At 55.4% G+C, this 53,654-nt stretch overlaps 1 protein-coding gene and 1 long non-coding RNA gene across 7 annotated transcripts; one reads left to right on the top strand and one right to left on the bottom strand.

The window, feature by feature from the left end:
- Positions 1-2,253: 2,253 nt before the first annotated feature.
- Positions 2,254-13,677, top strand: LOC139046282 (uncharacterized). 2 transcript variants are annotated; one of them, XR_011506127.1, is made up of 3 exons: positions 2,254-2,375; positions 12,378-12,417; positions 13,448-13,677. It is a non-coding gene; the product is annotated as an uncharacterized lncRNA (long non-coding RNA). The 2 variants fall into 2 exon arrangements; XR_011506128.1 differs by lacking the exon at positions 2,254-2,375 and adding an exon at positions 11,937-12,109.
- A 9,230-nt stretch (positions 13,678-22,907) lies between these two features.
- Positions 22,908-48,879, bottom strand: PCDH1 (protocadherin 1). 5 transcript variants are annotated; one of them, XM_014850256.3, is made up of 6 exons: positions 40,699-41,138; positions 39,660-40,522; positions 34,496-36,691; positions 29,101-29,320; positions 28,099-28,137; positions 26,823-26,958 (listed from the first exon to the last, which is right to left on the bottom strand). In XM_014850256.3, exons 1-5 carry the CDS (start codon positions 40,865-40,867, stop codon positions 28,112-28,114), a joined length of 3,474 nt encoding a protein of 1,157 aa, XP_014705742.3. In that variant the 5' UTR covers positions 40,868-41,138; the 3' UTR covers positions 26,823-26,958; positions 28,099-28,111. The 5 variants fall into 5 exon arrangements, with proteins under 5 accessions (XP_044636608.1, XP_044636609.1, XP_014705741.3 ...); XM_044780673.2 differs by lacking the exons at positions 28,099-28,137; positions 40,699-41,138 and adding an exon at positions 48,667-48,879 and having other exon boundaries at positions 22,908-26,958; XM_044780674.2 differs by lacking the exons at positions 28,099-28,137; positions 40,699-41,138 and adding an exon at positions 47,137-47,364 and having other exon boundaries at positions 22,908-26,958.
- Positions 48,880-53,654: the final 4,775 nt, after the last annotated feature.

Genomic DNA, 53,654 nt, shown 5'->3' with positions numbered 1-53,654 from the left:
AGCCCAGGGCTGTCCAGACAGCTCAAGGAGGCTGCCAAGTCTCTGCTGAGTCAGCAACCCCCACCTACAGGCCGCCACCACGAGCTCACTGGGAGAACTAGCCCAATATTTCTCCCCAGCCCCTGCCCCCTCCAGCAAAGTGACCCTCTCTCACCTTCAGAGTGTTCCCTGCAGTACTCCCAGGCTCCCTTCCTCCTGTGGCCCCAGACCTGTATGGTTAGACTGGTCCAGCTTGTAAATCTCCCAGTTGGGCTTCTCTTTGGGGTCACGGCTTCAGATGCATCTCTGCATCTTGCCTGTACTTTTACATATCAAATGAAGACCGGAGTCTCCTCATCGCTCTTCTGGATGTCCCCCTACCCCCCCACCCCACCCCCCGCAACTTCTCCCTGCTCACCAGCTGCACAGGGCAGTGGGGGGCAGGGGGTGGTCTGGCGGAAACCAGCTTGTTTCTGAGGCTGGAAAACAGAACTGTAGGAAATTAGCAGGCTGAGAAATGTCTGCTCGGCTCGGCGTTTGTTTTGCGTCCTCAGTCTTTCTGCAGCTCCCCCTCCTGCCCCTGCCACCTCAGTCCAGCTTCCCCACCGCCATTCAGCGTGGGCGCCTGGGGCTTGGGGTTGTGTGTCTGGGGCTTTGCAGGAAGGTGCAGCTTGGGATGTGTGTGTGTGTGTGTGTGTGTGTGTGTGTGTGTGTGTGTGTGTGTGTTTAGGGATGGCAGACCTGCCCCTCCTTCCAAGGCAGCTTAGCCAGAAATGCCAGCGGCAGAGACAATTGTGCGGGTGGGGATGCTGAGCGAGGAGCCGGCGGAGCCCGAGGGCAGGCAGAGAAGCACCACACAAGAAATTGATTCCATTAAAAAGTAATCTTAAATTTAATAAAAGTTATGATTTGATTATAGCCACAGAACCTACAGGCAACTGGGAAAGGGGGGATGGGTTCTAGTGATGGATAAACAGAAAGGAAAAAAAAAACAAGAAGGGAAGGGGAGGGGAAGAGAGATGCTTAGGTTTAGATGGATGAGAGGATGGAAAGACCTGGGGGTGGAGAACGAGACCATTTTCTCTCCCTCAGATGGGAGGAAAAAAGCCTGTGGCTGGTTTCCAAAGAGGAGGCAAAGTGAGGAGTGAGTGAGGAGATTCAAGGAGCTCTCAGGAGACAGATCTGTCAGAGGAGGCTGTGCCGTGGAGGCAAGGCCCGGGAGAGGTGGATACAAAGGAGGGATGGCCCTGAGCCCAGGTAACTAGGTGAGGAACACAGAGTACCAACTGAGCAGTCAGGCAGGCCGTCCTAGGTCTGGATTCCAGGTCAGCCTCTTCTTAGCAGCGTGATTTAACCTTTCAGACCCTCAGTTTCCTCATCTGCTGAATGGGGCTATGGCGATCGATAGCTCGCACCTCACAAGGTGGTTGTGAGGATGAATGAAACTGCAGGTGCAGTATCTGGCATCTCCTTGGTGCCCAGCAAAGGGTAGTTCCCTTCTCATCCCTCCCCTGCTGGGGGCGGTCATTGCACCCCCGCTGCCCCATCCCATTTATTTACAAGCACTGGTCAATCCTACCCCTTTCTTTTATTCTTTTTGCAGCAGTGGTGACTAAGGGGCCTTCCTCTCCCACCTGCACACAAGGAGTTGGTCCTCCTGGGCAGAGTCTCATGCTTTGGCCTTAGCCCATCTCTCTACAGCATGAACAGGGCATGCGCAAAGTAGGGCGGCCACTCACTCTAGGACCCACTTCCCTTAGGGCTAAGGGACCATCTAGGGGACACATTTCCCTGCCCAATCCCCACCCCCACCTGCCTTTTCTCTTATGCTCTCATGCTTAGGCATAGAGCTGAAACTCTCCCAACCCCTGAGAAGTGTCCTTTGGGTGAGACTGCTCAGACCTAGCCCTCAGCCACCACAATCAGCTCCTATTATGCACAGCATTTGGCTCTCAGGCAAGCCTTCTGTTGCTTCCTTCCAACAAGTCTGAGCTCTGTCTCCAGGCCGGGCGGAGGGAGCCGGGGGCCTGCAGGGTCAGCACCAGCACCAGTGAGTGGGGCCTGGGCAGGAAGCCAGGACATCACTGGGAGATGCTAAGTGAGGCCAGAGCCAGAGAGCTCAGCTACCCTGAAGTCCAGGAACTGGAAACCAGGAAATATAGTCACGGTAACAGGAGTCTCCAGGGGACACAAGAAATCATTCTGGGGATAATGTGACCAGTTCTGCTCCGTCATCTCCGCCCCTTCCAGGCCATTTTTAGCAAAGTAGCTCCACCTGAATTCATTCTTGCCCTTTGGAATATTAAAGATGCCTGCTGGTTGGAGACACTGAGGAAGCAAGGACTGGTGGTATTAGTGTCTCCATTTTACTAATGAAGAAACTGAAGCCAGAAAGGGTAAGTTATTTCCCCCAGACCACACAGCTTGTAATAGATGGATCTGGAACTGAAAACCAAATGTTCAGATTCCAATTATGGCTCATTCTTACCAGGCCCCCACAGCCTCCCTGACCAAGCATCACTCATCATGACTATGTCTACCAGAGCCCTTGTCACCACGCCTGTCACCATGCTGCTCAGCTCCACCTCTTTGCCAAAGTCACCACACTGGTCCCCACTGAAGCAGCCTCTGGGCTCATGCACTCATCCTCTTCCAGGAAGGGCAGCCCAGTCTCGGAAACTCATGTCCCTGTCATCTGTAGAAGGAAGAAAATATAGCCCTGAAGTTCAGGGGAGGGCGCCTAGAGAGAGTGGAGCACAATGATCTGTAGCTAAGGGGCGCTCAGCATTGCCAGGGGTCTGACTGGGATGATGAACACAATCTGGCCATTACCCTGAAGGATGGCCACCCCCACCAACTTTCCAGATCCTTCGCAGAACCACCCTTCCCTTGAACTGAGATGGACACACCACCTGCCGGGCCGGGGTCTCCAGCAGGGCTGCCCTGCAGTTTTCCTTGTGCGTGCTGGCTCTCTAAGACAGACGCCTCGCTCTGCTGCCCAACCTCAGTCCTGTCTGCCGTATGTTTCTTGTTCTGTTCTCCTTGCAGAGAGCAGTCCAGCCACTCCCTGTGACAAAGTCCAGCCATCCTACTCTTTTTCTTGTGGAGGATTCCCTTCCTCCTCTGCAGAGACTGAGAACATGCAGGGCAGTGGCTAGGCTAAAGGGATCATTTGTGAAAGGTCCTCCAGTGGACGACCCCAAGGCTGTGTTCCCCAAAGCAGATCCTTATGCTTTCCTTGAAACAGTCCCCAGCCCTTTACGCTTTCCTTGAAATGGTCCCTAGCTCCAAGAACTGCTTAGGTGACCTTTAGAAGGAGTCACCGTGGAGTCTTGACTTCTGCATGACATTCACTAATAAAGCACCCTCCCCAGTCTCTCCCCAGAGCTGGCCTCCCATGATGAGTGCAGAAAGGGGTCCAGGCAGGGAAAGGGCGCTAACATTGGCCAAGAGCCTACTGTGCGCCAGGCCTGTGCCAGAGGCTTGACCTACAGGGTGCCATTTGGTCCTTGCAATAGCCTTCTGAGGCAGCTCTTATGATCCCCCACTTTGCATTGAAGGAAACAGAAGCTCAGATAGGCTAAGTGACTTATTCAAGGTCACACAGAAAGAAAATGACAGAGCCAGGATATGAACCTGAACATGCCTGACTTGAAAGCCCATGCTCTTTCCACCCCACTGTCTTTCATCTCTGGTTCAGTCCCAGGGAGGGCTCCTTCACAGGAAAAAGGTCTCCACTCCAACTTGGCAGTATCTTTCAAAATGAAAAATTCATACACACTTTGAGCCAGCAATGTCTCTTCTAGGAATGGATCCTCAAGAAACACTCACACATGTGCACAAACTGTTTTAGGTGTTGGCTACACAAAATGTATTAGATGTCCTTGTTTGCAACAGTAAAAAAACCCAGAAACAACCTAAATGTCCATCAATAAGGGAGTAGGTAAATAAACGGAATTACCATGTAGCTGTAAGAGAGGAAGGGGCAGACCTAAACTGGACCAGCATGGAAAGCTCTCTCAGACATAAAGTTAAGGGGGGAAATAACACCTTGAATATTGTATCTGTTTATACATATTAGATTTTATATATACATATATATTACATATAGGGTTTTTTTTAAGGCATTGATTGTTTCCTAGTGAGCGGATGTGGGAAAAGGTGAGGAAGGATCAAGAGGGACAGAACAGCTCTCGGATCAGGAACCAGACCCTACACCCTCTCTGTCTGTCTTTAGGGCCGTGTCTTCCCTCTCACTCCCGACATCAGCACTCCTGGGGCAAGGGAAGGGAATTTCTTATCAGCTCTGGGCATGACTTCCTGGAACCAACCCCATCCCCACCTGGCACCTCCCACAAGCAGGAGACTAGACCCAGCGTTGGTGGCCCCCAGGAGGTCATCTCGCCGCTAGGTTATAATCAATGGGGTTTCAATGCATCCAGTCCCTACAGGTGGGAGGGAAACTTGGGATCACCCTTTCCGTGTTGGAGTTTGTGCAACCTGGACTGTGTACGAGTCAAGTTTGTGACTTAGTTCCTCCTTCTGTCTCTCTTGTTTATCACTAAGTTTTGTATTCTGTGAGTCAGACGAAGGCTGAGGCCATCTGATAAGGAAGGGCAGGGGCAATGCTGAGTGCGTGTGACAAGCAGGGATTGGTTGAATGTTTTGTCTGTAAATATTCGTTTTGTTTATGTCATAAGAGCTGTTCATAGGGACGTCCGTTGTAACTGGGTGCTGACTGTCTGGATAGACTCCATCTGACTGTGCCTTCCTCCCCACCCCAAGGAGACCCACAGTGCAGACTCGGGGTTCAGATGGACTCTGTCGTTATGCAGACAGACAGCCTATGTAGCAGTAAAAAAGCTTTCACCCCACATCAGATTGGCCTGGAGAATCATCTTTAGCTGTGTTTTCTTTCCAATAAATTCTGGTATTCCTGCTTCACTGTCAAATGTCAGTCCAGTGATCCTAACGGACCAGCCCTCCCACACACACACTGCTTTCCCATCAGACTTAGTCCTCATCCATGCAACTGTCACTCTCTCGCTGGGTTGTCTTTCATGTCTCTTCATGTTCTCTAAGCTGACTTAGAAGCTCTTGGAAGCAAGTCCAGCTCAAACGGGCTCAAGCTTTTTTCCTCACATAAGTGAAAAATCCCAGGAATGGACTTCAGGCATAGCTGGATCTAGGTACTCAGATGATGTCATCTGGCATCTGTCTCTCTCCAACTCTTGGCTCTGCTCTCCTTTGTGTTAGCTTTACCCTCTGGTAGCCACTCCCCAAGTGGTTTAAGCAGCTCTGGGGTTAAACCTATCGATTGGCAAACCCAATGGAAAGAAAGAACTCCTTCTCCAATAGTTCAGCAAAAGGTCTAGTGCTAATCTTACTGGATCAACTTTAATTGAATCCTGTAGCCCAGGTATGGAAGGCACAGATGGGTCAGCTCTAGTCATGGGCCCAACGTGAGGTCTTGGGTAAGGTCAGGTAAAGTCAGCCCTTTCTAAACCACATGGACAGAGATAGGGAAGGGGTGGCTCCCTAGGGAAAATCTGGGAGTGCTCAGTAGCAGAAGGAAGATGGGAGAGTGGGATGGCAAATCAACATGACACTGACTTAGAAGAGATCTTCACTTCTCTAGGTCTCAGTTTTTTCTCGTGAAAAACCAGGCGTGCTGTCCAGATCTGATTCTCTGCTCTTGGACACTCAAAGCCTGGTTTGAGAGTGTCTTCTTTTCACAGCCTTGGGCAGCTGATCTAGGTTACAGCAACTCCCAGATCTTTTTATGTCACCACCATTCTCACCACCCCCTTCCCCATTTCTGCTCCCAGAGGAGTTGCCGTGGTACAGACCAGGAGGGGAGGGAGAAAAGAGAAAGGAGGAGATGGGATGGGAAAAGAAGAGAAGAGAAGGGCAACAGAGACAGAGAAAGGGAGGGAGGCAGGTGCTCATGAGCAAACTTCCAAGGCTGCGCTGGGCACCTCGGCCCCCTCCGCTCCCTGCCCACATCCCCCAGCCTGTGAGTGGTGCGTCATGGCTTAGCTATGCCAGCACCCTGGCCGGGCTGGGCTCCAAGCCCTGACTGCTTTGTCAGGGCATCATTATCCCTCTTCTGCAGCACTTGTCACCTGGAGGTTCTTTCTTCTCCTCTGGCACACACCAAACCTGCACACAGGTGCCTCTGTGTTCACCTCCTGCTGGGCCCTCGGCTCCTCCTAACTGCCACCTTCTCCAGGGTCCGCTCCACTGCTGCATGCTCAGTGCCTTTGCCCCTGTGGGTGCCGGCCCTGCCCCAGGCCCATTCCCCCCTCCTCTTGTCTCCCTCTGACTGGGTTCTCCACTCTGTCTAGAGAGGGCCAAGGCCTCTGCTCCAGGGAGCCTCCTTGTTCTCCCTGGGAGGACAAAGGTGGAAGAGGTTGGAGGACACGCAACCAGAGTTATGGGCAGATTCAGTCAACTGCTGACTCAGAAGGGAGCCCTCACCCAGTGTCCCGTCTGTGGTGCATCCACAGTCTTCTCCAGAGCTTCAGGTGCTGCTCCTTTACTGCTTGTCCCACACTTGACCAGTTATCCCATACTGAGACCCATTTTCCCGGGGGTCCCTTGTCTTTGTCTAGTTTTACAACTTTTACCTGGGTTTTAGGAGACAGAAAAGAACCTGAGATCTGCCTCCACTCACTGTGTAAAGTCTCTTCCCCTCTGGCCTCCTCAGCTGCTCCACAATGAAGAGGTTGAAACTAGATCAGGGATGTAAATGATGCCACCATTTACATGCACACCTGCCACCATTTCTAATTCAGCGCCCGTGGCAGACATTACTAATCAATAATGGCACTCTCTTCTCAGGACACACTCCAGGCAGTTGCTACTCATCATTCAGCATTAGCTCGTGACTTGAAACTTCTTTGTCACTCCTGGACTGGTTGATCTCTAAGGGCCCTTCCAACACTGACAGTCAAGGATTCTTTCAGCCTAGTTGAGTCAATATCACTTCACCCGTTTCCCATTTCTCCCTCCAGCTCGTCTTTAGGTCATCCCCATCCCTCCCTCTCTCCCATCTTGCTTTGTTTCTCAGTTCCTGCTGCTGAGTCCGTGTAAACCCTAGATGATGTCTGGGTCTCCAAGGTTCTGTTTACTGTCACTCAACTTCAGGCTCCTCGAAAGTTACATTTTCCAGGCAGTCACACTTACATATGTTGGGCGGTTCCGTGGCACTGGCTTGGGGGAGGGAGGCTGTGATAGAGGCACCAGAGACAGTCAGAGGAGGAGCAGGAGTGACGTGACCAGAGAAATATTAAGAAAGAGATAACGGAGCGGGCAGAGAGAGGGGCCAGAGTTAAATTTATGTATCAAGGCCATACTGATAGGAATGGGGAGGGGTAGTGTGAACAGAGTCTATCCTGGACCCCCAAGGTCACAGAGGCAGGGAGGATCAGGTAGGACCTAACAGCAAAGGACAAAGGGAACATATAAATTAGTAGCTCAGCTGACAAACATGAAAGGGGCCAAGGGATTCTTTGATGGGGAGGAGCGATCAAGAATTGCAATTATGAGGGGCCAGCTGGGTAGTACAGCGGTTAAGTTCATGCGCTCTGCTTCAGCTGCCCACAGTTCCCCGGTTCAGATCCTGGGTGTGGACCTATGCACCGTTTATCAAGCCACGCTTGGCAGGCATACCCATATAAAATAGAGGAACATTGGCCCTGAGATGTTAGCTCAGGGCCAATCTTCCTCAAAAAGAAAAAAAAAGAATTGCAATAATGAGATGGACTTGGGTTGGGTGGTTCATGTGCGCGAAAGCATCTACTAGTTATTGATCAGAAGAGTTTGGATCAGGAAGGTGAGTGCTGGCCAGCAGCCAATTAGAGGCTTAACGCCAAGCCTGGCCCGGGTTGCAGGATGTGTCTATCCCATCAGAGCTGCCTGGAGCAGTTTTAGAATTTCAGGAAATGCTGCCAACTTTGTCTGAAGGGCACGTGCACTTGAAAGACATGCACAAGGGCCAATCAGCAGGAGCAGAGTGACCACAAGAAAGCCACTTACCTACAGGCCTGGGTTCAAATCCCAGCTCAACTACACTACCCGTGAGACTTCGGCCTCAGTTTTCTCATCTGTAAAATGAGGATGAGTAGCATCTAATCTTAGGGTCGTTGCGAGTATTGAATAAAAACGTGTGTAAAGTGCTCAGGACGGTGTCAGGCTTGTGATTGATAATAAGCGGTAGCCAGTAAGCTTGTAATGCTAGCAGTATCATTTTCGTGGGTGACCCCTTTAATTCACACTGGATATATGCCAGGTGCTGGCCTGAGTGTCCCTTGTGTGACCAACTTTACTGGTGGGATTCTCCTAGGCACACCATCCAATTCCCATGGGATGGAAAAGTCCTGTCTAAACCGAAAAGGCTGTGATTCAAAACGCCTGCTCTTGGGTAGAGACTGTTTATCGTTCAGGAAAAGCTGGACAGCTCCCCTCGGGCCTGAGAGGAAGGGCTAATCCCTCCCTGGGATGCGAAAGCCAGGTGTGGGGAAGCGCACTAGGGCCCAGCGACAGGTTGGGAAGGGGCCTCAAGATGCCGACCAGAGGGCAGCTTCTCAAGTCGGTCTTTGTCTCCTTCACAGTCGTGCTACAGGGCGGGGCGGGCCCTGTCCAGGCTGCCAGCCCCACCTTCCCTGCCCTCCGAAGGAAATGGGAAGGCCAGCAGGGCTCTGCTGCTGCCTGTGAGGCTGCCTGGCTGGGGTTAGCAAGGGTCAGCCAGGCCTGTGGGCCGCAGCCTGGATGCCCATCAGCTGGGGACAAGGATCCAGGGATGAGGCTGATGGGGTAACTTCCCAGATCCTTGAAACGGCTCTCTATGCTGCTTTCTGAGGCTAGAACTTAGGGTGGTGGGAGTGGAAGGAGCCAGGGATCATCTGACCCCATGGGTGGTGCCCGTGTGTCTGCTGCGCTGTGCAGAGAGGAAGCCTAGGCCAGCAGGGGAAGAAACCCCAGCCTCCCACCACACTTCTGCTTCCAGGATGTGAGGGTGCCCACCTGAGCCTTGAGGCCACAGTCACTTTCAAGATGCGCCTTCAGCAGGGTGCCACACCCTTGGGCCACAGCACAGAGGCCAAGAGGAAAAGGCTTTGGAGTCACATAGACCTGAGTTCAAGTCCCAGCTTTGCCATTTACTAGTGTGACCTAGGGCCAGGGCCAGCTCTGTGAGCAACCTGCGCCTCAGCTTCCTCACCAATGAGTTAGGGATGATAAAAACGGGCTCTGACAGGATGAAGTGAGACATTTGATGCATGTGTGGTATTTAGCCCAGATCTGGCTCATAGTAAGTGCTTGAAAAATGTTAGCTATTATTCTTCTAATTAATTATTTCTATTGTCCGTGAGGTCCCAAATGTAGCGTGATTGAGCAGTTACACAAATTCCAGCCAGGAAGTCTGTAAGGCCAAGGTGGGAGTGAATCTTACCAAAGTGTGATTTGGTCCCAGTCCTTCTGCCACCCTGAGGAAGCAGCCCAGGCCAGTCACAGAGGCCACTGCAGAGCCCCCCTTTCCCATGGCCATCTGATCGCACTGCTGGGAAAGACAAGGGGATCTCAGATGATGCCGCTCCGGCACCCATTTGGCATAGTCCTGGCCAGGGTCCAGGAGGAGGCAGAGATGGGGAATCGATGTCTCTGAACAGCATTGCCCAAAGTGGCCGTCCGCCTACTCCTGGGAAACAGAGCAGAGGAAAGAGCCCAAACCTGCTGGAATTTCCCTGAATTCAGGGCTGGCCATGGGGAGAGGCAGCCCACCACTTCTCCAAGCAATTGCCAAGGAAGTAGGAGAGGAGGAGAGGAGGAATCGCTTACGACAACAGGCAGGGGAGGCTATGAGGAGACCCCAGACCCTCTTTGTCAGGGCTCACCCAGCAGAGTGCTCTCTCCTCCTGTGTGCATCATCCCGCTTCCAGGCCCCCCCTTCTCTTCAGGAACAGACTGCCTTCCCGTGTTTACCTGGGGGCGGGGGCTGCTGTGTCTGGATATTTCTCTGTACACAGGTCCTTCCTTGCCCCCCACCCGGCGGATGCCTGGGCTGGATTGTATATTTCCGGAGTTGCCTTCTTGAATCACAGGCTTTTATTTTTAGAAGATTACAAACGCCGGGGCTGGGAGGGGAGGCCTCGGGCCCAGAGCTGGGAAGGAGAAGCTCAGGGGTCTGAATATGGCGACTACGGGATGGAGCGGGGTTAGACACGAAGGGGAATAAGTGAGATGGTAGGAAAAGTGAGGTGAAGAGAAGAAGGGGGATCCCACTCTCCCAGCGCCCTGAGCAGGGATCAGTCTTTACCCCGCTGGGCTGGGGAGGGCGGGTGTGTGAAGGGGGACGGGTCAAGGGTCGCCTCTCCGGCATGTAGCAGCATCCCCAGGGAGGCTGAGGAGCCTGGGAAAGAGACTGAGAAAGTCACCCCTCCCCCTCCCCAGAGGCCTTTGGGACTGGGAGAGCAGCTTCCTGCACAGACAACTCCTCGGTCCCCCTCGGGCTGGCGACGTCTTAACCCTTCCGGTGCTGGTCTCAGGGAGAGCGGGGAGCAACACAGATGTACACACACGTTCTCGCGGGCGTGGCCCAAATGCTGTGTCCCACACAGGTGCGGGCCTTCCCCTTGCTGTCCTGCTCCGGTACCCTCATCCTCTAGTCCTGACCCAGAGCCCCAGATTGCCTGAAGCGGCAAGAATTCAGCTGCTTCTCTTCTCCCAGAGCACAGAGCCAGGGAAATGGGGCGCTTCCCCCAGGCGGGTAGACATAGCATTGTTCCTTCACGGGTGGTTGGTGAGAGGACATCAGACGCAACTTAGAGCTTGTCATAAGGGTTGGGAAGGACCCATCCCACGAGGAATGGGAGCCCCCTCCCCGCCCCGGGATGAGGGAGAAACTTGCCTTAAAGTCGGGAGACCTGGTTTGCCCCCTGTCTCTGTGTGACCTTGGCGAATTACTTAACTCTCTGGGCTTTAGACGCAGCCCTTGAAAAACACGAGGAAATCAGACCAGGGATGGTCTGGTGCCCTGAGGGACAGAACCTTTTCTTGGCCCTTCACTCCCTGGAGCCCCCTGACCAAGGCAGCCCCAAGTCCCCAGACACTGAACTTCAGGGCTTTCTTCTCCACCTGCTCCATGGAGGCAGGAAGCCCTTTGTTTTCCCCACCCCTGAACAATCGTGCCCAACAGAGCCGGCACCTCACACACCCGCTTCCGACAAGCTAGTAATAAACAAGTCAATAGATGAACCACCCACCATTGACTAAGGGATGGGATGCCTTTTTCCCTTTCATTTGTCTCCTCAAGAGCATTAGACTAGGAGTCAGGAAGACCTGGCCTGGCTTCAAGTTTGGACTGTTGTTACTCGCCAGCTGTGAGGCAGGCCACACTCCCCTCCAGGCCTTGACGTCTTTTATGTGTAAAGTAGGGGTTAGAAATAAAACATCTACCTTATGGACTCGTTGGCATAAATCCAAAGAGCCTTCGTAAACTCTAAAGCAAAAGTATTATATACAAAAGCAAGAAGTATTGCCATCAGTAATATTATTGTTAATCCCAGACTTAGTCCAGGGGTGGTGCCAAGTGTGGTGGTTTTGAGCCCGAGGTGTCTTGATAGCTGTGTGACCTTGGGTAGGTTTCTTAACTTCTCTAAGCCTCAGTTTTCTCATCTGCAAAATGGGGATTATAATCTCTCTGCGAATGAGAGAGCACACATAAATGGTCTGCCCGGTGCCGACCGCATGGCAAACACCATAAACGGTGGCTACTATTATTTTCATTCCCCCCATTAACTCCTCCAGCTGCTTCACCCCCACTGCCTACCTGGAGGAGGTGGTTACTTCACCCATACCTTCCTTGCCTGAGGACAGACATTCCCAGCCTCATTTGGATAAAAATGTATCTCGCAGAAGCTGCCTCCCTCACAGCCCTTACAGGAGGCAGAGCAGGAATGAGTGTTGCTGAGGGGAGGCCGGAGGATGTGGGCACTCTGAAGGACTGTGTGCCAGCTGGGGGCGAGGGATGGGGGTCAGAGGCTGTCCCAACAGCCCCCACCCGCCACCGGGGACCTCAGCCACTCCGCCTGCAGGACGGGCCTCATCGATGTTGGGAGCTGCTTATCAGGTTAGAGCCGAGCCGCTGTCTCGGGCTGTCTCTGCGCATTACCCGGCCCATCCGTCCCTGCTCTCCCGCGCGCCCTGCCTGCCCCCAGCTCTGCCTGCGCTAACTAGTTAATTGGATCTTGGCTAACCTGGTTATGGGCCAAGTCAGCCCAGCTCCTCTGCTTTCAGAAGCACAGTGGGGGCAGGGCAGATCGGCTGTGTATGTGTGAGTGAGCACGTGTGTCTGTGCGCAGGAGCCTGTCTTTGAGCCCTTGTTCCAATCCTTCCAGGATCCCCTGGGCCCATGGAGACCGCATCTTGGAACCGGAGGTGAGGCCAGAGCACCCTGATCCGCTGTGAGGGCACACGACCCCATTCCAAAACTCAGCTCTGCCACTAACGTAATCTCTATGACTTCGGAGTGGCTGAGCCTCAGCGTCCTCCTCTGTAAATCGTGTTATAAAATAATAAAATCTATCACCCAGGGTGGTTGTGAAGACTTAGAGAAACAGAACATCCCTTTCAGAGCCTGGCACCTAGTAGGCGCTCTGTGAATGATGACTGATCGCCATCATCATCCTCATTAGGCACCTTGGATTCCTGCCACTCCCCCCCTATCCTGGGCTGGAGGGTGGGAGAGAGCTCAGGGTGGGGGCGGGAGAGGCTTTCATTCACAGTTCCTTGCAGGTGTTTCCTGAGGCCGACTCCAATCTCCTCAATTGTTCCTTATGCAAATATTATGCTAATGATCACGTCAGCACACTCGTGTGCCTGGCTCCGGGAGGTGAAGGGTGGGCTGATTCCCCAGGTTCACTTTGGCTGGTCGGCCCCTTCTTCCCCCAAAGAGGAGCCAGTGTGGGTCCTCTGGCAACACCAGTCCTCAGGGCAGAGAGAGAGAGAGACCCCGAGGGAGAGAGAAACAAAGAAAGGCCCCCGTCTTGGTAGGAGATGGACAGCCTCATCATCGCCATAATCATCAACATCAAAAAGGCCTTTGGAAACGTCAGATTCTTCCCCGCCCTATGCTGGCTACTCTACAATTATAGAGGCTCAGCCAGGCCCTGGGGAGCTGGGGTGGGGGTGGGGGTGGGGGTGGGGGTGGGGGCGGGGATGGGGAGGAGTCAGAGGACCGGGAGAGGGAGAGTGAGGGTTTGCTAAAAGACAAGTGGCCATTCTCTGGTTCTTCTGGAGACCAGGGACCACGCTCGGACCTCTCCCAGCGCTGGCTCCCAATAAAGAGGGGAGACTGCGATTAAGAAAGTGCTGCCGAGTCGAGTCTGCCACAGGGCTGTCCTTGTCCTGCTCTGCTTTCACTTTCTGACCAGCTGTGTGACTTCACCTCTTTGTCTTGTTTCCCCAGCTATAAAATGGGCATAATAATTCCTGCAAGAATTAGATGAGATTTGCAGGCCTCAATGAAAGATGATCCTAACTGGCAAACAGAGTGACAGCGAAGGAAAAGCAAATGCCCACCTGCCCTGAGGCCCATCTGGGGGGTCAGACATAACTGGGCCCACTGCCTGGCATTGGATGTGTGATCAGTTTTCTGAACCAAGAGAAATAATAAAATCAAATGGTGTGTGCCCTCCCATACCAGGTGGGTTTGAGATTGGAGTCTCCACTGAACATTTAACCTGCCCCTTGAGTTAATGTTGGACAAGATTTACAGCTGAACCTTAGTCTTCTGGTGCTGTCCTCTGGATGGTGTAAAAGCAGAGACGGGAGGGGATGTGCAAACACAGCCCTGCAGGCACAAGGACAGCAGCAGTGAGGGGTGCTGATGAGGCCTGTGGGGAAGCAGCCTCTTCCCTTTGGGGAGCCTCCTGTGTTTTGCTGAGATGTCCAGGCCTGTAGGCAGCTCTGCCATGAGCCCTCCAGTCCCTAGAGAGGAGCTCCTGGAGCCTACCCCTCGAGAAATAGTAGGTGCTCAATAAATACAAATTGGATGGACTCGGGAAACAGCCAGAAAGACGCTGCCAAATAAATAACAAATTGTGCAAGCCGCAGGCCGCTGTAATTAGATCAAAGAGGATAGTCAGTTATAATATCAGACACGTGGCAGGGTTAACAGCAATTGAGGGTGGCTATAATGAAGAGAGAGTCACCTCCTGTGCCCTCAGGGCCTTCCCTCCTCATGATGGCCTTCTGAGGAGGGCTGAACAGCCCCAAATGCCCTCGCTGGCTCAGGATCCTCCTGCCTTTGTGGTGCCCAAGATGGTCTCTGTCTTGGTGCCCCTCAGTTAGGGCCGCTGCCTCCCTCCTACAACCCCACAGCCTTTATCTGCACTTCCATTATGATGCATATCGGTATGGAGCCCAATTAGAGTTCTTTATACTCAAGCCTTATCTCCTCTGTGGGCTTCTACACTCCCCAGGGCAGGATTTATCCTGTGCCCATTGCTGCATCCCCAGTGGTAGAAGCCAGCCCCTGTCCTGGAACGGATGCTTAATAAATGCATGTTGAAATAGAAAATTAGGGCGAAGGTGAGTTAGAGAGAAGGGAGAGAAAGACATAAGAGAGAGGGAGAACAGGCTAGCTCAAAGAAGGGAGAGACAGAGGAGAGGGGAAAAGGAGGAAGAAGAGGGAGGAAGGATGAGGGGAATAGCAAGGCGGCCAGGTCTGTTCTTTGGATCAGGGACACAAGCCTAGCCCTGCCTTTGGTGCTTATAGTCTGCTTGGACAGATGAGGTGGTCACACAAAGAGCCCTGCCCCTGTCCTTCTGCCCTGTGGCTGGCTCCTGTGTCCCCGGCCTGGACCTGCTCTCTCTGCCCTGTCAGCCCAGGCTCCCCTCATTCCCCGGCTCCCCTTGGCAACCCACCTCTGAAGAGGTGCCCCAGGGTGCCATCCAGGGGTTGGGGGCTGGGCAGGAACCACGCCAAGCCAGGGAGCACGGCCAGGAAGGAGTCAGCGAGGCAGATGCCGCCCCTCTCCTGCTGCCTTGATTAGAGAAATTGAGATGTTAATAATATTCTGAGATGCAAGGTGCTAATTAAAGTTAATTACTGTTTCCTTGTGAAGTAACCTCTCCTCATGTTTACCAGGAGCAAGGCTGCCAGCCGCTCCCCTGGCTCGTGCCAATCACAATGCCCGTGCTCAGTGTCCCCACATCCTCACAGGTGCCCTCAGCTGCCCCAGCCCAGGCAGGCACCACGATCTGAGGTTCCCAGGTCCTGCCTCTGGGTGTGGTACCAGACCAGCCCTGCTGAGGGGGCACATGGGCGGGAATGTCCTGTGGGGCTTGGGGATAGGACTAGTGGCCTCAGGGGCTGACATGCCTGTCCTCTGTCTCCTCCTCTCCTGCAGAGTCTTGCCCTGTCTCTTTCCAGTTCCCGGACCTGGAGCAAGTTACTTAACCTCTTAGAATCTCAGTTTTCTTATCTGTATATGGGGCCAATAATTCCTACCTTGTACAGTTGGTGTGAGGATCAGATGAGACACTGCCTGTAAAATGCTCAGCACAATCACGGAGCTGGAATTTAATAAGGTCTCAATTAAGGTTAACTGTGATTATTGTTGTCTTTGTTAATAATCCTCTCCCTCCCAAATCCCTCCTGTGTGGTCTGGCTGCAGGACTGGGGGTGGGTCATTTGAGCAGACACATGTCCTCTACACATACTGGAACACCACCCCAGGCACACTGCACACATAGTCCCACACCAACACACCTAGGAAGCACACACCATGCTTGTGGCGAGCCTCCTCCTCCCTGGCCCCCTGACACGTCCTCTTATGGTCCTGTCTCTGTTCTCAGCCTCACCAAGGGAAGTAGCGAGGAGAGGAAGCTGATAGAGCTCTCTCAGGAGTAGAGTTGTGCAAAGCCCAGAATATGTGTGTGTGTGTGTCTCCACTCTTGTGTTCCAGGCTTGGTAGGGCTTTAGGGGAGAGGCCACTCTCTTGGGATCCAAGTCGGGTTGCCATGACAACCACTGCAGGTGCGCACCTCCAATCTCCTCCGTTCCCCCAGCCACCCATAGCGACTCTGACCAATTCTGGGGGAGACACTATCTCTCCAATGGGAGTCTCCCCATCCCCACCCCAGGCTACCTCCCCTATCATTTTCCTGCCTTTTCAGGAAGCCCCTGGGCTGGGGAGAGGGCCAAGGGACAAGGTAGACCCCTGTGAGAGGATTCCTTCTTCAGTCTCGGCTTCCTCTGGGGGCTTAGTGCTAATGAGTTAATATTGCTGTCACCTCTGATTTGGGAGGATGGCGGCTTCCGAAGGGGCCTCCCTGGGTATAGCATGCGTAATCAAGGGTCATAACCCTCCTGCTGGTTTTGTGTACTGACCCCCACCCCCCTTCACGAGGATCCCTGGCTCTTTCTCTGAGGGCAGCACTGGCCAGCCCAGCCTGGGGCATTTCCTGTTTATGGGCTAGGAGGGCAAGGGAAGGGGAACTGAGGCTGAGCATCTGGCCCAGATTTGGGAATGAGGGTGGATCGGAGGGACATGAATGGCATCAGCAGGCCTTGGGAACCCCCATGGCTCAGCTGTTCCTGGCGGGTTTCTGCACTCCACTCACTCTGGCCCCAAACCCAAATTCTAAGCGTTAGCCTTGCTGAAGGCAGACTCTGTCCTTGGCTTGCTATTCCAAGCCCTGACCTCCTCCTGCCCAAAGCCCCTGCCTCCAGCCCCTCTGGGGGCCTGGATGCCTTCCCCCAAAGACCATGCCTCATGGATCAGTTCCATCTGCCTCCATCCCAGGCCCATCCTCACACCCACCTCTTCCCCAGTCTCCTTCTCATCTCCATTCCACCCACTCCACCCACCTTCCACACCTCCTTCCGTCTCCGCAGCCCTTCTCACCTACATCCCTACTCACCTTGGCCCGCCCTCCCTCTGCCTCCCTGTTCTTGCTCTGGCTGCAGAACCCCCAAGCAGATTTCCTCCTGTACATTCATTCATTCATTCAGCAGATATTTGGGGGGGGGCGGGGTGAGGAAGATTGGCCCTGTACCAACACCTGTTGCCAATCTTCCTCTTTTTGCTTGAGGAAGATTGTTCCTGAGCTAACATCCATGCCAATCTTCCTCTACTCGCGTGTGGGCTGCTGCCACAGCTTGGCTTGATGAGCAGTGTGTGGGTTCGCACCTGGGATCTGAACCTGTGAATCCCAGGCTGCCAAAGCAGAGCACATGGACCCAACCACCAAGCCACCAGGCAGGCCCCTCAGCAGACATTTTTGAGTGGTAGTAAATAAGTTAAACAAGATTCTTGCCCCCTGCGAGCTTTTATTCTAGTGGGAAGAGAGAAATTGAACGAGTAAACGAATAAATGAAATAATGATAGATTGGGATAAGGTCAAAGAAAAGGACAAAGGGGAGCTATGACAGAGATTACAGGGGGACCTTCTAATCCTCTACTTAGATCTGGAGTCAGGAAAAGGGTCATGGAGAACAGCCAACAGGGGCCACCTGGAGGCAGAGACTTGGCAAAGGCAGTCCCCCAGCTCATGTGTAAGCAGTGGACACAGAAGCCACTAGACCCTGCTGCTATCTGCCCGTTCCCCACCTGTTTTGATGGATACCTTCCTCCTCAGTCAACCATGACAGATAGAGACATAAAATCACGGAGACCTCCTCCCCGCCACCCCTCCCCTGCCCTGCTCCCAACCCATCAGCTTTTTCCAACTACTTGGTTCTCCTAACGGTGCTGAGGAGGAGAGGGGCAAGGGCACCACTCTAAGTGACCATGTCAAAATACAGCCTCAAACCTCAGCAAACTGCTACAGCTGCAAGAAAGAAAACATGCATGCGCCAAGAGAGTTAGGGAGGGATTCTGGCTGGGAAAGGGTTCACTGGGGGCAGTTTTCCGAGGGTGCAGTGCTTTGAGAGTTGGTGCACGTGCAGAGGGCACTGGGCATGTGGAACAGCTCCAAGCCACATAGAGTTGCAAGCACATTCACAAACACAGCTTGGGGACTTTGCCCCTCCCAGTGCTGCAGCCCCATGAAATATTTAGGCTTCTGGACGCTGCTCATCCCTTAGTGTTCCCCTCAGTAAGTACACTTCCCCTACATCATTTATGGCTGTCCCCTTTCCTCCTCTTCCAGGGCTGCAGAGGGAAAATCAGACTCCAGACTGGAGGAGGGTCTGTCCCAACTCCTTAGGCAGGGGGCAGGATCCATGCCTGACCTCCCACACAATACTCCCTCTACACAGAGACACCCACTGAGCAGCCTTGGGAGCAGGCAAAAGGGTGAGTCTAAGAACTGAGATGTAAGTTTTGGGCCAGAAGAATGAGACAGCAGAGGGACTGGCCCGGTGGCATAGTGGTTAAGTTCACATGCTCCACTTCGGCAGCCCGAGGTTTGCAGGTTTGGATCCTAGGTGCAGAACTATGCACTGCTCATCAAGGCATGCTATGGCAGCATCCCACATACAAAATATTAGCTCAGGGCCAATCTTCCTCACGAAAAAAATAAAATAAAATAGACATTAAAAAAAAGATTTTAAAGAAAAGAATGGAGAAGCAGAATAGTGAGGAGGTTTGGAAGATGCAGCTCTCCTGGTGCCTGAGGGGGCCCAGGTAAAGGAAAGGAGTCTGGGAGATGACAAAAGCCACCGTTTATTGAGCACTTACAATTTATGGTGCTAAGCAGTTTACATGCATTATTGTCTTAAATCCACAGAACAAATTTAGGATTTAGTATCCCCATTTCATAGCTGGAGAAACTGATGCTCAGAGAGGTTAAGTAAATTGTCTAAAGCAATCCAGACAGTCCAGCCGCAGAGGCCAAGCTCCATATACTCCAGAGAGGTGGATAGGCTTAGTTAGGGGTGGGAATAGAGATGTGTGTGTGTGGCAGGGGAGTCATGCCAGAGCAGTGTCTGCCCCATTCCCTCTTACTCCCAAAAGATGAGGCTACTCTCAATATCATCCCCTCCTCCACTCCAAAGGGGATCAGCCCCTGCTGGAACTCCTGAATAGTCACCTGTTTGTTAGACATTGTTGGCCAGAGACTAAGAGACCCTAAGGAAGGGGAAAAAGGAAGGTGAGGAGATAGAGAGAGAGCAGGAGAGTGAGGGAGAGCTAGAGAGAGAGACAGAGACAGGCAGAGACACTGGGGCAGAGCACAAAGCAGGTGAGTGTGAGGGAGCACTAGTGACAGCTGGACAGAGGGGTCAGAGTGACCTATAGCCTGGACAGTTATAGCCCAGCCCAGCCACTGGATGGTGATAGAATGGAGGGAAGGTGATAGAAGGAATTCCCACTCCCCACCCCCGACCCAGCTCTGTCTCCACCCACCTTCCCCCTCCGCACCCCAGCTCTCCTTCCCCTCCCCCACTGACTTCTCCGGAACAATTCTAATTAGACTAAGTGACTAAGAGGCGGTTTCAGCCTGAACAGCCAATTAGGCCGGGAGGAAGGGAAAGTAGCTCTCCCTAGTCCCCCACCCCCACTCACCTCCCTCTTGCCCGGACCAAGGATTCTTAGCTCAATACTCCAGACTGTCACTCAAGTTGCCCGGATCCTGCTCCTCCCTTATTGTCCCCTTTGCCCCCATTACCTGTGGCCAGACAGCCCCTAGACGGCTGCTTAGTCCCCACCTTGAGCCCCTCCATCCTCAGGCTCTGAGTCCATTCAAGTCTTCCTGTCAGGGGGTGCAAGGAAAGAGTGGGGGCCTCCTGGGGGGCCATCTTTCTGAGTCTCTTTATTTCTGATGTTTCTCCTCTCTCTGTCTCTCCCCCTCTCTCTCCTCTGGCACTTATTTCTAACATCCATGGACCAGGCCTACTGGTTGCCATGGAGACGCAGTGTGCAGCTGGATGGTGAGTGTGTGAGGGGAGCTGTGTGTGCTCTGCAGCACGGGTGGCTGTGTGTGAAACGCATCCATGTGTGAGGAAGCATTCTTTGGGGTCTTTCTAAAGTGAGACCCAGGCCAAGGGGGAGACTCCAAAAGACCCCAATGACCCTAAATCCCTTGGCCCTATTTATCTGGCACACATGGTTTCCCTCAGGCCTGCAGGTCAGATAATGAATTCTGTTCAGTCCAGGCTCTGGATTGGCAGACTCTGGAGGGGCCCCAACCTGCCCCTCCTGTCCAAGGAGAGGATTGGGAACCCCGGGAAAGGAACAGGAGCGGACAGAGACCTTTCCTGTATAGAACAGCTGGAGTGAAGATTAAGCTGTGCAGATGGGCCGCCTGATAAGAGGCCAGCAACTCCCTCCCGCCTCGCCTCTACCAACCCCACTCCCACTCCCGGGGCTGGGGGTGGGGAGGTCGGACCAGCAAGCCAGAAATTCCCCTCTGCTTCCATTTACTTCACCCAGTCTTTCTCCAGAAAGTTGGGGGATGTGAGACCTAGGTGCCTGCCCTCAGGAAGCTTAGCATCTCAGAGGAATCAGGCTAACTTCTCTATCATCTCCCATCTCAGGGCCTCAGCAGCTGCAGTTTTCCTATACCTGGACCGCTCTGTTCTGAGCTCTAAATCTTCAGGTTTCCTCAGAGAAGCTTCCGGGGCCACACTGAGTAAGGCAGCCCCTTCTCTCCCTTCCAGTTATCCTCCTTCATGTCCCACTGTTTGCCTCCTTCACAGCACTTTTACACAATCTATAATTATCTCATTTGTTTGTTTATTGTCTGTCTTCTCCAGTGGAAGGTAAGTTCCACCAGACAGGAGGAACCATGCCTGTCCAATTCAGTGCTGTAATGCCAGCACCTGGCACGGGGCCAGCCACATAGTAGTGTTAAATAGAGTGGACGAATGATTTCATTGAAGCCCCACAATAAGCCTTCGTGATGGTAACTATTATTATCCCCATTTCACAGATGAAGAAATCAAGGCTCAGCCACATGCCCAAGGTCACACCATTAGGGGCCCAGCCAGATTTCTAATGTAGGTCTCTGATTCCAGGTGTGATGGAAGGAGGTGGGGACCAGCTTTCCTAACCTACACTGCACCTGGCTCCTCTTCCCATCTGTCTGTGGGTGTCTCCACTCCCAACCCAGGCATCCCCAGAGAAACCTGGGCAGAGAAGGGAGGAGGATAGTTATAACTGTAAAGAATGTAAATCTGACCTTTTCTTTCAGAGGCTTAGAATCCCTCTATGGCTCCCTCTTTCCCTTTTTAGGCTGACTAGCAGGCCCTTCTCTTGGCCCCTGCCTTCCTCTCCAACTGCACCTGCCCTCCTGAACAGCCTCAGCTTCTCCTCCTCCACCTCCAGGCCCTTGCACACACTCCTAGCTCCACCTGCAAGGCTCACCCCTTCCTCAGTGGGCTAGTCCCCATCTGCCCTTTGAAACTTGGCTCTGGCACCACCCCTTCCACGAAGCCTTTTGGACTCCTGCTGGAGAAGACACCTCCTTTGGCTCTCCAGCTGGAATGTACACTCAGGGGAGGGCTGAACACACGATGTGGTCATTGTTCACCTGTCTGCCTTTCCCACAGAGACTGTGTGTCATTCTCAGGGTGTCCCAGTACCCTGTGTGGGCTGGCACAAGGGAGAGGCTCAGGAAATGTTTGTAGAATGAGTGAACCAACCAGGGGCCAGATTTAATACCCAAGTCCCTTGACCCCTGACATATTTCACAGGGCTTGACCTTAATAGGAAGAGCTTGTCAGCCCACCACTGTCTGGCCAAGTGAGGGGTGGGGGTGATGTGGGGCCCTCCTGCTGATTCAGCATCTCCTCTAATCAGGAAGTGAGGCCTCACGGTTAGGGGCCGGTCACCCTGGCCACTGGTAGAGGGGTTTGTAATTCTCTAACTGGAGGATTGGTGGGGTCACGGGGTTGCACACTGACCCTGGGGGGCTGACCTGAACCCTTGTGGATGCAGAAGGCCTTTGCCCTTCCTTTCCCTCTCCTCGCCCCCTACGCCCAACACTAGACTCGGCTACGCCCCATCAAAGCCTGATCTTGGCGATGTCTTCTTCTTCATGCCCCACCCCTATCCCCCAGCCCGTCTCCCACAGCAGATCCATCCACCTGTCTCCGAATGTAGCGTGGGGACCTGGGTGGGCGCCAGGCTCTGTGAAGCCCCACCTATGGGAATGGATGAAGGGGCGCCCGCGACCCGCGCCGTACCCGCGGTCGATCCAGGTTTACACGGAGGCTCATCCAGGATTAGTCTCTGCGCTCGGCTAATCCCAGCGGCTGAACCGACCCCGGGTCCGGGAGCCAGGCCCACGGGGCGCGGGTGGGGTAAGGGGCACGCAGGCCGAGCGGAACCGCGCGCGGGGGAGGGGCGCCCCGGGAGGCGGGGCAGGGAAACCTGCTGATCCGGTCTCTGTTCTTCGACCTCTCCGGAGCCGGGTGTTTACCCGGGAGCCGGACGGAGGAGGCCGGGGCCGCTCGGCCCGGAAGCTGGGGGGAGAGGAATGCAGTCGGAGACGGGGGCTGAGACCTTTTCGGGTCCTCTAAATCGACTTCCAACCCTCGTTCCTGAGCGTGGGAAGGAGCGACAGACAGACAGATGTCTCCCGCCCCTTCTCCCATCCAGTTCCGTGATTCGTGCTCGTTGCCAAACGAGGGGAGAGCGGGAATGGATACATGCCCCACAGAAGAAGGCAGCACACCGTTCCTCCCCTCCCCCCACCCCCAATCCCTAGCCTGTACCTCAGCTCCTGGTGGGGATGGGGTTGCCTGGAGCGGGTTGGGCCCAGCGGATCGGGGCGGGGGGCCACTTTGAAGTGTACAGAGAAGGTGGTCCTCAGTCTGCGTCCTCTAGCCTCCCACCCCCACCCCATTCCTGTGTGGCACCGATCCATCCCAGGGTGGGTCCCGGTCCCTCTTCTCCCGACCGCGTCCCCTGGTCCCCTCCAAGGCCTCTACCCCAGACTTAGCCCCCAATCTCCCCGGGACGCCGGCCCAAGGGCCCGGAAGAAGCGAAGTGGGGTCCGGTTTTCACACTTTTATTGTAAAGCTCGGGAATAATTACACGGGTCTTTCATTGACAGCTCAGCAAACAAACCGGAAACGAACCGAACCCGAGGGGGTAGGGGCGGTGCCTGCGCATGCTCGCGGCGAGGGGCGGGGGAGGGGGGGTCAGAGAAAGAGAAAGACAGAAAGAGACAGAAATCATTACAAATCAACGGGATTGTGCTCGCAGCGCCAGGGATGGGGTGGAGCGGGGGCGGAGCAGGGGCCCTTCCCGGGAGGAGCGAGGCGGTGGGAAGTGGCACGAACCAAGAGAAACACGACCCCAGTGCGGGCACCTGACGCGCCCAAAACCCCCCTCCCCGAACCCCACCCCCCAACACACGAGAGAGACACAGCCCCCCTCCCCACTCAGATTACCCGAGGAGACACAGTCTCCCGCTCCCCATGGGCAGACATACCCGCCCGGGAATCCCATGGGCGAGACACAGTCCCCCCCTCCCAGAGAAGTCCCGCGTGGAGATGCCCCCTAAGAGACTTTCTCATGGCCAACACAAGCCCTCCCAACACCAAGAGACCGCCCGCCCCCCAGGGAAGAAATGGCTCCAGAGGCCAGGCCCTCAGGAGAGAGAGGTATCCCAGAGCCCCTAGGAGAAAAGACAACTCAGAGCTGCCCAGTCTTCATCCCAAAGTGCAGGTCAGAGACATCCCCCGAGGAGATGCGGGAGGGCCAGAAACATCCCTTCCCAGACATGCTTCAGAGATAGCCCCCTTCCCTGGGAAGAGAGATGGCCCAAGACTGACATGCCTAAGTACCCCCAGGAATCCTGGGAGGAAAACAGGCTCCTCAGAGAGCCTGGGTAGGGGGGAGACATGCTCCCATGGTCCCCAGTGGGAATGCATGTCCCCCAGAGACTCCCAAGGGGAGAGATACGGCCTAAGGAGCCCCCAGAAGTGAGGGATACCCCCAGAGACCCTCCCACTGGGATGTGAGACACGCTTCAGGGACCCTAGGAGAGAAAATATGTCCCCAGATACCCTCCCCCTGCCAAGAGACATGCTCTGAAGTAGGGGGGTGGGGACCAATTAGGTCCCCTCTAGGAAGACACTGACTGGGTCAGGCTGGGTTTGAGGGGGGTCTCCTCTGGCCAAATGTCGCCTATTTGTACATAAAACTGTACGCGACACAAGGCATTGGGGAAAGGCTTCACAGACCTAGGACCAACACGGGTGGCCCCAGTGCTGTCACCCATCCCCTGCCCACCTTTGGTTTCACCTCTCGAGTGCCCAGGTGGTAACAGACTCAGTGCCCCGACCCCAACCAGGGGGCTAGGGGCTCTGTCTTTGCCTGTGGGAAGGGCTCCTCCTCTGTGCTTCTCAGCCCTCCCAGCCACCTGGGCCACCCCCTTCCTTCTGGCTTCTCCATTGTGCAAAATGCTCCTCTTCCCTTCCACTCAGTGCTCAGGGGTCTCCAAGACCAGGGCAGTGTGCCCAGGCCACCAGGGGCTTCTGGGGGGAGACCACTGACCCCAGGAATGCCTCCTGTCTGGACCACCCTCTCCACCAAGCAAATGGGCCTGATACAATCTTCTTGCCAGAATCCTGACCTCCAGGACCCAGGACAGTCCTCAAGACAACCGCCCCACCAGCTGGGCACCTCGTATTACCAGCTCCACCACTATTGCACCTGCCCCGTTTGTGCAGGGGGAAGGGGCTATCTCTTTAACAAGCCCCAGCCCACTTCCTGGGTCTCCCCCAGGGAAGGAGCCTTTGGCCAACCCCTAGACCTGGTTGCTGCCACCCCAGCCCACTCTACCCCCTGCCCTCCGTAGAAGGGCTGTGTATGCTGGGGCCACCAGCCTAACAATGCTCTCCTTCCTAGCACTGTTACCCTAAGGTAGGGGCGAGGAGCAGAGAATAGGGTGATTCTTCAGCCCCCTGGCTTTTCCGAGGTGGAGGTGGGGTCTCTGGGGTTATAGGAGTCAAGACCCCAGTAGCACAGCTCCCAAAGGCACCAGAAGACCCAGCAGCCTGTACCCACCCCTCCCACCCTTGGGCCACCCCCAAGCTTAGACTAAGTTAAGCAAGGGCCATACCCTGAGTCTCCAGCCTCCCAGCCTGGGCCCCTGGGGAGCTGGAGAGGTATGGGCCAAGGCAGTGGGGGTTTCTGGAAGGAAGAGGGACTGAGGCTTTGAGATGGCCACAGTGGGAGATGGGGGCTCTGCAGGATGCCCCTCACACCCTGGCCCCCTGAGGTGAAGAAAGGAATCCCACCTCATCATGGCTGACTGGGCTTCTCTGCCCCCAATCTCCCAACCCCCTCCCCCATGGGACCCCTGACCCTGGCAAAGGGAAGCCCAACTGGAAGAAGGGGGCCTGGAGCCCAGGGTGCCCTGAGGCAGCCCTTCCCACCCCCTGAGATCAAGGCAATGGTGGTTTTACAGGCTGACGGGTCAGTCATGGCAGGGGCTGGGAGATGGGGGGCAGGGAGGGGGCAGGAGGCAGGTCCCCCCTACTGGGGGCAGCAACCAGCCACCCCCTGAGCAAACCTTCCTGCTCCCAACTCACCCAACCAGGCCAGAGGCACAGTCATCCCACCCCTGTCCAGCTGCCCCCCACAGCCTCAGGGCCCCTCTGTGATGCTCATCTGGATGTGGGGGGCCAGCCTGAGCGGGGATCCCCCCCAGGGCACAGCGCAACAGTTCCAAAAAAATAGAGATTTGTATTTTTAAAAAAAATTAAATAAAAGCCCAGCTCTGCTGATAGGCGAATGTTACCCCCATCCCCACCCCCACCCACCCGTTGTTTCCCTGGCCTGCACCCCCATCCCGCCACGGCCCCAGGGGTATTTACAACATGGAACAATAGAGGCCTGGGGTAGGGGGCACTGCGGCAGGGAAAAGGGGGCACAGGGCAGGTTCCCCCCCCAGGGGTCCCCCAAGACAACACAACATCAACAAGAAAAGTTGCAAATCAGGCAGAAATGGGGACATCATTCCAAGGTCCTTATATACAGACACTGCATGACCAGCAGGGAAGGGGGGCCCGGATGGGACCAGGCATGGGCATATGGCAGGCAGGTGGGCCAGCCCAGGAGCAGTACGGGAAGACAGGCCTCCACCCCACTCCCACCCCCATCCCCACCCCACCTTTGGTAACAAAAGCCCTTCAGGAAGCCCCTGGTGGTCAAGAGTTTCCTCTGGGAGTACCCAGGGAGAGGGGCTCCCCAGTTCAGCCCTGCTTCAGGGCTGGAATAGGGGCATCCTATCCCCGCCCTGGTCGGCCATGCGGGAAACGATGGGTTAAAAGTGTGCTGCCCACTCTTGACTCCACCATCTGCCCAAGTGAGAGGGTGCTCCCTGAAAGTCGAGGGAAGGGAGCCTAGTCATGGTAGAGGAGCCCTCTTGGGCATCAGCTGAGAGGAGCCCCATAAAGGGAAAAAGGGACTCCTGGGGGCTGGGGGCTGAAAGAGGGAAGAGGACCTGGACCCTGCATGGGGGAAGGGCCAGCATGGTCATGAGGCCAGTACTCCCCCCCAACTCAGGGCCCTGGCCAGGAAGTCCATGCTGGGGGGGTCAGGAGTGGGGGCCCTGGAATGGGCCCATCTGGAGCTGACCGGTGGCTGGGGGAGAGGGTGGCCGCCGGCCAGAAGGGGGCTCACAGGTAGATCTCGCGCTTGGCCGTCTGGGCAGATGCCGGTGTGGCTGCGGGTGGGAAGTCCGAGGTCTGGGTCAGGGGGATTTCCTCCAAGGTGGCCGAGTCCTTGCAGGAATCATGGCTACTGTGGGAGAAGGCACTGTAGGAGGGCAGGAGGCGCACGGGGGCCGTTTTGGTGTTCCGGTCTTCCGGGGGGCTGGGGCTGCCGGCGCCCGCAGGCTCCTGCCCTCCTCGGTCCTGGTAAGGCACGAAGGTGGAGAGTTTGAGGGCGCTGCTCTTGGTCCGGCGGCTGGGAGACGACTGGCCAGGCATCCAGCACGTGTCAGAGTGGCCAAACTCGCTGCACTCCCGGGTACATGTGCCCGTCATGGCGACATCAGGCAAAGGGCGCAGGTCTGCAGGAGAGAGTGAGGACAGTGGTCAGGCAGGACAGCCTCCCGAAGCTCTGCTCCATGGCCTCCCACTGGTGCCTACACCCCGCCTCAGAACAGGGGTGCACGCCCCTCCATGCCCACTGAGCTCACAGGCACACATGCCCTTGCACCGTCCATCGCACACTTGCTCTCACACAGACACACACACACATACACACTCTCTACCTTAAATAGACACATTCCTTCCATCCTCACCCACCAAATCTGCCCTCAGACAGGTGCACAAACACACAACTCATCTTCACACTCCGTCATCTATCTCCAGACAGGCTCAAACATGCAATTCTGCCCTCAGGTAGGGGAGAGGAAACCCCTATCCTCATTTAAGGACGCAATCTCTCCTCTCACACACACACACACCCCTACCCTCAGATAGGTGCCAACACACAATTCTACACTGCGCATCTCTATCCTCAGACAAAGGTGGGCACATACCTTCCTCTGAAGCCCCTCAAGCCTCACCACGTTCCCAGCTGTCCTGGAACCCCGCCCCACCCCAGCACAGCAACACCCTGCTTTAAAGCCAGGGGAGCGGACAAGCTTCTATGTGGGGAGTTCACATAGAAGTACACACTCACACACCCACAAGCACACTCATGCAGCCCCTCCCCGCCTCACTGTGGCCCCCTACACCAACCACCATCCCTGGCCTTGCCCCGGCTCCCTGCCCAGAACACCCACGGGAACAGGAGTTGGCCGCCTGACATCAGCAGTAGCCGGTGTGGTTGCTGGGCAGCAGGGGGGTCTCCATGGGAACGGCTGGGCCATGAGCACTTCCTGTCGCAGTTGCCCCTATCCCGCCCTCGCTCGGGGACAGTACCAGGCGGTGACCCCCTCCCCGGAGGGACGTGACTGAGCAGCAGTGCTGGGACAGGGGCTCCCCTGGCACCACCCACCCTGCCTTGGCCTCCTGCCAGTGCAAGGTGAGGAGGGGACAGCTTTATTGTTAACCCTCAAAGCGCCGAGGCTCTTTGGTGCAGGGCAGAGCTGGGGGACCCAACATGGCACGGAGCAGAGTATGGGCACTGGGTGGGCGGGGCTGGGTGCTGGGCCAAGTCCCACAGACCCCAGACCCCAGACCCCAGAGCAGTTCCCACATACCTGGCACTCCACCTCAGGGCCTGCTCCGGCCAGCCGGCTCTGCGCGGGCACAAAAAGGACGAGACTAGCATGAGATCACACATGGAGGGGCAGGGCGGGGGCGGAGGGCACTCTGAGACCTAGAGCCTAGGATGTCTGACAAGGGCCCTGTGCCTGAGGAGTGGGGAGTGGAACTTTTCATCTTTTTTGGGGGGCGGGGGAGTTTGGGCTGAGGGAGGGGGCAAGACCCCAGGACAGCTCCAAGCTGGTGAGTCTCTCCACCCCAAGGGGAAGCTTATTCAGTCTGCCCCTCCGCAGGCCACCATGGATGCCTTCACACACGCACATGCACACGCATCACACACACAAACTGACAGCACACCCACCATCCACTCCCACGCTGAGCTCTGCTCCGGCCCAGACCGCCCTTCTGCCATCACCCTCCAGCCCCCTCCCACACAAGCCTTTCCCCTCCCCAGACCTGCCCGCTCCCTTTCCTCAGCCAAGCCCTCTGCTGCTCCTCCCCGCAAGGGACCATCATAGCCTTCTCTGAGCTGCTCATAGCATCCAGGGTCCCTCCCTTTTCTCAAGAGCCTCTCACCCCATTAAGGGACCCACATTACCTCAAGGTTCCCTCACTACTACCTGAGCCCCTGGGCACCCGTCCAGGGGCCCTGTGCCCAGGGAGGCAGTATGGTCTATGCTGGATGCAAGGGCTTTGGAGTCAGGGAGGCCTGGGGATGAGTCCCTCCCAGCTCTGTCTCTTCCTATGAATAACTTGGGGCAAGTGACTCAACCTCTCTGAGCCTCAGTTTCCTCCGCTATAAATTGGGCACAACAAAGTTCTCAGATCAGAGAGTAGTAGTGAGGATTAGATGAACGTGCCCCTGAAAGCACTCAGCACATGATTACTGCTGAACATACACCCAGAGCTCAGCACATGGAGGGTATTTCTAAGGTCTCGTCACCACTCCTGGGCTTTACTCCTTCCTGGGGTGTCCCGACCATGCTGACGCCCCTCACCGTTTTCAGGGTGCTCCATCTCTCCGATGCTGCCGTCGGGGGTGGTGCGCTCATAGTGATCCTCAGGCAGAGCCAGGGGCCCGAGTCGGGGCCCCGAGGATGACTTGCTGGATGGCGTCTCAGACTCCTCCAGACCACTGTCGTAGTAACTGTGCTGGGACGGGTCCTGCAGCTCCTGGGCCTGGCTGGTGGCGGAGAAGGTGACGCGGCGGTGAGGTAACTGCAGGGAGACTGAGTGTCAGTGCCGGCTTGCCAGCCTGCCCCGTGGGGCCACCACCACTCCAGGCCCCAGCCAGCCCCACACAGAGCCTCCAGCCCCCAGGCCTCAGCAGCAACCAAGAGGCCCAGCCCCCTGGCACAGCAGAATCCCCCAGAAAGCACAGATCCAGATAGAAGACTGCCCCTGAAGACTAGCACAGCTCCCAAGACAGCCAAGACCACACACTGCAAGTCCCAACATAGCACAGGCCCCAATGTTGTTAGAGCCCCCAGGCCACCACAGTTAGCCTAATCCTGTACAACCACTTGTACAGCACAGCTTCCCAAGACCGGCACAGCCTCCCTTTAATTCCAGAGCAGCCAACACCAGAATAGCATAATGCCACCCAACTCCCCTACTTCCAGCACAGCCTCTAAACACCAGCAGGCCTCCAATTTCTAGAACAGCTCCCTAGAAGCAGTATAGACTCCTAATTCCAAAACAGCTCACCAATACCGGAACCATCGTGTAATTTCCAAACAGCACCCCCTAAACTCCAGCTCCTCACCTGTCTCATTGCTCGTAACTTCCCATTGCCTCCATCCGAATGAGGTGCCAACCTCTTTCTGATCCTCTGTTCCTCAGCCCTGGCTTGTAATGCTGTAGGCAGCCTCAGGACTCCCTGCTGGTTCCCCTCCCACTCAGCCCGCCTGTCCCCACTTCATTCTCCTCCAGAGAGGCCTGGGAATGGAAAAAGATGGGAGGGAAGAAGGAAAGGGAGCCTGATAGCAAACCAGGGCACCTTGCGAGTGGGGAGGCAGAACAAGGGAAACCCCATCCTCCAGATGAGGAAATAGAGGGCAAGGCCCAGGAGGACCTGGGCAGAGGGGAAGGGGCCTGGCCTCCATCCTTCCAGGGCCTAGGAAGCCTGGCCTGTAATGGAGACTCGTTCTAGGAAATAGGAAGGAGATTCTGGGAGGGGCTGCTGGCTTGGTGGAGCCAGGACTTAGAAGCATAGACTGGAGGCTGCTGTGGGAGGAGTGGACCTGCAACAGGCTGCTCCCAGCCAGCATCCCTGCGAGCCTGCCATGGGTTAATGATCATCCCAGGAAGCTGGCAACCTCAGCTTGGCATTTGGCACAAGCAGCCAGTCACCCAAATACCCACCTAGGACTGACACGGGTTTTCCTGCCAACCAGAAATGAGGAGTTGTAGAGGGCGCCGACCCAGGGCCCCTGGAGGCCAGGGTGGGAGCAGCCCAGGCCCAGGGCCCTGCTGGTGAGTCTCCAGGCTCCCTCCAATCCTCTACGACTGCGAGTGCTGTTTTCACTCTAAATGTCTCAATAGGAGGTTATCAACATGGCTAGAGGAGGGAGTCCCAGGTTTGCAGACCCACCCTTCTGGTACCCCCATACCATCTCCACCCCACTGAAGGCAGCTGGGGTGGGGGAGACTGTCAGGACAAGGAGCTTTGGAGCTGACGGGAAAACAGCCCAGAAGTGCCTTCCCACCTTGGCTCCCCTCATCTTCAGGAATAGGAAACCCTTCTTGGGATCCATGTTGTAATCCAAAACACTGAAGGGTCGAGATGATGACAGACAAGGTCCCCAAAATTGACCTGGACATTGGGGCCTGGGAGGTTATGAAGGAGCACCGTCCACCTGGTGTTGGACTGAACAGGCTCCAGGAGGGGTCTAGGGGCACAGGGCAGTCTGGTGGCCAGGTACTTCTCTTTGCAATTTTCTTTCAAGACGTTAGCCAGCAGCCTTCCCTCCCTGCAGAACCCACACCCGGTAATCAAGGCTTCAGGCCTGCCTACTAGGCATGTCACTTGGTCTCTTGTCCTGTGATTCTTTTCTGTAAAATGGAGGGTTGGGTTATATGCAACACTAAACATTCCCTATAATTCTATGACTATCAAATCTTAAAAAGCCCAGATCCAAAATCTCTCTCAAACTCTAGTCCTGAAGTTCTAGATACTTGATGGATATTTCCAATTGGCTGTCCCGACTGGCCCTTCAGATTCAACATGTCTGAAACCAATTCTTTTTCTTCCATCAGCTTCTGCATTGGCAGTGATCTCATCACTATCCCCTTGCCCAGACTCAGAAGGATAATGTCTGCCTGTTAATCCTGGTAGCTCTCCCCTCATTCCCCATCCCTACCCCTTATGCCATTATCCCTTGAGTCCTTTGGGTCTTTTCTCCCCAAGCTCAGCCAAATCCATCCATCTGTCATCCCCACTGCCACCATCTTAGTTCAGACCTTAGAGTTTCAACCCCGTGCCTTCACCTCTATCCTCTTTAACTCCACTATAACGTCCAGTGAACTTTCTAAAACTCAGTTCATCCAAAGCTCATGAGATTTCAGGGGATCCTATTTCCTCTTAAAGAACTTTTTACAAGGTATTTATGTCACCTACAACCTGGTTCTTCCAGTGTCATCTCTCAGCTCTCTCCTGCGCTCTCCACTCCAACTAAAATAGTCCCCTTTCTGCCCCCTCCCTGCCTCCAGTGTGGTCATGCTCACTTCTACCTCAGGAGTTGGCTCACATGGTGAACCTCCTGCCCAACTCCTGCTCATCATTGAAGAGCTGGCTCAAGTTTCACATTCTCCTTGCACGGCCTGTGCAGGGTTTCCCATACTATCTATGCTCCTCAAAGAAAAAGAGGGGACACTATGGTCAAATAAATTTGGAAAACCCAGAGTTCCACAACATTTAACAGTGCCCCCCTTTCTTGCAGGCTTTGCAGAGCCTTTAACAGGCTGATGTGACAGTGGATCTCCTACTACCAAGAGTAACTTCGTCATGGAACCCTTTTTTATAGCGTAAATGGATAACAGCAGACTCTGGAAATCACATTTCCTGATGCTTTGTGTTTGAATTCTGATTCCATCACTAACTAGTTTTCACCTCTGTAAAATGAGCATCATAATGACCTGTGTCACTTAGAGTTATGAGCGTTGAATGAGCTAATTCATATAAAGTGCTTAGCATGGTACGTTGTACCTAGTATGTGCTCAAAAAAAATAGAAGCATGTACTGTAGTAACAGAAGTAGTAATGGAACAAACTGGGAAAAGCTTTACTCTGACACTTTTCACTCAACACTTGAGACTCTCAATTGCCTCATCTTTTCACTTGTATATCTTGAACATATATGACCATTTTCCCTCATGGTCTAGTACCATGCTGAGCACACAGTAGGAACTTGGCCTATGTGTTTTGATGATGACAATGGTGCTGTGGTTTGGTTGTATCTGAACGTTGGGAGAAGGTGTTCAATGTGGCTCCATGGACGGCCTGGATTGGAGCCAAGTAAGGGATAATCCCTCAGACCTTGGGAAAGAAAAAGAGATGAAGGAGCTAAAAGAATAGAATAGGTGGCACTAGCGAGGATAGGAACAAAAGAGAAAGAATGGTTGGTCAGCAGTTGCTGGAGGTCACCCTAGAGATGCTTATTTGTTTGGGAGAAATGAGATGAAACTAGATTTCATGTCCCCATGCCCCCAGTCCTCCAAAGCCCTCATGAGTTTTTACTTTGGGGGTACCCCCAGGGCACTGGGAGGTTTGTGGACAGAATCAGAGTAGACAGCTGGCGCCTTGGACCTCCTGGGAGTGTCTCAAGCCTCTTCAGTCGCCATGGAGACAGGCTGCCTCTGGACTCAAGAGACTCCCACAGGACCTAAGGCCCCTCACCCAGACTTTAGCCTCCCTCCCCTCAGGCACAGTCAGAGATAGGGCAGACCCAGGAGAGCAAGAAGTGAGAGATGGAGAGAGAGTGAGTGAGAGCCAGCAGCCAGAGCAAGGAGCTGAAGGAAGGGAACGGAGGGGGCAGGGCTGGGACACCTCAGCCCCAGGCAGCAGGGAGCACCCTAAGAGTGGGGAAGCAGAGTAGGTCAATCCAAAGAATTTAAGGATTCCTTCCTTTCTCCCTTGACCCGCCCTTCCGTAGCCCGGGCTGGTGATCATGATGGGGAGACACAGGCCAGAGGCAGCTAATTGCTGGGCTTTGAAGTGTTAGGATGAAGAGGCTGGGGAAGGGACTTGGGAAAATCTTGCCCTGAGGGAAGGTGGCTAGTATAATTAAGAGGTTCTCTGCCTTCACCTGAGGCAGGCAAGCTGCACTCCACACCTACAGGTGCTCTGGTCTGAGCTCTGTCAGGGGCTGCTCAATGTGGTCAGATGGGAAAGGTCAAGTCTCAGCCAGTGGAGAAAGGGCAGGACTTGGGTGCACCCCCACCTGCCCTCTCTTGGTGAAGGGTGTCATTCCTAGGGAGAAGGCCTCACAAACATTAGGTGAGGGGACATGTTGCCAGACATCTCCATTGGAAGGCTGCTCAGAAGGGCACTTTTCCCTGACATGGACATGGACTTGGGGGAGGATGGAGAGATGGTAAATTAAGATAGGGGTGGGGTCGAGGGGCAGGTCTAGGATGTGGGAAGGGGCAAAGAGAAGGGATGGGGAAATTGAGTCAGGACCTAAGGACAAAGGGCTGTTTCCAGTCTCTCTCACTCCTTCTCTCAGTTCCAGGAAAATAAGAAACCAAAACTCCAAAAATAGAGAACTTTATTGTCAGGAATAAGTATTTGGGACTGGGGAAGGGGAGCAAGGGCCCAGCCCCAGGAGCCTGGGGTGGGAAAGAGGGTGACACACAGTACACACAGAAGGCACAAATGGGGAGGCCACCCCCCCGACAGAGTCCCCACCCAGTTGCCCACTAGGACCCCAGGTCTCCCTCTTTCTCCTTCAGAAAAGCACCCACGGCTGGTCTCAGATAGAGACTCAGGTTGGAGTAGATTTCTCCTCCACCTTCCTCTCCCCTTCTGCCTCTAACCCCTCTGCTCACCTGTCCATCAGCCCCCACCTGCAAGACCCAGCAGCTGGTCCAGTGTCCCAGGATTTAACAAGTCACAGGCCTCTCCCAGCGGGGAGGAGGCAGAGAGGAGACCACAGAGCACACCCTTCCTCAACTTTCCCTCAACCTGGTTGAGGCAGCAGGGTCATTACCAAGGCCTCAGCATCCCCAGATCTTTGGTCCCACCTCCCACCCTGGCTTGGGCTGGCCCCGCCATGGGCTGATGAGTTCACAGGCTGACACACCTGCTCTGTCACTCCCACACCTCGGTCCAAATGGCCCCATGGTAGGGGTGGGGCAGGGGCCGGGGCGTGCTGAGCCGCAAGGGCTGGCCTACCTGCTTGCTGGGGTATTTGGGGGGGTTGGTGCGGTAGCTGTAGTCGGAGTACTGCTCAGAGCCCGTGGACGTGGTGTCCCCAGTGCCCACGAATGTGTTTGCAGGCGGCAGGTCCTGCACCACCTGGTGCTTCTTGGAGGCCGAGGGTGACTGGGGCTGCAGCTGGATGGAAGGCAGTGGGGAGTTAGAGCGGTAGTGGCGGCCCAGGTCAGGGCTGCCTGGTGGGTAGTTGAGGGGCAGATGGATGCGGGGGCTGTCCCCAGGGGCATCGCTCATCAGGTTGAACTTGAGGGACTTCTGCAGCCCGGCCTCATCCTCATCCTCCACGGGCTTCACAGGCTTTGGAGACTTGCTCTTCTTGCCCTTGCCTTTGTTTCCCTTGGAGGCTTTGCTGCTGGGCTTGGGGGCATACAGGTCCTTGGTTTCCTTCTTCCCAGCCTGGTAGCCACTCTTGGCCTCCCGCTGCCGGCAGTAGCGCACGAGCACTGCCAGGGCAATGAGCAAGGCCACGGCCACAACACCAGCCACCACACCAAAGAGGATATTGCCACGCTGCTTGGAACGCTCGTATTCTGGATCCCCAGCAATGTCGATGTCCAGTGGTGTGTCCAGGCTGTGGCCCAGCAGGGTCTCCAGCAGTGTGCGGTTGGCCAGGGTCTCGTTGACATAAAGGTGCACCAAGGCTGTGCCATAGCGTGGGGGCTTGCCACGGTCACTGACCTTCACCACTAGGCGGTGCAGCCCATGGTGGCGACGCTCAATCTCCTTCTCCAGGGTGATGGCACCTGAATGTGACCCAATCTGGAAGAGTCCATAAGGGTTGCCACCAGCGATGCTGTAGGTCAGTTCGGCATTGACACCAGAGTCAATGTCCTCAGCTGTCACTTGGCTGACTGTTTCACCAAGACGTGTCTGGGGGGTTAGCAGACGGTGGGAAGTGTTGGAAGGGGCAGTGATGAAAGGTGCATTGTCATTCTCATCCAGCACATTGATGGTGACACCAACGTAAGCTGAGCGAGGTGGGACGCCACCATCCACTGCCTTCAGCTGGAAGGTATAAGTGCTCTGCTGCTCCCGGTCAAAGCTCAGGCTAGAGAGGATGGTGCCCGTGCCATTCTGGATAACAAAGTCACCGTTGTCCTGCTCCACCGTGAGCTGCACCCGGGCATTCTCCCCCTTGTCCCCATCAATGACTGTTACCATGCCCACAGGACTCAGCGCTGGCATGTTCTCCATCACTGAGAAGTTGTAGCCACTCAGCATAAATTTGGGGTCATTGTCATTGCAGTCCAGCACATTGACGAGGACAGTGGCTGTGCCCTGGAGGCTGGGGCTGCCCCGGTCGGCTGCCACCACCTTCAACTCATAGCTGTCCCGCTGTTCCCGATCAAGGGATGTCTTCACCCGGATCTCTCCTGTCTCAGGTGAGATGGTGAAGAGGCCCTTGGCAGCTGGCTCAGGCTCCAGAGAGTAAACCAGCTCAGCATTGGAGCCCGAGTCGGCATCACTCGCAGTGACCTCAGCGACCACTTCACCTGGCTTATTGTTTTCTGGGAAGGCGACCTCAGTGATGCTCTGGGTGAAGACGGGTGCATTGTCATTAACATCTACCACCTGTACCTTGAGGGAGTTGGTGCTAGAGAGTGGGGGGTTGCCGGAGTCCACAGCCACAATCTCAATGGTGTAGTCTTTGACCTTCTCGTAGTCAAGTGGGGTGGTGGTCTGAAGGAAGTACTTCTTCTTGCTGTCGCTTCCTGTCTCACTGGCCTGGCGTAGCTGGAAGGGCACATCACCAGCAACTACACAGGTGACAGCTGCATTCTCTCCCTCATCTCGGTCAGATACCTGCACCAGGGCCACAGCTGTCTCCTCTGCTACATCCTCTGAGATGTTAGCCATCCCGTCTTGATGGGTCACCAACCCGATGCCCCTGATCTCAATGGTGGGGGCGTTGTCATTCATGTCCTTCACAGTCACCACCACCTGGGCACGGGCACTCTTGGGGTTGGTGCCTCGGTCCTTGGCAAGCACTGAGAAGCGCAGGGTACTTAGGTCTTCACGGTCCACGGGGCCCTGCACAGTGATAAGCCCAGTGTTCCTGTCCAGTCGCAGAAGACGCCTCACAACTTCAGGTGCCTGGTGGAATGTGTAGTCAATCTCTGCATTGGCACCTTGGTCCGAGTCATTGGCCTTCACCTATAGGGCAGGGGAGGAAAATAGGGATTGGTTAGTCTGGGGATAGCAAAATAAGGGACGCATATGCTGCCTTTCCAACGAGCATGGCAGACGCGACTAATCTAACACGGTACCCTTTCCAAAAGCAGCACAGGTACTGCCCTTTCCCCAGTCCTGACACTGTGGCAGAGATTACCCATCTATTTCCCTGAGATGAGACAGGGCAGAATTAAGCTCTACTTATTATTCGTGTACTAGTCTGCCCAAATAGGCAGATCGAGATCCAACTAGCAACTAGGGCAGCCCTTCCACCCAACTGAACCGGCCTTCAACCCCTCTGAAGAGCTGGAAAGGTGTGAGTGGTAGAGATGGTGTGTATGCATATGTGGATGATATGCATGCATGTACACACACGGGAACGATTGTGTGATTATGTGAGAAGGTATATTTGTTTGTACACATGTGTGTTTGCACGTGAGGGGAGACTCACATGCCCACCTGGAGGCCACAGGTGAGGGGATTTCTTTTGAAAGCAGCCAGGTAGGGATGTGGGTCAGAGGGAGCCCGCCAGGCCACTGCTCTGTCAAACAGAGCAAACCGGGGAAACCTGTTTTAGCAGCTCCTTCCCCTCCCAGCTGGGCTGGCGCTGGCTAGGCACCAACTTGAGGAATCCGGCCGAGCCTGCAGCCAGGAGGGAGGGGTTGGTGTAGGCCACAGAGCCTGCTGGCAGCGGGCTGGGCTCCCAGCATCAAACAATGAACTGTCTGTCCCTTTGCAGTGGGCACGCCCTCCCACGCCAATGCCGACGCACACTCAGCCCAACTCTATACAAACATGGGTGGTAATGGGGCAACAAGAAGCAGGTGGGAATGGCCGTGAGGTACTACTGGTCAGGGAGAAAATGAGCGTTGGAATTACATCACAGCCAGATGGAATATGATGGCAGTAGGGGTGGGGGTGGGGTTTGGGGGGGAGGATGAGACAGGCACAACTTGGCAGAGTCTCTGCAGAGCAAAGCAGGAGAGTCCTGGGTTCAAATCCCAGCTCCACCACTTCCCAACTAACTATGTGGCTTCAGGCCAAGTATTTAACCTCCTCAACCCTCAGTCTATAAATGTGTAAAATGGGGATAATAAGAGAACCTATTTCACAGGGTTGTGGTGAGGATTAAATGGGATAATACATGTAAAAGTGCTTAACACTGCCTGGCACATGGCCAGTGCTCCCTAAATAGCATTTACCCCTCTTTGTGTCTGTCTATCCATCCATCCTCCTATCTGTCCATCCCTGAAAATCAGTGCTGGGCACCGCACCTAGTGGGCCTTCCAGCCACTGCTAGTCTCCTCTCCTTCCTGCCAGGACTTTTTCGACAGTGGAGATACCTGGGTAGAGGTTCCCAGCTACCCTGGGCTCTGCTCCCCGCTGTGGGAGCCCAACTCTAACAGTTTCCCTTGCCCCACCCCCACCTTCAGTCTAACTATGTGTCACTGACTTTTTCATTATGATTCCCACCGTCTCCCTGTCTCCAGATTGGTCACCCAGCTTCTTATCTGTCTCTCTTGCCATCTTACCTCCCTTCGTCTCTGTCTATGACTTGACTTCTGTCTCTGCCTCCCTCTCATCCTTGCTCAGTTCCTTCTGTCTCTTTTCCACTGCTGCTTCTCTCCCATCCTCTTTTCTACCCTGTCGCCTCTAGCCTCTTCTCTGCCCCACTCTCCTGCTTCATCGCCCTAGGAGGTGTTGTAGCCACTACACACATAGGCTCTGAAGCCAGACTGTTGGACATGGCCAAGGTGTGACCTGAATACATCGGCTAGGTGCTATCAGGTAAGTTCTTAATCTCTATGGGCTCAGTTTCCCATTTGTAAAATGGGGATAATGCTTACCTTGTACTGTGGGGATTAAATGATATAATACACATTATGTGTTTAGAACAGTACCTGACACCTAGGCTATTATTATTCGCCATCCCCGACTGTCTGTCTCCCTGTTCTTTCTCAGTCTCTCTCCTATAGGTTCCAGTCCACCAGCCTCTAAATAAAAAGACTGAAACTCCTCCCCACGCTTCACTTCAGTTTTGAGGGTACAGGACGAAGGGTTTCTTAGGAGGGGTAACGGTGTGCAGGCCAGGCTGAGCCCTCCTCATCTCCCTCGCATCTAAGATAGCCAGCTTCAGCCCACGGGGAAGGAGAAAGGAGCTGGGGCTGGCAGGAGGCCAGGGCCAAGATGACAGTGGGAGATACGCCCACCCGTCTGCAAGGACGCTATCTTTGCTCCCTCCCAGGCTCTGGCCCCACCAAGCGGCCCAGCCCCTGGGGCAGTTCCCATGGAGAGGGGTGCTGAGAACTTCAACAGAGGCAACCAACTCCCCCGTGCCAAGCACCCCACACCCATGGCACCCCATGTCTAGGGGAGGAAGCAGGTGTACAGACATCTGAGTACAGTTTTCTAGAACTCTGAGGACTCACCTGGCTAAAATGGTCTCATTTGACTTTGTCAGGGAGGGGCAAAGTAAGGCTCTGTCCTCCAGCTTCAGTAAAATCTCATCTGGTAAAGGGCCCCTGGTTAGGAAGATATTCTCATCTCTAGAGAGATTCTACTTGGACAAAAGGTGATTCTCTTGTTCCAACTCGGCTCACTTGGCTGGGGAGGAGGGTATCACTTTGACTTGGGAGGGGGTTTCTCTTCTCAGCGGTTTCTCCAACTTGAGTCTGATTTGGGGATGGGGGATTACTGTTCATATGCTATGTCACTGTCACCTAAGTAGCTTGATAGAGGGAAATATCTATGATATTGATAGAGGAAATGACCAGCTGGGGTGGGCTGGGGCTTGTGGGAAGATCTCACCAGGCTGGGGATGGGGAGAAGAGGTCTTACTATAGGATCCTGGCAATTTCGCCTCTAAGTGAAGGGAACTCTCACCATGTTGGGGTGGGCTCCCATTTCTAAAGGTGTGTCACCCTGACAGTTAGATGGAGGGGCCTCTTACCTGGATGACCGAGTGGCCTATGGGGCTGTTCTCAGACAGCTCGGCCTCATAGGAGGGCCGCTCGAACTTGGGGGCGTTGTCATTGGTGTCGAGCACAGTGACTCGCAGCAGGGCACTGCTGGCGCGTGGGGGGCTGCCACCATCCTGCACCTTGATGGTGAGGTCATAGGAGTCCCAGCGCTCCCGGTCCAGGTTGCCCATCACGATGAGCTGCGGCTGCTTCCCCTCCTGGTCCTCTGCCACCTGCAGCCCAAATAGTTCCTGGGCCTCAGGCCCGGCCTGCAGCTCATAGGTCGCCACACCATTGGGGCCAGCATCACGGTCCGAAGCCACAGGGATGGAGAAGAGTGAGCCAATGTTGGTGTTCTCAGGGATGGGCAGCGTGATGACTGGCGAGGCGAAGTTGGGTGTGTTGTCGTTGATGTCCTGTACCTCTATCTGGCCCTCTAGCAGCCGGGGACTGCCATTCTGCACGAGGTCCGTGATAGACACCTCAAACTCCAGGATGCAGGGCTCACCAGGGAGCTGGTTCTGGCACTCACGGAGCCCCTCACGGTCTATAGAGGTCTCGGTGGTGAAGATGTCGCCTGTCTTGCCATCTACCCGCAAGTATGGAGAGCCTACCTCTAGTTTGTACAGGTGGCCCACATCTGGAAAACCGTAGTCGGCTGCGAGGCTCCCAATGAGGGTGTTGGGCGGCTGTTCCTCCGGCACCTTGTACACCACCCGAGTGGCATGGCCTGGTGATGGAGCCAGCAGGAGCAGCAGTGCCAGCAGAAAGGGGGACAGCAGCAACCGTTGCCCCCTGGGGCCTGGGCTGGGCCTCAGGGGCCCCATCCTGGCAAGCTCCAGAATCAGAAGGGCTGCAAGGGGAAGAGGCAAAACAGGCAGTCAGCCGAGAGGAGGAATTTGGCCCTGAGAGAGCTGCTCACATCCAGCTCCCTATCTCCCTCTCCCCACCTACATGTGACTCTCCCACCAGGAGAGCTCAGCCCCAGCACAGAACCCTGACTCCAGAACCCAGAACCCAGAGTCTCACCTTTAGCTGGGTGTAGCAGCAGTGTCTGCTCCAGCTGGAGGAGCTGGTAAGGGGCTGGAACAGGTCTAGAGCAGCGCCTGCCCATGGAACGCCCTGACCCACTGACACTCCCTCCTCCTTCCCTGCTCTCTCCGCTGTGCTTTGCCCAACACCTCCTTCTCACCAGCATCCTGCCTTAGTCACCCATGGTAATTACCCTGATACTGAGATAGGGAGAGACAGAAAGTGGAAGGGTGAGGCCTTGAGCCCCTCAACATACACAGTAGGACAGAGACATAGGCACCCTTTACATTCCCCAGACCCAAGATCATTACTGCCCGCACTGAGGGCCACTCAGGTTGGCTGGAGAGGGAGGGGATAATGTCTTGTTTCTCTCTCTTCTGAGATGCCAAGTCAGTGTATGCATATGAAGTACGACAGACATCTCAAATCCCTCTTTTCTGACAATAATCACCCACAGTGTCGAGTGTCCCCCACCCCCCATGAAGGGTCAGCTTGAACTGGGCACCAATCAAGGCTTGAAAATGGTTAGGGTTGAGGAGTAGGTCTTAGCCCTCCCCAATCTCCCTGAGCCTGCACCCATGTGTGCACATACACAGTCACCAAGCTCCCCTCATCTTCCTCTCCTGCTTCTACTGGGGGGAAGGGAGACAGCAGGAGGGATGTAGAAGAAGAGAGTAGAGGTCAAGATTGGGGTCAGGACTGACTTGCCCTGGAACCGGCAATGGGAGCTGCCCTGGCCTGTCCTTAGCAACAAGGAGCCCAGCAGGTCTAACTGGGACAGAGCTGCCAATGACACCACAGGCCTTTCCTTGACCACTCCCCCTCACCCCTGCTCACAGGCTCTCAGTGAACATCTGACTCCTATTTGACCCCTATCCCCACAAACATCCAGCCTCTATTTCACACCTGGCCCCTCCCTTCCTTAACTGGTCCAGTCCCATCTCATACCTGCCTCTCCCTGCTCTCCCCCAAATCCTTCCAATTAGAGCCCTGTACACCCTAACCAATCCCAAGCTGTGCCCCACCATCACCACAATAACCCACTTTAACTGCCCATCTCCCCCAGTTGTAAGGCTGTGCATTTGCAGACCCCAGCCAGACCTGCCAGCTACGGTCCCAGTCTTGACTCCTTCTCCTCTCCAACAAAACCACGGCCAGCCCCTCTATTCAAAGCCATAGTCTTTGGCCCAGCATTTTCAGCAGAGGGCTCAGGCTCAATCTCCTTTCCCCACCTTGCCACTTGCACCTGGGATACCCGCCCCACACCTGGCAATCCCACCCCAGGCCCCATCACAGACCACACCCACCCTACGGAAGGCAGGCTCTGGTCCCCCAGGAAGTCTTCCCAGGCCCCTTCAGCCCACAGTGACCTCTCTTTCGTTCAACTCACAGCCACTTATTGTCTGCCCTAATCCCGAAGCAATGAATCACTGTGCCGCCTGGGACACCGCCCGGCCGTGTTGTTCAACTCCAGTATTGTGCACCTATTCCTGTGTTCTCTGCCTCTCCAGGCAAGTGCCAGACATCCTGAAGGAAGGGACAGGGCTCCCTACACTCATCCCCCAGCCCCCACTCAGGCACTTTCACAAAGCTGGCACACTGTAGGTGCTCATTCATGCATTCAATGAATGTTTACTGGGTGCTTACAATATGCCAGGCCTTGTCAAGACAGACGCAATCTGCCATCGTGGAGCCGACACTGGTCCTAATTCAATGACTATTTGTCAGTGTTGTTTGGTTGTGCCCATTTGGCACATATAAGGCAGCAGTGTGGAGAAGAGCCGGGACTGTGACATCACAGTCTGGGGCAAACCCCAGCTGTCCACTTCCTGGCTATAAGAGCTGGAATAAATGATTTAGAGCCTCAATTTCCTTATCTGTAAAATGGGGATAATACTACCTATTTCCAAGGGAATTTGAGATCATGCGGACTAAATGCCTAGCACACAGTGAGTACTCAACACATGCTCCCACAAAGCACTTACGATTGTACAGTCATTCACTGCTTAACGATGGGGATACATTCTGAGAAATGCGTTGTTAGGCAATTCTGTCCTTGTGCGAACATCATAGAGTGTACTTACACAAACCTAGATGGTATAGCCTACTACATACCTAAGCTATACAGTATGAATCTTACGGGACAACAATCGGATATGTGGTCCATCATCAACTGAAATACTGTTATGTGGTGAATGACTGTAGTTACATAGCTGTTTGGGAAAAAATGTGAATTGTTTGTCTTTCCTTTAAGACTGTAAGCAGAGAACAGGAGAGCCCCTGCTTTGTTTACTCCTCCATCTCAGGACCCCGCCCTGGACACGGCACACAGGAGGCACTCAGTAAAAGCTCCTGAGTGACTGATTCTTTTAGCTCCCAGACTTAGCCTATCCCGGCACTCTATGTGTGCTCCTTGCTTATTTCCTTGCCCAACTCCCCTACTCCACTGAGAACGTGCTGGAGTCAAATTTAATTCCTCTCTGTTTAGGTCCATAATGCTCACTGAACGCTCACATTCCTTACACTAGTCAGCCACCTCACTTCCTCCAGCGGCATTAAAGTGCTCAAGGTGTGTGAGGCCGTTATCAGATTAGTGTGTGTTCCCAGTTGCAATCTTAATCTCTTTAAAGGAGGGAGGAATTTATCTGATGCTCCATTTGGATCCACCCTCTAGCCGCTTCCCCTCTGCCTGCATGGACCTGGCATAGGGCTCATTTTACCATCAAGCTCCCTCCCAAACAAACACACCTGTCTCCAAAGAACCTCATTCCCTTCTGGGCACCTTATCCTGGCCTCGCCTGCCACCCCCATAGCACATACAGCATAGGATCACCGTATGCACCAGTTCCATGCACGGGTCTTGGCAGGGTGGGGGTTACATGGGAATTACCCCAAACCTGACAAAGAGGAGAAACAGGGCAGTGACTGTCTCCACTCATTCTCCAGAGGATTCTTAACCTTTTTGGGTCACATCCCTCTTTAAGAATTTTATGAAACTATGGTGCAGATTTTTCCAAGAAAAATGAATGCTCACAAATTTTGGTTACAAATTCAGAAGTCCGTGGTCTGGCAGAGTCAGGGTGACTTTGATTTGTAGCTGCTCCAAGAGCTACAGAGTAAGCCCCCACCTTGGGGCTTCCTTCCCCATCTCAGGGTCACGAGTTGGGGCTCTAACCTCAGGTCTCCCAGGCAGCACAGACACAGCATGCTTGTGACACCCCTCCATACACACATTCTCTTTCTCTCTCACTCACCCTGTCACCCTTAAGGAGATCCCTTGCCTCCAGCCAGCAGAGGAGTCAGGAAAGGATTGTGGTATCCAACTTCTAGGTTGGAAAGAGAACCACAGATGAATATCCAAGGCAAGGAAGGTATGGGGACGAGGAAGGGTCCTGAGAGGTAGGAGGGATTTGGGGGCGGAAATGGGTTACCAGAGTAGAGGCAAGAGCTGAAGAGCGTTTAGGCCCTTGAAGCACCGGGAGAGTTCCTTTAAAATGAGTATTATCTGGCCCCACCCTTAGGAATTCTGATTCTGGAGGAGGGACCTGAAGAAACTCCCAGGTAGGAGAGTGGAGGCAGCAGGATGCAGTGGTCCTGGACCATCTGGGAACAACTCTGAGATACACTAGGTCCTTAAGAAAAAAGTGCAAACTCTATTATCACTTTTACCATCATCATCATGCCAGCTAATGTTCCCCGAGATGTTACTACACTTATATACCTTATCCCATCTAATCCTTCCAACCCTCTGACATGGTTATTATTTATTATTACACCACTCCTCATAGTATAGATGATAAAATTGAGGCTCAAAAAGAATAATTAATTGTCTTAGGTCACAGAAGTAGTAAGATGAGTCAGGATTTGAAAAATAAGAATGCCCCTTCACATTCCAGAGTCTGGGGAAAGGCTGGATGGGGGAAGGGGAAATTAACAGAAATCATGTAGGCTAGAATATGGTGTTTGCTATTCACTCTCCCTCCCCGCTCCCCCGCCCCCCCCAACGTCCCTGGGCTCCCAGACCTGCTTGGCAAGGAGGGAAAGAGAAGGAGGGCCGAGGGTTCACGGACTGAAGGACCCCAGGCCTCCCAGGCTGCTCCTCCTCACCCAGAGGCCCATAGGGATGCAGGGATAGAGTCAGAGAAGCCAGGAACAGCAGTGAGGTGGGCCCTTCCTCACCTTGGCCCCCACCATCCCTGAACTTTGTCCCGGTGGTTGGTTATCAGGAGTCATTAGTCCCAGACGGAGGCCTTTGAAGTGATTAGTGCTTTATCTGCCCTTCCCCAGGTACTGGCTGCCTTCCTGGCAAAGGTGTCCCTACCTCTACCCAGTAACACGGGCACCCAGGACGGAGAAGCCAGAGCCTCAGCAGAGACAGTGACTCATTCTTCTCAGGCCTAAGGAGCACAGTGAGGTGTGAGGGGGCAGAGTCCAGGGAAGGCCAAGGAAAACGCCATCTGTTTCAACATCTGCAGAAGCAGTAGGACAGCAATGAGGGTTCACGCAAACCTTCGCTTGCAGCCCACCTCAAGGAGCAGGGTCCACTTCCTGCTGAATGCTGTGGCCAGAGAGGAAACACTGAGGCAGCCATCACTGTCTCAGTGACCAGGTCAGTTCTGACCCACGACCCTCACCCCTGCACTGTTACACAACAGCCATCGCCACCCTGGGCACAAAACACCAAGCAACAAAGCGAACATCTAGGAGAGGAGGGTAAGCAAGCAGGGCTGTGTGGGGTGGAGCTGTTCAGAGGCCTCCCACAGAGAAGAAGGGCACAGCCTCAGTTCCTCTCCCTTCTCTCCCCCAACCCTCTATTAGCCTCTGCAGGGCTTCCAGGCACCTGCTTTCTTGAGTCAGATTGTCAGGGTTCAAACCCTTGCTACTACTTCCTCATGGCGTGACCTTCACCAAGTGATTTCACCTTTCTGAACCTATTTCCATACTGTGAAATGGAAATAATAAATCCTGCCTCTTTAAGTTATTTGGGAGGATTAAATGAGATCTGATGCATTAAAGTCTATTACCATGTAAAGGACAGATATCTATATATCTATATCTATATTTCAATCACTGAATAGAGCATGTTATTTCTAGCATCAGGCACACAGCAGGTGCTCACTGGTTCAATAAATAAATGAACCAATACCCTGCCAATTGGGAAGACCTATGAAGGCAAGGACAGTGTGGGTGTGAATCTTACTATTGTACAGCATCCTCACCCCCAACCAGGGGCTCTGGCAGATGGTAGGTGCTCAGTACATCGTTGAAAGACTCTGCAGCACCAACTATCCTTGCTCATGGTAGGGGCAGCCCTCACTGCATATCAGAAGGGCCTCTTCCATCTCCTCTCTCCCAGCTCCATTCCCACTCAGCTCCTCCCCCACCTTGAGGCCCTCTCCTGGCCCTTCCACCCCACTCTTCCCAGCGCTTAGCTCACTATCTCCATCTTGCCCAGCTCCCCTGCTCAAGTAGCCACAGCAGCGGACCTCTGCCAGGAGAACACCAGACCAACAAGACACCCCCTTCCAGCCGAAATCCCTTTTGGAATTGGAAATTGGGTGGGCGGGGGAAGGGGGACAAACCAAACGCGGCCAGAACTGAAACCAGGCTTGCTCCGCCACCACACGGCCCCTGGCCATCTCTGGAGGCGCTTCTCATCGCTCTCTCCTCGATTCCACCCCGTGCCCTGGTCTAGTTGTAATCACAGATTTCGGTCCTCCCAGAACCCCACGTCAAGAAGGTACCCACCCCCCCACCACCTCTGGGCTGTCACAAACATCACCTGGGTGCCCTTTCCCCGCAGCTACCGAGGGTTGGCCCAGAGCAGGTAATGGAAGGCTCCCTCCGTCTTCCGGCACGAGTCCTGGACTCTGCCGGCCGTGGCAGCCCCCTGTCTACACGGTCGTGGGCAGCGGGTGCTCCCCGCACACACACACCCAGAGCGTGGGGGTGTATTTGGGGGAGGGCGGCCGCACCCCGACTCTGGCGGCGCCGGGCCTCCCAGGGCTCAAGGCGAGACGGGGGCGCGGCGCGGTAAGAACGCGCCTCGGCCAGCGGGTCCCCTTGCGCCCCCCGCCCCAGGGGCCGCCGCAGGGAATCCCTCCTCCTTCGCATCTGGGCCTCAGCCTCGGGTCCCCCGCAAGCGGGCGTCGGCGGGAGCCGCGCAGCGGGCGCCGGGAGGGGGCGGGGAAGGAGCCGGCGCCGGAATCACAAAGCGGCGAGCCCGGCCCGGAGGCGACATTCTGGGGAAACAGACCCTCTCCGGCGGGCGGAAAACGGTCTTTGCCCCGCGCTCAGTCCTCAAAGACCTCAAAGCCGCCCCGAATATTTCCTGCCAGAAGGAATCGTCGCCGAACAGTGCTGGGGAAACTGAGGCCAGAAGTCTGGGCTACCGAAGGTAGCTGGGGGGAAAGGGTGCGAGTCCATTTCGCCTACCAATTTTGTTCCTGCGCGTGCCGCGACCTCCCTTCTGGCCCCAGGGCCTTGCCCGCGCACACGACTCTGGCCTGCAACTGAGATCCCGCGCAGGGGGCGCCCAGGTGTGAGAGGGACCCAGGTGTGCGGGACCCAGGTGCGCTGGGGACCCAGATGGCTCGGAGAATGTAGCTAAATGGTCCGAAGAGAGTCGCAAACACTGCCCCAGGCTTGCACCCTCTGCAAAGGGACCTAGGGCCCTGGGGCCCAGGAGGGATGGCGCGGCCTGCCAGGTCCAGCTTGTTCCGGGAATACCCGGCCAGGCTGGCCCCGGAGTGGGGGTGGGGGAGGCGCCGGCAGGGAAGCCGGTCCGGCCGGCCCCTAGGGTTCCCGCTGTGAGGATATTTACAATAACAATGTTGTGATTAAGGTGAAGGGGCGCTAGGGGCTCCCGGTCGGCTTCCCCTGACGGAATCCGGCCTCCGAGGGAGAGCGGCAGTGTGTGTGTTTGTGTGTACACGCTGCAAGGTACACACTGTTGGTACAAGGTGTGTGTGACACCCAGTGTTAAGATGTGTGGAGCAGTGGATTCTGTGCTAGTGACGGTGAGGCGCTGCTGTAGGTGCTACTTACTGTGTTAGGGTGTGTGCCGGCAAGGCGTGTGCTGAGACACTGGGTTGTGTGATTATGTGGGTGCAAGGGAGGGGTGCAAGCCAGACCTGTGTTGTGTACCTATATTCTGGCCAAGGAGTGGGCAACATGATTTATGTTAGGGTGCGTTCCTTAAAGGAATATATGTGTATGAGGCTAGGTTTTGAGTGTTCATCTGGCGAACTGTGGCCGTGATACTCATACACGAGGGACCGGGATTGTGCTTGTGTGTCCACGTCGCCGAATGTCACACCCGCTGTGTTCTTTTGCTCTGCATGGCCACGGGTTGTGTGTGTCCGTGCTGCTGAGAGTGCAGACACTGAAGCGGATTTTGAGCTAGTGACGGTGCCCCAGTGGGCGCTGGTGTGCGGGAGGTATGTCTGTGTGCACATATGTACGTATAGGTGTACATATGTCCGTGGTCTGGCCCTCCGGGTGCCTGCGGGGAGCTGGAAGCGCCTGAGTGATCCGAGCTGGTCGCCCAACAAGTGTGTGCGCGCTGTGGATGAGGGTCCTCGCTTGCTTCGTCCTCGAGGAGCGCCCCCCACCCCCCACTGGGGGCTTCGCGCTTCCCCCAAACCATCTCCATCTCGTGCGCTCTGGGGAGTCCCCTTATCCCCGCGGCTCCAAGCGCGCCGGGGTGCGGGATGCCCAGGCTGGGGTCCGATTCAGCACTCCCTCTCCTCGTTCGGCTTCTCGCCGCGGACCTTGGAGGCCAGGGTGCCCCGGCCGCAACCCCCGCTCGGAGCTCCCAGCCGCCCCCACCTCAGCCCCGGCGCGCTGAGCACCGACTGGGCCCCGGTGGCCTCGCTCCGCTGAGCGCCCCTCCCTCAGCTCCCGCCGGCCATGGCCGCTCCCGGCCGGGAGCCGCCGCCGCCTCCACCTCCGCCGAATTCTTACCCGCCTCGGGGCAGCGCCGGCCGCCGGCCCTGCAGTCCATGAGCCGCCACTGGCCCCGGCCCGGGCTGCGGCTCGGCACGGCTCCGGCTGGCGCTGCGGTTCAGGCTCCGGCTCCGGCTGGCTCTGGGCGCAGCAGCCCCGGCGGCTTCGCGTCCGCGCCGCGCTCCCGCTCCCCGAGTGTGAGGCGGCGGCAGCGGCGGCGGCGGCGGAGCCAGCAGCGAGCGGAGCGCACGGCCCGGCCCGCCCCCTTCCTCCCCCCTCCCTCCTGGCCCGCCCGCCCGCCTCCCGCCCGCCTCCCCGCCCCCCCTCCGGGCCGGGAGGTGGAGCTCGGGGCCGCTCTGGTCCCGCTGGGAGGGGACCACCCCCCTGACCCGATCACCGCTCCCTAAAGCTAGGACCCCCCCCTTCGCTTTCTCCCCACTCCCCGGGGCCCGGATACACAGGCTGTCCCCCTCCATGGCTCTTCACCTTATACTTATCCCGCCCAAGCGCGCATCTGGGACCCCTCCCGAATTCCCCTCCTACCCTCAAACACCTGTCCCCTACCCTGCCCCCTGGGAAGTCGAGGCAGGGAAAGCGTCTCCCCTAGTGTCTTCTTCCCTGGGCATTTGTTCCCCCAGGTCCACCTTCTTCCCGCCCAGACCCCCAGATCACCCCGGGCGGCCCTCCCTTCCCACTGAGCTCCGGGGAAGTCCACCCCTCCCCCTCTGGCCGGAGCCGCAGAGCGGTCAGCCTCGGTGGCCGCAGCAAGCCGTGGGGGTGGGGCTATGGAGGGGATCGTGGGAGGGGGAGGGTAAGGGCACCCAGAGGTCCTCTAGAATGAGGATGGGGGAGATATACAAGTGTGAGGATGGAGTGACGCGCCGAGCTCGGGCTATTCGAGGGTCCCCCAATCACCTGCCCTCAGGGCGGCAGGGAGCTGTGGCCGCGCACATTTACCAGTGACATACAGACAATCACACAGAGTCACACGGGTTCCTGTCCCACGGGGCCGCGCAGTGTCACGGCCTGTGTCACACGCCCTCGTAGTGCCGCACGCTCCCTGTCACACTCACACTCACCGAGTCACACACGGTGTCACACGCAGTGTCTCACACACTCGGATACTCAGTTTCTCCTGCTCAGCTCCGGCTCTCTGGCGCCATCTACAGGTCTCTGAGCAGCTTGGGAACTCCCTTTCCTGCGTTCAGGGTTTGGAACCCCAGGCTCCCGAGTGCCTCGGTTCAAGATGATCTCCCGCCTGCCGCCCCTTATAAGCCTGGGCAGCAGTTCCAGGTCGGAAGAACGAGGAGGGTTGTCCCTGGCAAGGCCTGGCGTTGGATGTGGAAAAGCCTGTGGTGGGATGACTGGTTGCTGGGCCTCAGTTTGCCCTTGCCTTTGACTCCTCCTCCCTGTCCTCCCCATTTTCCCTGTTTCTACCACGCTTCTATCCCTTGTCTCTTTCCTCTGCTTCCTCACCTTCTCATACCTAGCCTCCCTCTGTGGAACACTCTTCAGGGTAAAGGGTAGGATCTCTGGTCAGCTAAGGGTGCACGCAAAGACTGCCCAAGATCTCTCCCAGAGCAACCCTCCTCCACCGGACTCCCTTTCTGGCCAGGGTCTTGCTCCAGTCCTCCCCTCCCCCAGTCTTCAGCCCCAGGAGCCCAGGTGGGGGGCTCTGGGTGGAAGATGGAGCCAGCTAGTGAAAGGAGGATCTGTCCTGTAAGTGGCTTCTCTCTGCACCCTGCAAAACTCATCCTCTCCTCATCAGTGAGCACAGCTCTAAGGAAGGAATCAGTGGCCAGAGAGAAGAAATCTCCCACAGAGGAGCTGCCCCAGCCTCCCTGCCCCCAGCATGTGCCTGCTGCCCACTGCAGCAAACCCTCCCCAGTCTGCTTGCTGGGAGCCATTCAAAGGCTCCTCTGTTCTCCTCCCTTGCTCACGGCTGAGCAAGATAGGCAGCCGCAGCACTGGGCAGGAAATGCTAATCTCCCAGATGTTCTCCTCCGTCCTCCCTGCTCTGTCACCATCAAACCCAAATCCTGCACCAAGTGGTAGGAGCAGAACTGGGCCAGGGCAACACCAGGGTGTGCCTACTTTTCTCTCTGCCCCTCATCCCCTTCTACCCCAGCTGCCAGGCTGGGCTCTGTGGGGACCTGAGCCTGGGGCAATGCAGATACGGGGATGGGGCTGTCTTCCCCAGGAAGGAAGGCAGGCAAAGGGCAGGAACTGGGAGGTGGCATCTGAAGAGGAAAGAAGCAAGGCTCCTGGCCTCATACCAAACTGGGAGGAAGACCTGGTTGGCAAGTTGAGCATTGGGGGGCTCCTGAAACTGGTGGTGCCTGAGATTCCAGCTGAGCCTCTGACAGGGGATTGGAGCCTGGGGGATGCTAGATGTGGGAGTGGTTGGGATGCTTGGGGCCTAAGGCTCTTGCTGTAATATGTGTGTACCTGGGAGGGACTGTGGCTAAGAGGATTAGGATGTTATAGGGCCTGGTACTGTAACAGAAAGCCTGTTGCCTCTGATTGCAGCTAGGACAACTGTTGTGATGCTATGATGCTGATGTGCCTAGGCTATAGCCAGAACAATCAGATTATTGGAGAGGCTGTTGTCAAACTGTGTGTGTGTGTGTGTTCGTGTGTGCGTGTTGATGGGAGAGCTATAACTGAAATGCTTCAGTTGAGCCTGAAGCTGTAAGTGTGAGGCTGGCACACCTGAGACTGGTTATAGCCAAGAAGCTGTTCTCTGTTCATATGACGTAGGTAGAGCTGTAGCTGGATCCATTGCCTAGGTCCTAGGAGATGAGAAGCTGTTGCTAGGAGCCTGTACCTGGGAGGAAGGCTGTTACCTGGGATAAGAGCAGAGCTACTGTTGTGTATAGGACTGTAGCTGGGATGCTATTGGTCCTGAAGCTATTGCTGTGATGACAGCATACAGGGGATTGGCTATAGCTAAGATGCTGTTGCCCAGGCTTGTGGCTGGGCTGTGACTGTGTGCAGGACTCTAGCTGGGATGCTGTTATGCCTGCAGCCATAGCTCTGAAGCTCATGTGTAGCTGGGAGGCCATTTCCTGGTAATATAGCTAGACCACTGTTGTGTGGGGGCCGCAGCCCAGGCTCTGTTGCCTAGGAGATGAGAAGCTGTTCCCTGAGATGCTGTTCTGGGAGGCCGAATGCTACCTGAGATGGGAGCTGATCTGCTGTTGGAGCTGATCTACTGTTGTGCTTGGGATGGTTCCCGAGTGGCTATTGCTGCGTCTGTGGCTGGCTGAGTGGGGGAAGGCGAGCGAGTTCTGCCTTGAGGTCTGGGAGATGCCAGGAGCCTGAGGCTGGGCGGGGGCTGCCGCTCTGGGGAAGCTTCAGCAGCTGCTCTGCTGTGGAGCTGGGAAGCCTGTTTTCATTACTGTTTTAACTCTTTTTTTAACCTTGTTTTTCTCTCGGCTGCACTTTCGCTCACTCATTAATTTTGGTATTTTTCTCACGGTGCCTCAGCCCCTGTCACGGCTGCCATGGCAACAGGAGGCAATGTGCACAGTGCCAAAATATCTGATCAAAAAATAACCAAAATAAGCAAACACCAAAACAGCTGTGCTGGGGGCTATGGCCAAGGGATAGCCGATGGCTCAGGTCCTAGAAACCCTAGGTTCCCAAAGGACCCATTTCACTTCCCCAGGGAAGCTTTGCTGAACCTTCTGATAACCTGAGAGACCCCTTTCCAAGGGACCCTGATAACACATTCTCCCAGGACTCTGATTTCCAATGGTCGCTGACCAAGAGGCAGCTTTGCCTGGGGTGGGAGTATTGAGAGAGTGTGAGGCCTGGGGCTCACCTCCCAGGAGCTAACAGTCAAGCCTCTAAGAAGCTCCCTCCCTGCCTTAGCCACACACATCTGCACCCACCCATCCCTCTCCTGGTCCCGCCTTTTTTAGGCTTCTTCCACCCTCTCTGCTCCCAACCCCTGCTTGGCCACCTCCACTTTCTTCTTTTCATACCCCAACATCCTGACAGGATGGACAGAGGAGAGGAAGCAGCAGCCTCCAGGCCCACCTCCATCTCCTCAGTGGAGGTACTAGGGAGGGAGCCTCTGGCCACCTCTAGCTCCAGATGCCTAAAGGGACATTCCTGGACAGCCCTGAACGCCCACTCCAATTTCCCCTCCTATTTCCCAGGAGCCTGCTAGTTTCCTGGGGGCCTCCTCTCCAGTGGAGGGGTAAAATGATAGAGCTTCGTGTGAAATAGGAAGGGGCAGAGACCTCTTGCTATTCCTGTCTTCCTTCACCCACTAATTTCCCCTTTGAGGGGGCTTGTCTAGATGTCTGGAACAGTGAAACTGGAGGAACAAGAAGAAGCCCCTCAACTCTGCCTCAATCTCATTGTGCGACTACATCAAGGCTCCTTTTTTTTTTGGAAGATTAGGACTGAGCTAACATCAGCAGCCGCCAATGCTCCTCTTTTTGCTGAGGAAGATTGGCCCTGAGCTAACATCCGTACCCATCTTCCTCTATTTTATATATGGGATGCCTGCTACAGCATAGCTTGATAAGTGGCACATAGGTCCGCGACTGGGATGGGAACTGACGAACCCCAGGCCACCGAAGTGGAGCTCCCGGGAACTTAACCACTCCATCTTGGGGCTGGCCCAAAGCTCCTCTTCTTGATGCCCTTCCTCCAACAGTGAAAGTCTCACTTCCAACAGGTCTCCATCCCCCTCTGGGAATAGCTAGAACTCACCTCCTGCTCAGTATTTTAAATTCCTCTCCCTCCTCCTCCCCAAGAGCAGAGGTGGCCTTGGCCTCCTGGCAGAGCCTTCCTGGGCCTGTTTCCATAGAAACCGGGCAGTCAGTGCAGTGCGGGAAGGGGCGGGGAGACAGGAGCAGGGAGGGGGAACCAGACCTCAGGGACAGACCCAGAAGAAGGGACAGGGGCACTGAGGGAAAGAGGGAAGCTGCCTCATCCAAAGGAAGGGTGGGACTCTGATTTGGAAAGGGGCCAGAGGAGGTAGCAAAAGC

Source organism: Equus asinus, chromosome 9, assembly GCF_041296235.1.
Source record: "Equus asinus isolate D_3611 breed Donkey chromosome 9, EquAss-T2T_v2, whole genome shotgun sequence".
Lineage (NCBI taxonomy): Eukaryota > Metazoa > Chordata > Mammalia > Perissodactyla > Equidae > Equus > Equus asinus.
The sequence above is the reverse complement of the archived record's forward strand: the minus strand, read 5'-3'. Positions and strand labels throughout refer to the sequence as shown.

Excerpts from the sequence above, each read along its gene's own strand:
- PCDH1 (XM_014850255.3), bottom strand. The coding sequence starts at position 40,867 with ATGCTGGTGAGAAGGAGGTGTTGGGCAAAGCACAGCGGAGAGAGCAGG. Across the intron at positions 36,692-39,659 it reads TAGGCCACTCGGTCATCCAG|GTGAAGGCCAATGACTCGGA; the intron begins GTAAGAGGCCCC and ends CCTGCCCTATAG. Across the intron at positions 29,321-34,495 it reads CCAAATACCCCAGCAAGCAG|TTACCTCACCGCCGCGTCAC; the intron begins GTAGGCCAGCCC and ends GTCTCCCTGCAG.